Genomic DNA, 72,089 nt, shown 5'->3' with positions numbered 1-72,089 from the left:
TTCTTCAGCGGTATTAACCCGCTTCATAACACCAATTTACCTGGTTCATATTTTACGCTTTTTCAAGTATTAGAGTTACCCTCTATATCACAAGAGGATATTGGTGTCTTTATTTGTTAAATGTTGGAACCTCTCAGTTAAGGTAGTTGTCATTTTAATATAAAGTGCAAATTAAAGTATCATTCTATTAGGCATTATTTCACGATACAGAGGTTTCTAAGTAGAGTGTACTAAGTTAATGATCCCACATATGCCTGCTCGTAATAACATTCTAATGGACAGAATACCAAGATAAAGGGCTCTATAGTATTATCTCATAAAAAAATAAAATAATAAGGTATCAATGTAGATCTCGCTATATATTTACCTAGGGTATGCTAGTCATACGGTAGGATATCCATGTCTTGTATAATGTCTATCATGATTTACTGTTGTTATTAGATATGTTCAGTTTGAAAATAACCTGTTATTGTGTTTATGTATGAACATGATTGTGCTCAATACCTTAATAAAAATCTTTGATTTAAAAAAAAAAAAATAGTCAACAGGGTCGCAAGAAGCGTGTGGAAAAACCAAGGCGCAAAATAACTGCCCATGAACTGAGAAAAGTCAAGCGTGCAGCTGCCAAGATGCCACTTGCCACCAGTTTGGCCATATTTCAGAGCTGCAACATCACTGGAGTGCCCAAAAGCACAAGGTGTGCAATACTCAGAGACATGGCCAAGGTAAGAAAGGCTGAAAGACAACCACCACTGAACAAGACACACAAGCTGAAACGTCAAGACTTGGCCAAGAAATATCTCAAGACTGATTTTTCTAAGGTTTTATGGACTGATGAAATGAGAGTGAGTCTTGATGGGCCAGATGGATGGGCCCGTGGCTGGATTGGTAAAGGGCAGAGAGCTCCAGTCCGACTCAGACGCCAGCAAGGTGGAGGTGGAGTACTGGTTTGGGCTGGTATCATCAAAGATAAGCTTGTGGGGCCTTTTTGGGTTGAGGATGGAGTCAAGCTCAACTCCCAGTCCTACTGCCAGTTTCTGGAAGACACCTTCTTCAAGCAGTGGTACAGGAAGAAGTCTGCATCCTTCAAGAAAAACATGATTTTCATGCAGGACAATGCTCCATCACACGCGTCCAAGTACTCCACAGCGTGGCTGGCAAGAAAGGGTATAAAAGAAGAAAATCTAATGACATGGCCTCCTTGTTCACCTGATCTGAACCCCATTGAGAACCTGTGGTCCATCATCAAATGTGAGATTTACAAGGAGGGAAAACAGTACACCTCTCTGAACAGTGTCTGGGAGGCTGTGGTTGCTGCTGCACACAATGTTGATGGTGAACAGATCAAAACACTGACAGAATCCATGGATGGCAGGCTTTTGAGTGTCCTTGCAAAGAAAGGTGGCTATATTGGTCACTGATTTGTTTTTGTTTTGTTTTTGAATGTCAGAAATGTATATTTGTGAATGTTGAGATGTTATATTGGTTTCACTGTTAAAAATAAATAATTGAAATGGGTATATATTTGTTTTTTGTTAAGTTGCCTAATAATTATGCACAGTAATAGTCACCTGCACACACAGATATCCCCCTAAAATAGCTATAACTAAAAACAAACTAAAAACTACTTCCAAAACTATTCAGCTTTGATATTAATGAGTTTTTTGGGTTCATTGAGAACATGGTTGTTGTTCAATAATAAAATTAATCCTCAAAAATACAACTTGCCTAATAATTCTGAACTCCCTGTACAATAATCAGGCAGCCAGATCTGACGATACTAATCCACCAATAACGTGCTATGATATACTTAAAGCAACACCACATGCCGCAACACCAGGCCAGCCGAACAGACAACCCACAAACTGACGAGCAACATCGTAGATGAAAACCCAAACAAAGACCCCCAACGCTGAACAATGCCAATCACCAAATGAGTCCTATGCAGGCAGGACTCTGTCCAATATGTAGCCAATGAGCCCTAGCAAACCATCAATGAAACACCTCAGAAAAATGCCTCAATAAAAAAACAGGCATTGCATATATCCTCCTGTTAGCTGTCAATACTGAGTAAAATTGAAGGTTGTATCAAGATTATATAATACATAATGTTGACTGAACAACCTACCTACTGGATAAACTACTAAACATAACATATCATCATACCACTACCAACCTGTTAACACTAAAAACATGCAGTCAGACAGTGCCAATTTACAACCATGTCTGACAGATAATATAAGGGACACTAAATCTTACTAGGATCTTACTAGATCCCACATCACATAATTCACCTTCAATGATCCACGAAGTGGATGTTATCTTTACTATAGACTGGACAGATGTATAGTCAAATGAAGAATCTAGGCCTCAAGACAGGAGTTTGATCTCAACAGCACAAACTAGGCCAAGAAATGATTACACTGCATAAAAAATCATTCCCCCACAACCGCCAATATAGCGTTTCACAACCAGAGAAATTCAGCTTTAAGCCACCACGCACTGAGTAACGATCATGTCCCATGAGAGACCTTAATAAACCATCATGGGTGCCAACCCATAAGAGAAAAAATAGATACAAAGAAGACAAAGAGAAACACCCAAATGAAGAGGGTGACAAATTACATATCAAGAATCATGTATTAAATGCTAATGGCTCTGCGTGCAACAGCCCATGCCTTAAAGGCACACATCAGTAGAACAGAGCATAATCTATACTGGCATTCAGGCCAACTGGAAACAAAGTGTCAAGCCTGTGTATCCAAAGTGCTTCACATTTCAATAATTCTCAATTCCTATCACCACCACGTTTAAGGGGGACCACTCTATTAGCATGGCCCTGAGTGAGGAAATGGGGTGGTGTTGTTCGAGAAAGTGCCTTGCCACTGGCTGATCCGAGTTACCCTCTTTGAGGGCAGTTCTAATGGCACTCTTATGATTAGCAAGTTTCTCACGGAAAGTGGTACTGGTCTTGCCCACATAGTAGCGTCCAAATGAACAGGACATAAAATACACTACAAAGTCTAAAGTGCAGATGAGCCGATGTCTGATCCAGTAAGATTTTGTTGATCCCAGATGATGACATTTCTCACCAGTGAGAAGAGTACTACAGGTAACGCAGCTGCCACACTTGTAGCAGCCATTTTTATTGTTTGGAGCCATGTCTTTTCCCTCTTTCTGGGGTCCGTCTTCATCAACAATGATTTCAAGCTGTGGCCACTCTTATGAACCAACCTTGGAGGTGGCTTATCCTTGAAAAGTAGAGATCTATCGCCACTAATTAGGGGCCAATTTTGTTTGATGACTTCTCTTACTTTGGTGGTGGCAGGAGTATAGCTGGTGATGAAATGTATCGGGGGTTCCCCACATCACTCTTTTTCTGTTTCCTATGTATGAGATCATTACGATCATACTTTTTCACTTCTCCTAGGATTTCAGAGAGCATATTCGGGTTGTATCCCCTATTCAAAAACTTCACTCTTATCTCTTCGAGCTGTGCCATCCTCCAGTCAAATTCAGAATTGTTGCGTATAACCCTCATAAACTGGGATTCTACAATCCCCTTCTTGAACTGTATTGAATAATAGGTGTCATACTGTAACAGTGTGTTCTTGTCGGTTGGTTTGGCGTATAATGTCATCTTTAAGTTGCAATCCTCATCATTTTCAGATTTATAAAAGCATAGGTCCAGGAAGTGGATACATTAAGCACTCATCTCACTCTTGAATTTGACAGCAGACTCTGATGTGTTCAGGTTGTGAATCCAAACAGTAAGTTCTTCAGCGGTCCCCCCAGATCACAAAGAGGTCATCAATGTACCGTCGGTACAGAAGAACATTGGGTTCTCTAGAGCTGAATAGGTACTTGTTCTCAAACCATGCCATAAACAAGTTGGCATATAAGGAGGCCAAACTCGACCCCATGGCCGTACCAACCAGCTGGAGGTAGAAAGTGTCCTCAAACCTGAAGTAATTGTGGGTTAAGCACATCATCAGCCACTCCAAGAGTATTTCTATGGGGGGACCCATATATTCTTGAAAGTTACACAATGCTTGTCTCTCAGCCTCTACACCCATATCGTGTGGGATAATGGTGTAGAGGCTATTAACATCAAGGGCGACCAACAGGCAGTGTCTAGGAAACCTGTCCTGCCGGAGATTGATGAGCTCTATGGAATTCAACAGAAATGCTTCCATCTCTCTCACCACCTCTTGTAGATGGAAATCAATGTATTTCACCAGATTCTGGAACAAAGACCCAACAGCGGACACAATGGAGTGGCCTGGAGGTTCGGCCTGATCCTTGTAGATTTTGGGGATCGTATATATAATGGGGTGTCTTGGATGCCCTGGCATGAGAAAATCAAATAGAGATTGTTCAATGTGGCCACAGTTAAGGGCATAGGTGAGACTATTTTCCAGCTTCTTCTTAAATGCTGAAGTGGGATTTTGTGTTAGTTTCTTATACGTACTCCTATCATTGAGTTGCTGTAGTAATTATTTTCTGTTATATTGATAGTCCATTACAATTAAAGCACCCCCCTTATCAGCCAGCCTGATGATAATGGTATCATCCTTCTTCAAACGCTGAAGAGCCTCCCATTCTTGATTATTAAGGTTAGTTCTGCTATTGTTACCCTTAAATTGACTATTCTTAATTTCTCTGGAGCAGACATTAGTGAAGGTTTTAATAGCAGAGTGAACATTCTTAGGTTCAAAGCCAGATTTTTTGGTGAATCTGGTATTCCCGATACTGTACTGTGAGCCTCTAAAATTATATTTTATTTTTAATGTCCTTTGTAAGCGATGAATGTCAACAAGGTGATCAAAAGGTTCTATCCTTGGGGTGGGGACATAACTCAAGCCTTTACTCAGCAACTTAAGTTCTTCCTTATCTAGACCCCTGCCGCTGATGTTGATCACTACATTTTCTGATTCAGTGGGGATTTTTGCTGCTTTTTTCCACCAGCCCCCTCTTCGGACCATTGCCCTGTATCTTTTCTTGACGAATTGTCGTTTTTTTGACGGCAGGGAGGTTTCTTTTGTGACCTCGTCTGGATCTTAGCGTGCTGTTTGTGTCTGGGATGTTACCAGAGGCTGACTCTGCTCCACTTAAATCTCCACCACTTGTGTCGATAGTATTAGCCATTAAAGCATTTCTACGTTCTGTCCTTCTTCGTCTGAACGTGGGATTCTTTCCTGAGAGCCATTGGTAAACATTCCTCTCTCTATAGTCAATTTCAACCGCACTGATCTTTTTATTTTTAAAATTAATGAGGTCCTTACTATATTTCTCCACTTGTGTACTGAGCTTATTAAGCCAATCCTCACTGTTGTCATTTTTCAGAACGTGCTCCTTCTCTCTTTGCACTGTATCCAATTCTTTGATTACCACCTTCTTTAATATGGTGACCTCCTCTATGACTAGAAGTATCCAGTCAAAGGAGCATTTGTTTGCAATCTGACACCATTTGCGGCAGAAATCGTTGTTATTCCTGCCTATAGTTGGGGAATTCCTAACCCCGAAATAATCAGTGAGGTAATTGGCATGGATAGTCAACCTCCTTTCGTTTGAGATTCAGCATTTTATAGTACACAGTCAATGGCACCTCATCCACTGCATCAGATTTACATAGTTGTAATATTCTGATGGCATCATCATCTGTGAATGCAAAAGTGGTCTCCTCCTCCCACTCGCCCACTTCACGAGATAGGGACTGGATCATCAACAGGCGTTCATCCATTGCTCAAAATATCTGTGTGGTGTAATTAATATAAGAGAAAACAATGTCCTATCCCTATTCCGTGGCCAAATGTGTAGATAATACACCCGTGTGGGTTAAAAACAAATGTTCGTGGGAGATGGGTGGATCATACAGACCACCCGTTGTATTCTGCAAAATTCTTAGGGGGGAGCTTGGGAATGTAAATCAAATATACAAAACTTAGCCGATGGCCCAGCACTCCTTCCACTTGAGTGTAATCACCGCCTGGGTGCTATCCTCTTAGGGACCATGTAGAACTATGTTGATGAAGGAGGGCACTCACAGGACTTTTGTTTTAAAACAGAAAACAGTGCAAATTTATTTTCCAAATGCGTTACAACATTAAATTGAATATCAACATTTCAACCCCATTATGGGCATTTTTCAAGAAAAATATGATCTGAAAAAAATACAGAACATACAATTGGAATCTAATTAGACAATACAACATACAAATAAAAGCTATTAAACATTTATTACAACAATACTTGCAACTGTGACTAAGCATGGGAGTCAAGCAAGCAACCATTTAAAGATTATTCCTATTATATGCAGCACACTGCTGCATTAAAAATGATGGATATTACAAATAAAAAAATTGCTCTGGCTGGCCAAAGGTGTAGATTCATTCCTCCCCCTGTTCCCATTCATCAGATAGACAGTAAGACTCACATTTTGTCAATATCCATTGGCATAGGTATGAACTTTTTTTAACACAGATCATTAGTGGTGTTAAGCTCTTTCTCTGTGAAAGAAAAATAGATAGCTTGTAAATCCTGCATCTCTAAGCCACTTTCTTGGACACCAAGGCTCAGACCCCTGGCTTTGTTGAGCCCTGTTAGATGTTGTAAACAGATTTACTGAAATTTGTTAAGGGGCCAGCCAGGCCCAAACTTCCATAAACAATTAAAAATATTTACCTAAACTAAAATACACCACATACTAAGTGTGTTTGCGAAGTCAATATATTTATTTATTATAAAAAATATAGTCTCAGCCTCAAACATCCCCTCTTCCCTGATTGGTTTAACTGTGCTGTCTGCCTATTATTTTTTAATGGTGGCAAATGGAAATCTTGCCACTTTGTGAAAACTGTTAAAGCCCACTATTGTAAATGGTAACAGTTGATTCAACTTTCTTCTGCAAGATTTGTTTAAAGTGAAACTGGTAGGTTGACTTTGAGACAAAACACGTTTTACCTGCCGTTAACAGAAAGGGACCCAAATAGGTGATCTTAGAAAACATGCTCAAATTCACGCAACAGTTATTTGTACCATAAAGCACTTACATTTTTTTTTTTAAAAAGCATCAAGATTGTGATTAATAACAAATTCCGTTACCAGCTGAATTTTAATTTTGAATTTCGTACAAAGCGAATTGGACCAATAATATTTTTTTTGTCTGTGTACATTCCTAAAGAAAACATTTAACAAGGTTATTTATTTCAAGATAAAGTCACTGGAATTTGGTCATTAAATGACCAGAATACATCTGAATAATGACATGCCTTCATGCCATTTCAATTTCTTTCACTCTTTATTTTATTTTATTTACATTATCTAGCGCTTTCCTTAAAGTGAATGTAAAGTCGAGCAGAATGCGCAACAGCAATTGAAAGTTTATAAAAAAATAAGCATAAGTTTAATTCATAATACAAATAAAGGCTTATTTTCAATACTAAATGTTTTAAACAAATAAATATTACCGCCGTTTGTCCACCCGAGTTATTCAATTTTTTCATCACGGATGACGATTCAACAATCTTCTAATCAACGTTGCTCCCCGGGGGGTCCAGACCCTTTTTCTAGCACACCCACGCTATAATATGCGCATGCGGCAAAGAGAAAATCTTATGTTTAGTGGATATGCACGTTCATGAGATGTGCATGCTCTGTTTCAATCCTTTAGATTCATCGCTAAGTAAGTTGATATACAGCTGCTTACATAGCGAAGCATTGTATAAAGCAGAGAAATATTCAACTTATAACATTAATTTGCAGACTTATTTAACAGATATAAGTGATTAATCAATTATGTTAATAACATTGTATTTATTCTTATTCAATACGATTATTTATTGCACTAATTATGAATTGACAATTATATTCCCTATGTAACCAAATCGATAGTATTGATATTCATTTTGTTCCAATAAATATTTATATATAATTAAAATAACTAATGTATTATAGCCCATTGTTTAGTAAGATTATTTTATTTATATCTTTCAAATATACAAAATTGAGATTCAATTTACTCCGTAAATAATATAAGTATATTTATTAAATCAATTATAAATTTTATTGCTGGGTGTTAAAAATATTAATAACCTATTACTTTGTAAGTATCCTGTAAATATAACTGTATTGATATTTCAATGCCTCTACGATCTTAACAATCCAGCTCTCTGATCCAATAGTACACAATGAGTTTAGTCACTCATTGTATACTATGTATCAAGGACCAGAGAGCAGAGATTAGGATGACAAATCAAGTGTTTATCTGGAGCGCACTTGAGGAGATACGTATAGAGCGGGCATGTCCGTTCTAATCGTCACACACTGGAAAAGCAGAAAGTATCGTTGGGGAGGAGTCAGCGAATAAAAAGTATAAAATTTAAAACCGATTTATACAATAAACCATATTTTTTATTAAAAAAAATAAAACTTAGCGACAAAGTTTATGTATATCTAATATATGCCTAGCAGTGTTCCATTCCAGTTAACATTACATTAACTTTAACAGCAATGCTGGTGGCTTTTACACATGCAATATGGCTTAGATCCTTGGTTCCTTCAAACCTAATATTTTTTTGGATGTTATTATGAATACAGGCATGTGTGCAACCATGGATTTCACACACATGCATCTTCTTTGTGCAAGATATTGCATGTTTTGTTGATTTTGATGATGACTCACAGTCAGTGACTTGCCGTCATAGGAGGCAGCGCCTCACCTGTCCTATGTGTGTAATTACACTTTATTAATAATGTTTAAAAAAAATAAAAAAAATCTTTTTGAAATTTTTATATATTATTTTTTTTGTATCCCAAGGTGTCCCCCACCGCTGACACCATGCAAAAAATATACTGAACGTGGCCATCCATCATGATTCCATATCATAGTAGGCGGGAAGAGAGAGCTGACAGAGAGTGGCGGAGTTTAGTGAGACCGTGATGATGGTGAAACTTGACGTGGCTAAGAGGTATCAGAGATGACTTGTCAGGGGCTACAGTAACAGTTTGAATGAATAGTAAGCAGCTCGTCTTGGCTTTATATACATGTATGGCTTTGCATAAACGGTCTGGCTGACTCCCTGCATATTTTACACTGCATATAATCACAGATCTCTGCATCTCCCACCTTTACAGCTGCCTGTAGAAAACTGTCCGGTGACACTAACAGAGCTTCTATGTCAGTGAAGGCTGCTGCAGGAACTGTGGTATGATTGCGATATCAAACTCTAAAGCATTTCTATCTCAGTGCTTCTGATCAAGGCCCTTTTCAGTGTGTTAGAGCAGTGCTGGAAAAGCTGTGATCAGAAGCACTGAGATAGAAATGCTTTAGAGTTTGATATCGCATACCACAGTTTCTGCAGCAGCCTTCACTGACACAGAAGCTCTGTTAGTGTCACCGGACAGTTTTTTACAGGCAGCTGTAAAGGTGGGAGATAGATGCAGAAATCTGTGATAGATGCAGAGCTGTTTCTCTGACCGAACGGTGGTGTGGGGGGAGGGGACTGAACTGCTTCCTTGTCTGCTCTCAACATTCTGCATTCCTCATTACCGGACCTGGCTGTAAACAGCAGTGCTGACCTATGAGCTGTAAAAGATTTTATAAAAGATTACTGACTTCAAATGAGGAATGCAGCACTGGGAGAGCAGCAGACAAGGAAAGAGTTCAGTCAGGGCTGGATGAATTACCCTACCAGTAAGTGTGACCAGTTGCTCTCTGCTGCTAGCAGCACATTAAATAATCACAGCCAGCAGTGTGCAAGTGTACAGACAAGCACACACAGGGACAGGTAGTCTTTAAGGGTTTCTGCCAGTTTTGTCTGTACACTTGCACACTGCTGGCTGTAATTATTTAGTGTGCTGCTGTATGTTAGGGAGGTCAAGAGAGAGAAAGAAAGAAAGAAAGAGAGAGAGAGAGAGGGAGAGAGATAAAAAGAGAGAGATACATAGAGAAAGAGAGAGAGAGATAGGGAGCGAGAGAAAGAGAGAGAGAAAAGAGAGATAGAGAGAGAGAGATAGAAATAGCGAGAGATAGAAATAAAAAGAAAGCGAGAAAGAGAGAGAGAGAGAAATAGAGAGAAAGAGATAGAAAGAGAGAGAAAGAAATAGAGAGAGGAAAAGAGAGAGAATATATATATATATATATATATATATATATACATACATACATACACACACACACACACTATGTGTGTTTCTCTGGAGTATCATAGCCTCACCAGTCTTTGACCTCCCCACACGTCACATCTCATAGTAATGCTGTTAGTGCCAAGGGGCCTTTTAAAAAGAATGTTGAACAGTTAATAAGAAAGATTTAACAACATAAAACGAATAACCAAATCCAAGGTGGCCCATGAGAGGCGTTTAGCTAGGGGCACAGAAGCCCCTGCATATGTCTCCAACCTTTATGAGGAGAAAGTTGTGTAGCGTCTTGGCACAGAGGAAGAGAAACAGATGACTGTGAAGCTAGTGGCTTTTACATATTCAGTATTATTGCAATATATATTGCAGTTGAGCTTTAAATTTCAGTGGACACATATAGCTCTTGACTTTTAGACAAGATTTTATCTTTCATCAGGTAAGTGACTACCTCAGTTTACACCTAACAAGTACAGATCATCTGTTGTAGTTTTTTTTTTTTTTACAGTCAGGTTTGATTCTCATTTCTTTCATTATGAATCTTCTCAGATGTGGTGTAGCTTGGAATCAGCTTAGTCGGATATCAGGACAGCAGTTTCTTTCACCGTCCATAAGAGCGATGTGCACAGCAATCCTGAAATGTTAGAGGCTGTATGTTTATCTCAGATAACTGCTGGGCATTGTGGAAATGGATATAATGGCAATAGTACTTTGTATTGTGCTAAATGGAGATATTTTCATTATTTTTCTATAGATGCATTGCTGATTCACTAGAGGTCTTGTGGTTTCACTTTGCTCTAAGCTCAATTAACCAGAGGTCAGTAGTGATGTCGCAAACAGTTTGCCAGAGAACAGTTCCTGGCGAACATAGCTTGTTTGCGTTCGCAGTGGCGGGCGAACATATGCAATGTTCGATCCGCCCGCTATTCTTCATCATTGCCTAAACTTTGACCCTGTATCTCACAGTCAGCAGGCACATTCCAGCCAATCAGCAGCAGACCCTCCCTCCCAGACCCTTACACCTCATGGACAGCAGCCATTTTAGATTCATTCGGAAGCTGCATTGCTAGTGAGAGGAGGGACAGTGTAGCTGCTGCTAATTTAATAGGGAAATCGATAGCTAGGCTAGTGTATTTAGTGTCCACTACAGTCCTGAAGGACTCATCTGATCTCTGCCATTTTTAGGGCTAGAACATAATTTTTTTTTCTTTGTAATCTAATTGCATTTGCCTGCCTGTCAGCGTTTGTCAGGCTTACAGCATATACTGTGCCTACTTGCTCACTGCCACCAATCATATCTGGTGTAACATTAGTGTAATTTAAAAAAAAACAAACTTTTACATCAGTCTGCTAGTGTAATCTAATTTCAGTTGCCAGGCCAGCCTGCCACTGCCAGCCTGTGTGTCAGGCTCACAGCATATACTGTGCCTACTTGCTCAGTGCCACCACCAGTCATATCTGGTGTAACATTAGTGTAAATTTTAAAAAAAATCTTTTACATCAGTCTGCTAGTGTAATCTAATAGCAGTTGCTTGCCTGCCACTGCCAGCCTGTGTGTCAGGCTCACAGCATATACTGTGCCTACTTGCTCAGTGCCACCACTCATATCTGGTGTAACAAAAGTGTAAATTTAAAAAAAAAACTTTTACATCAGTCTGCTAGTGTAATCTAATAGCAGTTGCCTGCCTGCCACTGCCAGGCTGTGTGTCAGGCTCACAGCATATACTGTGCCTACTCGCTCAGTGCACCACTCATATCTGGTGTAACATTAGTGTAAATTTAAAAAAAAAAAACTTTTACATCAGTCTGCTAGTGTAATCTAATTTCAGTTGCCAGGCCAGCCTGCCATTGCCAGCCTGTGTGTCAGGCTCACAGCATATACTGTGCCTACTTGCTCAGTGCCACCACCAGTCATATCTGGTGTAACAGTAGTGTAAATTTAAAAAAAAAAAAAACTTTTACATCAGTCTGCTAGTGTAATCTAATAGCAGTTGCCTGCCTGCCACTGCCAGCCTGTGTGTCAGGCTCACAGCATATACTGTGCCTACTCGCTCAGTGCCACGACTCATATCTGGTGTAACATTAGTGTACATTTTTTAAAAAAAACGTTTACATCAGTCTGCTAGTGTAATCTAATTTCAGTTGCCAGGCCAGCCTGCCACTGCCAGCCTGTGTGTCAGGCTCACAGCATATACTGTGCCTACTTGCTCAGTGCCACCACCAGTCATATCTGGTGTAACAGTAGTGTAAATTTTAAAAAAAATAACTTTTACATCAGTCTGCTAGTGTAATCTAATAGCAGTTGCCTGCCTGCCACTGCCAGCCTGTGTGTCAGGCTCACAGCATATACTGTGCCTACTCGCTCAGTGCCACCACTCATATCTGGTGTAACATTAGTGTAAATTTAAAAAAACAAAAAACTTTTACATCAGTCTGCTAGTGTAATCTAATTTCAGTTGCCAGGCCAGCCTGCCACTGCCAGCCTGTGTGTCAGGCTTACAGCATATACTGTGCCTACTTGCTCAGTGCCACCACTCATATCTGGTGTAACAAAAGTGTAAATTTAAAAAAAAAAACTTTTACATCAGTCTGCTAGTGTAATCTAATAGCAGTTGCCTGCCTGCCACTGCCAGGCTGTGTGTCAGGCTCACAGCATATACTGTGCCTACTCGCTCAGTGCACCACTCATATCTGGTGTAACATTAGTGTAAATTTAAAAAAAAAAACTTTTACATCAGTCTGCTAGTGTAATCTAATAGCAGTTGCCTGCCTGCCACTGCCAGCCTGTGTGTCAGGCTCACAGCATATACTGTGCCTACTCGCTCAGTGCCACGACTCATATCTGGTGTAACATTAGTGTACATTTTTTAAAAAAAACGTTTACATCAGTCTGCTAGTGTAATCTAATTTCAGTTGCCAGGCCAGCCTGCCACTGCCAGCCTGTGTGTCAGGCTCACAGCATATACTGTGCCTACTTGCTCAGTGCCACCACCAGTCATATCTGGTGTAACAGTAGTGTAAATTTAAAAAAAAATAACTTTTACATCAGTCTGCTAGTGTAATCTAATAGCAGTTGCCTGTCTGCCACTGCCAGCCTGTGTGTCAGGCTCACAGCATATACTGTGCCTACTCGCTCAGTGCCACCACTCATATCTGGTGTAACATTAGTGTAAATTTAAAAAAACAAAAAACTTTTACATCAGTCTGCTAGTGTAATCTAATTTCAGTTGCCAGGCCAGCCTGCCACTGCCAGCCTGTGTGTCAGGCTTACAGCATATACTGTGCCTACTTGCTCAGTGCCACCACTCATATCTGGTGTAACAGTAGTGTAAATTTAAAAAAAAAAAAAACTTTTACATCAGTCTGCTAATGTAATCTAATAGCAGTTGCCTGCCTGCCACTGCCAGCCTGTGTGTCAGGCTCACAGCATATACTGTGCCTACTCGCTCAGTGCCACGACTCATATCTGGTGTAACATTAGTGTACATTTTTTAAAAAAAACGTTTACATCAATCTGCTAGTGTAATCTAATTTCAGTTGCCAGGCCAGCCTGCCACTGCCAACCTGTGTGTCAGGCTCACAGCATATACTGTGCCTACTTGCTCAGTGCCACCACCAGTCATATCTGGTGTAACAGTAGTGTAAATTTAAAAAAAAATAACTTTTACATCAGTCTGCTAGTGTAATCTAATAGCAGTTGCCTGCCTGCCACTGCCAGCCTGTGTGTCAGGCTCACAGCATATACTGTGCCTACTCGCTCAGTGCCACCACTCATATCTGGTGTAACATTAGTGTAAATTTAAAAAAACAAAAAACTTTTACATCAGTCTGCTAGTGTAATCTAATTTCAGTTGCCAGGCCAGCCTGCCACTGCCAGCCTGTGTGTCAGGCTTACAGCATATACTGTGCCTACTTGCTCAGTGCCACCACCAGTCATATCTGGTGTAACAGTAGTGTTTTAAAGCATGTTATTCCAAACAATTTAGGAATTTTAGGTGATTTATGCCCTTTATCGATTAAAAACAGACTCTGCATCAACTATGTAATTTTCCATGGGAGTTTTGCCATGGATCCCCCTCCGGCATGCCACAGTCCAGGTGTTAGTCCCCTTGAAACAACTTTTCCATCACTTTTGTGGCCAGAAAGAGTCCCTGTGGGTTTTAAAATTCGCCTGCCTATTGAAGTCAATGGCGGTTCGCCCGTTCGCGAACTTTTGCGGAAGTTCGCTGTTCGCAAACGCAAAATTTTAGGTTTGCGACATCACTAGAGGTCAGACCTTTGGTTAATGAAAAAAAGTTGCCCATATTGCCCTAAAATAAAGAGGACAGTATGGTAACATAAAATAAATATATGACCATTTTTATAAAAAAAAAAAAAAAAAACTGCACAAAGAATGTGAGGGGATGTGGGGTGTTAGGAAAAAAAAAAAAAAAACGGCACCTAAAGTGCCTTTACATTGGGGACTGGGATTTCTCTATCAATATATATGTGTTTGCTTATACATATATATTTACTTAATGCTGCCAAAATGCCGGGTGGTGTGTCGTGTCTGTCGGCATGAAAACGAGCGCTTGTCTTCCAGGCAATGTGAACACGCGGTTGTGTTCACATCGCGCCACACTTATAATACCACAGACATGACTACTGGCTGACTTTAGGCCCAATACATTGTCTATTTGACATACTTTGGACCCTTCCATGTTTTAATAAAGGTCCCTTTTTAAAGATATTTGGTGGCTGGAACTCAACTTTATTTTACTGTATTACTGAGTGGAGTGGCAATATTGTGCTCCACTCGTAATCTATCCCTAAGTATTTAATTTGTGTAGTCCAAATTGTTAAGCAATTGTAACAATTGCTTCAGCACTTTTCAGTCAGGTTTGCTATAAAAATACAGTTTATCAGTTTAGATGAAATGTATGAACAAGAATAAGGGGCCAAATTATCAAGCTCCGAATGGAGCTTGATGCCCCTGTTTCCACGCAAGCTTTTTTGCTCGCCGGAAACAGTAGTTATGAAGCAGCGGTCTAAAGACCACTGCTCCATAACATGTCCACTGCATGTCAACCCCCTGCTAGCGGCCGATTGGCAGTGAATCTGCAGGGTGCGGCATTGCACAAGCAGTTCACAAGAACTGCTTGTGTAATGATAAATGCAGACAGCGTATGCTGTCGGCATTTATCGATGTGCAGCGGACATGATACAGTACATCGTATCATGTCCGCTCACACATTAATAAATAGGCCCCCATGTCTTTTTTTTGCTACAGTTGTAGAATTGTTTGTGCAGGTTTAAATTAACTGTGAATTACAATTTTTTCCTAACAATTGAAATTGAAATTTTAATTTTAAGGATCATTTTATTTTTATGAAATTGGTAAATTTCGCTTTCTTTACTAACTTGGCAGAAATGTATTTAATGCTTTAAAGGAACAGTCTAGTCAAAATTAAACTTTCATGATTCAGATAGGGAATGCAATTTTAAACAACTTTTTAATTCACTTTTATCATCAAATTTGCTTTGTTCTTTGGTATTTTTTGTTTAAAGCTAAACCTAGGTAGGCTCATATGCTAATTTCTAAAACCTTGAAGGCCGCCCCTTATTTCAATGCATTTAATTTACAGCTAGAGGGCGTATGTTCATGTGTGCCATACAGATAACATTTTGACCACGCCCGTGGATTTACAAGTGAGAGGGCACTGATTGACTATATGCATGTCTGTTAAAAGAATTGAAATATAGGGGCAGTCTGCAAAGGCTTAGATACAAGTTAATCACAGAGATAAAAAGTATATTAATATAACCGTGTTGGTTATACAAAACTGGAGAATGGTTAATAAAGGGATTATCTGCCTTTTTAAACATTACACATTCTGGTGTAGACTGTCCCTTTAAATACACAGATATCCAGTAAATGTTTTAAACAAGCCAGCCCATAATATGTAATTAAAACAACTTTAGTATCATGTTTAAGTCATAAAATAAGTAATGTTGTGTTGCTTACTTAGCCCATGACATTTCATCTTTGTACAAATCTGATTTCTGGTAAAAAAAATGACCAACCAATTGAACAGCATATTGAATCAGTATGATCCATGTTGACACTACTCAGCCAATAGGTGGAGAGGAATAATTAAATGCATTCAATATGTACAGTGTAATGGCTTGTGGATGTTTGATGATGAGGTTCATCTTCATAAAACATGAATTCTTATAATCCCTGGTTATCTTTCAATTGCCTTAATAATCTACTGCTAGCTACTATGGATCACATCTGTTGAGTGCATGTGGTGACTTACATGTTGCGCAAGTATATGATTTTAAATTTCTGCTCTCTTGACTTGCTACTCCATTTATCCAGCGACTAAAAACTACACAAACAAGCATTGTGAATTGTGTTGGGACGAAATGACATTTGAAAGGGAATAATGTACATTTTAGGAGTATACTTGACCCATCTTTTTTCTCACAGCCTCTGTGAACTTGATTACGAATATATAATGACTACTTAGATTGTAATTACATATAGGAAGGGAAGAGCTAAGAGAACAATCCAAGAAATTCAGCAGCACTCACCACTATGTAGAAAATTCCATTTTTATTGGGATATTTCGAAATAGAAAAGACAACGTTTCGGACCTCTAGTCCTTAGTCATGTCAATACATAAATGCAGGTAACACACCTTAATATAGGGATAGGGGTTAATAACCACACCTACTTAATTAACAATTGACCTGTGCATACACACACATTTTTTCTTTGCAGTGTTACTTGTCCTTGAGAAGGATGCGCCATCTAGTGGTAGATATATAGTAATACACATTTAAAAAAACAACTATTACATATTGTTGCAAAAATAACAACAATTACAGAGTATTAGATACAGAGACTAATCCTATTGAAATATTTACAAAAAAACAGATAAATCATATTCTTTATTCATACCAACAGGTGCCATGGTTTCTAATTTATTAATCCAGAATACTTCCTTCTGTTTTAGGAAAAGCTCCCTATTACCACCCCTTCTGGGTAAACTAATCTGGTCAATTATTTGAAACCTTAATTGACATACCCTGTGTTCTGCCTGAATAAAGTGTTCAGCTACTGGATTTTTTATTTTGCCATTTCTGATGTCTGATTTGTGTTCACATATCCTGTCACGGACCATCCTAGTGGTCTCCCCGATGTAACTCCGCCCACATGGGCATTTAATCATGTAAATGGCAAATGTGGTTCTACATGTAAATAAACCCCTGATGTTATATTTCTTGCCTGTACGTGGATGATAGAAAAATTTACCCTTCACCATATTATTGCAACTAGCACAGCCTAAACATGGGTAGCATCCCATATTTTTATCTGTAATATAGCTCTGTATTTTAGTTTTAGCAGTGCCTATATCGGCCCTAATTAGCCTATCTCTAAGATTCTTACTTCTTTTATAAGCCGGCATGAATTCTGACTGAAACTCAGTTACATGAGGGTTACATTGGCTCAATATGTGCCAGTGTCTCCTAAGAATAGAATTAATGTTACTGCTTAATGAGTTAAACTTTGTAACAAAGACAACCCGATTTTGTTTCATCTTAACTTTAGGTTTTGTTGTCTCAAGTAAGCTGTTACGTGACACTGTTGCCACTTCTTCAATTTCTTTGTTAACTAAATCGCTGGGATACCCCCTCACTATAAATTTGTCACCCATTTGATTCAATCTCTGTCTCACAAATTTGTCCTCTGACACAATTCTTCTCACTCTCAAGAGTTGACTGCGAGGTAAAGACCTTTTAAGGGATTCTGGGTGAAAGCTATTAAAGTGAAGCAGGCTGTTTTTATCAGTGGGCTTGGTAAACAGGTTTACCAAGCCTGCTTCACTTTAATAGCTTTCACCCAGAATCCCATGTTTAGGCTGTGCTAGTTGCAATAATATGGTGAAGGGTAAATTTTTCTATCATCCACGTACAGGCAAGAAATATAACATCAGGGGTTTATTTACATGTAGAACCACATTTGCCATTTACATGATTAAATGCCCATGTGGGCGGAGTTACATTGGGGAGACCACTAGGATGGTCCGTGACAGGATATGTGAACACAAATCAGACATCAGAAATGGCAAAATAAAAAATCCAGTAGCTGAACACTTTATTCAGGCAGAACACAGGGTATGTCAATTAAGGTTTCAAATAATTGACCAGATTAGTTTACCCAGAAGGGGTGGTAATAGGGAGCTTTTCCTAAAACAGAAGGAAGTATTCTGGATTAATAAATTAGAAACCATGGCACCTGTTGGTATGAATAAAGAATATGATTTATCTGTTTTTTTGTAAATATTTCAATAGGATTAAGTGCTGTACCACTATTGGACTGTGTTAAGAGCTAAGAGAACCTCATAGAAGCTGGTGTTTAAAGTTAGCACTCATTCCTGTCAAGTGTTAATAAATTGTTAAAAGGCAAACCTTTAATAGTTAAATTTAAAATACCGGCCTAAATACCCAGTGTACCAAGATTTAAAAACCAAGTCTCAATTGTCCCCCTGTTTCCTGGCCGATAGCAGCTCCCTTGGCTTCAGGTGACAGGGACAAATAGACTAGAAAGTTTAAAAAACACAAACCAAAAACATGCAACTAAATGCACAAGAATAAGCAGCAAACTAGTTTCGGCTGTGCTATCAGCTTTTCTCAATGCTATGGACAAACCGAGGCCCGGGTGCCACCCCTTTAAATAGCACTGAACTTAATCTCTAAGCCAATCAGTGATCTATGTAAAAACACTCCTCTTTCTAATCCAATCCCTGTCACTTACGGGATTATGGCATGCACTAGCATAACATCATTCTTATAAACATGTTTTTGAGTAACTACTAAGTCTATTTGTCCCTGTCACCTGAAGCCGAGGGAGCTGCTATCAGCCAGGAAACAGGGGGACAATTGAGACTTAGTTTTTAAATCTTGGTACACTGGGTATTTAGGCCGGTATTTTAAATTTAACTATTAAAGGTTTGCCTTTTAACAATTTATTAACACTTGACAGGAATGAGTGCTAACTTTAAACACCAGCTTCTATGAGGTTCTCTTACCTCTTCCCTTCCTATATGTAATTACATTTGGTGGTTAGCACCGGAACATTTAACAGTTCCTTATATTCCTGCACACACTTAACTAGTGCCAGTACTCTTACTCCTCTCCTATATGTATCGTTAATTACAGGGATAGTACTAAACTATTCCAAATTTCTATAAGAGTTACTAGAAGCACAGTTTATATACACAATGGCCTCCTTTGATTTGAGCGCGGAAATGCAGAAATGGTCTGAGGACATTTTTAAACTTACATCAGATCTTAAAAATAAAAACACCCAAGATGGGGAAAATGTGGGGGAATGGTTACAGCCGTTAAGAGATTTAAAGAAAATTAGGAAGAAACAAATTAGAGGGCAGTGGAATCTAGGAATGTATGACTTTTACCAAAAGAATAATGTCATACCTAGGGGCCTACGCTTAAAAATGTTTCCATCCTTTTACAATCTCAAACCTGAGCTTATGTCTAAATGGGAACAAGCACTCACTGATTGTTCACTGAAGTTAATTGGTTACCTTATTGAGCATGAAACTGACAAACTAAACACAGTAACACAAGAGATTAATAAAATAAGCGAAGAGTTAAAGCTTTATGAAACCTTGGAAGATTTTCAAAAATCTTATAACAAAATTAAAAATGAGGTGGAAAGGTTCGCAAAATATGTATCAGATAGAAAAGAGAAAAAGATCGATAGGGATCTTACGACTATGCTCAAGGACAAGTATATAATTGGAAAAAAAGTGTTAATCAACAGTCTGATTCTGAATGCACTGACATAGAATATGATTCACCAGATGCAGACACATCAGAAACTGACATACAACCTAAATCTATACTTGTTCCTACAAATAATTACAATAAGAAGAAAACCAAACCACACATTAACTTGAGAACTACCCCTTTAGGCGTAGGACCAGACGAGGCAGAAGGCATACAACCTCGAACCAGACAGGTCCGGTTCAATCAACCACACAAAACCCAATCTCACAACAAAAAGAAATAAACATAGATAAAGCTGATGTTAAATATTATTAACCTATCTGACAGGGTATTAACCCCGGCACACTATTCCGCTCTCAAAAAAGGTTTATCCTTTGTACCTTCTAACCACATCGACAAATTCGAGGCTATAAAAGACACCCATTTATTTGTTAGGAAGATTTTATTAAGGAAATATTTCACACCCAATGACGACCCTAATCTTGCTTCTCAAACTGAAATTATAGCATTGAATAACCTTATAGCGTTACTAGATGAAAATGAGGATTTGACCGACCAACCTATTAACACACCTGAAACAGACAATTGGCGTAAGATTCTGAAATTACAGTCACAATTCATTCCTCCAGGGAATATTTCCCCCCAAGCCATCACTTTCCTTAATTTGGTATGTAACGATATTATATCCATTCAAGATACCAAACTCTATGGGGCAAATATGACTAAATCTGAATTTGAAGCCATGAAAGAAATGACAACATGGACAGATGTCCAATTTAAAACCAGTGATAAGGGTGGTAATATAGTTATATGGCCCACCTCAATGTACGTTGAAGAAGCTATGAAACAACTACTAAATACTAAGAATTACAAAAGACTACTGGGTAATCCTACTGATAATTTCCTTGAAAATTACAAAAAATTGATTGATGGAGCTCTATCTGATCAAATCATAGATGCTAAAGAACACAAATTCCTTACTGTCACTAAACCTAAAACTGCTACGATGTACCTATTACCCAAAATCCACAAAAACGTCACTTGTCCGCCAGGGAGACCCATAGTTTCTGGTGTGGGCTCCCTGACGGAACAAGCAAGCAAATATGTGGACTCTAGACTTAGATGTTTTGTGAATACTCTATCCTCACACACCAAGGATACTATGCATATCCTAAACAAACTACAAAACATAGAAATGACAGAACATTCATTGCTGGTAACATGCGATGTTGAATCGCTGTATACCAGTATAAGTCCTTAATGGGGTACAAAAGCGGTTGCCTATTATTTAGACAAAGATCAAGACATAGAATTGAATACTAAAGATTTCATCATCAGGCTGTTAAAATTTGTCCTGAGACATAATTATTTTGTCTTTGACGATAAATTTTTCTTACAAATATGTGGCACTGCCATGGGCACTTCATGTGCACCCACATATGCCAACCTGTACCTGGGCTGGTGGGAAGAGATGATAGTGTTCAATGATAAAATGAATCAATACACTGAACACATCTCCCACTGGTCCAGGTACATAGATGATATCTTTTTTATATGGGAAGGCACAGCTGAGAATTTACAAAAATTTATAGAATGCCTAAATATCAACCCTTTTGGCTTATATCTGACATACAATACCAGTATGGAAAAAGTTGAATTTCTAGATTTGACCATTGTAAAACAGAATAACAAACTAGAAACAGAATCTTACAGAAAACCTACTGCGACTAACAACATACTACATGCCAGTAGCCACCATCATCCATCTACCATCCGTAGCCTCCCGTATGGTGAATATCTAAGACTAAGAAGGAACAGTTCTAGCATTGATGCTTTCAAAGAAGCAGCAGGTGACCTAAGAATAAGACTTCTGGAACGTGGCTATACTAAAAAGTCATTAGCAAGGGCCTATCAAAAAGCACTTTTAAAAGATAGATCAGACCTGCTTAGACCAAAAAATGCCACATCACCTGACACAAACATAACAAGATTCATATCTACTTATAACAGTCAAAGTGATGAAGTAACAGCGATTATAAAAAAACACTGGCACATTCTAAAAAGTGATGACAAATTGAATATGTTATTACCAACTAATCCGTCCTTTACCTTTAGACGTGCTAACAACTTAAATGACCATCTTACTAACAGTCACTTTAATAGAAATAGACACATGAAACCCATTCACCAAGGTTCGGTACCTTGTGGGCATTGCCACATCTGCCAATATATGGTGAAAAAAGATACCATACTAGACAGATTTGGCAAAAACTGGCAAATTAAAAGCCACATCAATTGTCAAAGCGAGAATGTCATTTATTGTCTACCATGCTCATGTGACATAATTTACACAGGTATGACTACCCGCAAGCTGAACACTAGAATGACAGAACACCTTAGCAACATCCGCAACGCACAGAAAGACCTAGAAAATGGCAAACAAATAACTAGCGTGGCTAAACACTTCTTACAATCCCACTCGGGAAAAACCGCCTCTTTTAAATGTTGGGGTTTGGAACAGATCAAACCTGGAATCAGAGGGGGTAACTGTGAGAAAATCTTACTACACAAAGAAACAGGTTGGATTTTCAGACTAAATACAATTATACCCAATGGAATGAATGAGGCTAACAACTTTTGGGTGTTTCTTTAAAAATTGCCTTTTTATAATTAATAATAAATTAAACAATATGACTTTTGTCATACTTCACCACATGACTGACTTTATATAAGTGCAAACATGTATAAGTATATACATGTATGTATATATCTTTCTAACATATTTAGAAATAAGTACTATGAATCATATAATTCCAACATATGAAAAAAATGGTATCCATCAAGCTATTTTATTGTATTCTATGAATTACTTTATTCTTCCGTCACAATTAAAGAATACTTATATAATGCGGTTAATGATATATACCTAAATTTGATCTAACTAGTGACCTCTCCTTCATCATAATTGATATTTATAGGTATAAACTTAATGTTTTCTGAAATATGAACTTAGATTAGAAAGAGAGTAGGACTCATAAATAATAGGTAAGCATTAATCATAAAATAACATATAAGTTCTTTTCAATAACAAATATTAGGTGCATAGTGGCCGCCCATAGCACTACATATAACCTGAAACAATTCCTTTCCCTACCTCACTAATGTCTAGTATAACTAACATATAATTTATCATTGGTTTGAGTAGAAATAAATGTATGGTATTAGAACATACTAGCCTAATACTACAGGATACTAATATGTGTTTTCACACTAAGACAGTATAATGGATGTAGTTTAGGGCAACGTATTGTTAGGAATGCTAAGCATTTTATTTGCTCTATGATATTTCACATTAGAAGTATAGTCTGTACTTACTACCTATACCTAAGATACTTATGAAAAGCATAGATACTGAATCAATAGCAGACAGTTAAACACTGTAGAAATGAGTGGTATTTCTTTCTAATCCCAATAGAGCATCATCCACAGACTGAAATTGTTTACTTAGAATCTGATAATTACGAAATATAAGTTTCAACAATGTGTTATCATAATAAGAGTAATATATGAATCGTATTATTACTAGGATAACTTATTCCCCATGTATGTATCAGTAACATTGTGCCCGGACTATATTAACAGCAGTTCTAACTACTAGTAACATGGAGATATAATCACATTTATATAAATCCTAACATAAGTTCTATGTGTATAGGAGTAATACTCAGTCATAACACTAATGACTATTATGGTATAATATGATTCTAAGTAGACCGATAAGACATTCAAATGTTGCAACATATACAACGGGATATTACGTGATATGTACACATATAGACGGTTGTCTGATTGGATGATACCTACCACATGGGTGGGTGTGTTACAAGGGACCAATAGAATTCGACCATGTCCGTGGTGTTTATGACTGAATCGAAGAAACTATTCAGCTAGAAAATAAATAGTATCAATGCTCCAGATTACATCTTATGTAAGAGATGTGAGTTACATTTCACAGGGTAATATCGGATTTGTAGAGCCAAACTTTAAGGAATTATATGTTAGACAAACATACACAGATATATGTGCTAAAACTATTAACGGATAATAGGGAAAGTGAAGGATCTGATCTAATAACACTCGATATTTAAGACTGCATTAGTAGTTACTCAAAAACATGTTTATAAGAATGATGTTATGCTAGTGCATGCCATAATCCCGTAAGTGACAGGGATTGGATTAGAAAGAGGAGTGTTTTTACATAGATCACTGATTGGCTTAGAGATTAAGTTCAGTGCTATTTAAAGGGGTGGCACCCGGGCCTCGGTTTGTCCATAGCATTGAGAAAGGCTGATAGCACAGCCGAAACTAGTTTGCTGCTTATTCTTGTGCATTTAGTTGCATGTTTGTGGTTTGTGTTTTTTAAACTTTCTAGTCTATTTGTCCCTGTCACCTGAAGCCGAGGGAGCTGCTATCGGCCAGGAAACAGGGGGACAATTGAGACTTAGTTTTTAAATCTTGGTACACTGGGTATTTAGGCCGGTATTTTAAATTTAACTATTAAAGGTTTGCCTTTTAACAATTTATTAACACTTGACAGGAATGAGTGCTCACTTTAAACACCAGCTTCTATGAGGTTCTCTTACCTCTTCCCTTCCTATATGTAATTACATTTGGTGGTTAGCACCGGAACATTTAACAGTTCCTTATATTCCTGCACACACTTAACTAGTGCCAGTACTCTTACTCCTCTCCTATATGTACTTAGATTGTAAACCATATGCCAATATTGAAATACATATTTAAATAACCCTATAATTACTTAGGGGCATATTTATCAAGCTCCGTATGGACCTCTAAAGACCGCTGCTCCATAACCTGTCCGCCTGCTCTGAGGCGGCGGACAGAAATCAACCCGATCGAATACGATTGGGTTGATTGACACCTCATGCTAGAGGCCGATAGGCCGCAAATCTGCAGGGGGCGGCATTGCACCAGCAGTTCACCAGAACTGCTGGGGCAATAATAATTGCAGAGAGCGAATGCTGTCGGCATTTAACGATGTGCAGTGGACATGATCCGCACGTACATTAATAAATAGGCCTCTTAGAGTACACACACATAAGCAAGAGTACAGAGGCATATTCAAAGCCAAAATGTATCGAACCTGTATATTATCTAGATATATAATACCACCACAGTTTCATAATCGTAATATTCAAAGCAAAAATAATACATTCTTAACTTTATTTTTACAATTTCAAGCAATGATTTTAAAGTCTGCTATTGTAATATTCAGGTCAAAATACAAATGTTACAGTTTGTGCAACACGTTGATACCTGTTAGCAAGGGAGGTATATGACTTTATTTGTGCGTAAATGTATTAATCATGTACTCGTCATTTACCAAATACTACTTTCATTACAGGGTGTAATACTTTCCTTGTAATGTCCCCAACCTTACATATAATTAATAACTTTTGGCTTTCTGTTGGGTGACGCCTATGGCAGACTCTTTTTTGGGAACCACTCCCTGTTATCATTACCCTATAAATTCATGAAGATTTTGAGAATAACCTTTGAGAGAGTTGGGATTTTCCTGAGTTTTTTTATTACAGAGGAGAGGTATGTATCTTGAGGTTTACTAACTTTACATCCTTTAACATAGGAATTTTTACAAATACATATGTAATGGTAAATGGACAATAGTCAAATATCATAGAAGCATGTTTTAGGAAAAAGGAGACATACTGCAACACCAGGTTGTGGTACAAAGAATGAAGCCAGAAGGCTCAGTTCTATTTTGTGAATTATAGATAGAAGTAAAAAATGCATGAAAAGTTTCGCAGCAAAAGCTGTGTTCATTTTTTTATTACTATGATTTAATAATAAGGATATTCAACACAGAACATTGTGATTTCTTTTTTATATTTTTACAATACAAATGTTGCTTTTATCAAGTGGTTGGCAGACAGTTATGAGGATAAATAATATTTTAAAGAGTTGTTGTAAAGGTTGTTAGGATAGTAATTGTCATATGAAATACTTTAATATATATATAATGTTTTAACTTTTTGCTTAACTATTATAAAGGGTTACATTTTAGTGACAGGAGCAGACATACATGTGTATGCTACAATTACTAGGTTGGTGGTTTCAGGAGTGCAACTCCGACATGTTTAACCCTTTAATCACGGGTTTTAAGTTAATTCCCTTGTTTTATTGTCACAACAGAGCTTTGTATCTTTACTCTGAAGATTAGGGTCTCATTCCGGGGTAAGAAATGGTACCCTGTTTTTACAAATTGAGATAATGGCTGTGATGTATGTTAAGCACATATTATACAGTTACATAGTTGTTACTAATGTAAATACTTCCATTAAAATAATTTTATATCTTTCTCCTCCTATGTCATTTGAACCAAAAGATAAAAATATTTTTTATATTTCTTTACATAAATCACCCATCTTTGCATTGTGTTTTTTAAAAAAAATGTTATGTGACTTAAATTTTTTCTATCTTGTTTTGTTGTATTTGTGTCCACTGTATTAAAACTTCTAATACATAGAGGCTGTGTATACTGTATATGACTGAAATTATACACAACTATAAACATATGAGAGAGCACAGGGAAGAATACAGCACATATTGTCTAACTATTACAGCCCTGTCTGGTAGCTGAACAGTTAATAGAATTTTTATTATATATATTATCAGATAAGATAATCCAACTGAGGAGCTTTTACACCTATGTGCTCAAACAGGTTTTATTATGTTATACTTGCTGACATTAAATTATTTGTAATTGCAAAATCATTATTGTATACTTGTAGTAAATTTACATACCAGCCTAGTGTGAAACCTTTCTAAATACATTAACCTGATGGATGCTGCCAAGAGGTCGATCAACTGTACTTGTTACTGTAGTGGACTTGTGAAACATTTACATTGTTTTGCAGCGTCTTTTAAAAGCCATTTGTCATATCCTATGTGAGGGCCATCCTGAGAAAGTGTTTAAATAATTTATAGGAAATTAGCAAAACTGACACTTTTTAGAGCTAAATTAAAGGTAAAGTGAACTAAGTAAATAATGAAAATATATTGTAAATAATTTTTAACTACACATTAAAAAAAATATATATTACAACCTCAAAGTGTTTTATTTTTAATTCCAACATTTATTTTCCAAATTTTATGACTAAAAAAAGTGATTTTTGTAATAAAGTAATTTGCTAAATCATAAAGATTTTTCCTGTTTCTCCCTAACTAAGGGCCAGATTACGAGTGGAGCGGTATTTGTCACTCCTGCTTGTGCGCTAACTTCACTTTATTTGTTATTTGAAAATTGTTGTGTGGGGCAGTATTAGAAAAAATAGTAGTAACATAATTTGAGAAAATCATAATTTAAAATTGTTCCAGCAGCATATAAATGTAAGCATGTTTTAATAAACTGTAGCTTATGCTGTATAAAAATAGATATGCATACTATTCCCTTAATATACCAAATATCTTCTGTTGACCACTTAACATCTTATACTGAGAGTTTGCTTTTCCCTTATACCACGCATCCTGACTGCCTTGCTTATCATTCAGCCAGAGTGGAGTAGCTGTACAATAATTTAAAGTTTATTTGAAATATTACAGGGAATTATTTTATTTTTACATAATTAAAAAAAACTTAAATGATATATGTTTTGCTGGAACATCATTTTTGTTGCCAGTATATATTAAAAAAAAAATCAATATGGCTTAGCCTGCAGAAAGTTATAGGGGGAATCTTCTGTTTTTAAGGCACTTTCTACATGATGTGGATTGTTTTAACATGTTAAGCATTTTTTATATTATAAGAAAACAGAACTTTTGATAAAAATGAAAGTTTATATGACAGATACATGTTGAAAACAGCAGACCATTTTTCTAAGTCGTCCCACAAAATTTTAAGGTCCTCCAGGACCACTGGATGACTGGGTTTTTCAATCCCTGCCTATATATATATATATATATATATATATAATATCTATTTAAAAATTCTTAGAACATATTCTGCTATGTGCAGAACATTGGAATGTGAAATATTTACAGTAAATACATACTAACACTTTATTAATAATACATATATGGCATAAATATGATTTTACATGTTGTCAGCTGCTTAGCTGCAAAGGGCTCCAATGCAATTATATATATGTAAATATCTATGTTAAAGCCCTTTACATGCCTTTTTGTTTCTAACACCTTTTTTTAATAATGTTACTAGATATTGTTATTATGAATGTAACTGTACTTTTAAATGTATTTTTGATGTTTTTTGTGACACTATTTTCTTTCAAGAAACAGTTAACCAGAGCTCTGAGTAATCATTACTTTCAACTTGTAATACAAGTGCTCCTTTCAGCGCGTGCAAACAGCTGTGATATACCCGATATCGCTTGCGCGTAACTGTTAGTGTGCCATTCGTAATCTGACCCAGAAAGTGTTTCCATGCTTTTGTATGGGTTTTATGTTTTTAATGGATCAAATAGAGTTTAAAGTTTTTTAAGGATCTTTTATAAAATAAATTTTTTATTTGCCTCTGCAAACAATAAAAGCATGAGTCATTATGTTAAAAATACTCAAATCAAACATTTTATGAGCTCATGTTTATTATTAATTTACCTTCCTAAAGAAAACTAAATTCAGCAGGCCATACATATGTTTTCCAGTAAAAAATAGTAATGGCAACTTAATATAATGCAATATTAAATTAACTAAAATTCTAACTTTATGGAAAGGCGACATCCAGAGGCGTAACTAGAAACCACAGGGCCCAGGTGCAAGAATCTAAGAAGGGCCCCCCACCCCCCCAAAAAAAAGTGAATTTGATATATATATATATATATATTTTTTTATATAATTTAAACACAGAAAAAAAATGTGAATCAGATTACATGTATGCAAAAGAAGGTACCCTGTGCCCACAGTCTGTGAGATGGCCTGACCCCCTATTACTGTATATAGTGACACTGTTTAACCCACCAGTACTGTATATAGTGAGTCAGTGACACAGTCTGTAATCTGCCGGTGAGATGGCTGGCCTGACCCTACCCGCCCCAGTACTTTATAAAGTGACCACAGTAGTCTGTGACATGGTCCAGCCGCCCGTACTGTATATAGTGGTACTGTATAGACTGACACTGTTTAACCCCCACCCCCCATGCTGTAGTAACAAGGTCTGTAATTTGCTGGTTCCACAAACATACACACACACACACACACACACACATACATGCATAAATACACACACAGTCACATACATACATATACACACACACATGCATAAATACACACACAGTCACATACATACATACACACATGCATAAATACACACACAGTCACATACATACACACACACACACACATACATGCATAAATATACACACAGTCACATACATACATACACACACACACATACATGCATAAATACACACACAGTCACATACATACATACTCATACATGCATAAATACACACACAGTCACATACATACATACACACACACACATACATGCATAAATATACACACAGTCACATACATACATACATACACACACGCATAAATACACACACAGTCACATACATACATACATACATACACACACACACATAAACACCAATGTGTAAAACAGAAACACTAACCCCTGTAGTCAGAGACACTAGTGAAGCATCATGTCACACTCACATGCTATCAGTGCAGGCAGTGTCAGGTCAACGTTTTTTATTGTAAAAAAAAATATATATATATATATATTTTTTAAGCTGGGCCCCCACCGTGGGTGGCCCAGTTGCAATTGCGACCTCTGCACCCCCTGTAGTTTCGTCCCTGGCGACATTTTATTTTGTCAGTATATGTATGGTTTACCTTTGCTCAGCTTTTGCCCTAGCGAAATATAAAAATAGTAACAGAAACCAAACATAAAATGATTGTTCCATATTTCATCCTATCTTTCTGAAGGTACTATGTAAATAAAAGAATTTAAAATGACACAAAACTAACAAGATTGCATGTATAAGCTGTATTATGACATGTAAATATAGCCTAAATGACATGATATTGTGTTTTACACTTGGTTCCATCCCCTTTCCAAACTGTGAAACGAACCTGAAATCCAAACCTTTTCCTGTCCTAAAAATCTTGGATAAGGGTTTTGTACCTGTATTATGAGATTAAAAAACATTTGCTAAAAAATGTTCAATGCTTTTTTTTACTGAACAATAAATATACCCAGAAATAGTTATGGAATAAAGGTGCGGATGAAGTTTGCAAATGCATAACACCTGATACTCTAATGGTTCGAAGAGGATAAACAACTTGAATTTAGCAAAGATTCTAGTTGCACCACAACCAGAATTTAAATTCACATTATGTTTTGATTTACAGTCTGAGGTGTAGAAATCATGAGGAGAAGGAAAAGTGTCCCTGTGAATTAATGGCCTACACAATGTAGTCTTGCTGCATTTAATTGATATTTATTATATTTTACTGATTTATAAATGTTTACAATATATTCACAAAACATCTTTTAATCTCGTCCTAGGGTACCTGAGATTGGCTTAAAAATGAATCTGAGATTCTCGTATTTGGTTCTAATCCTGGGTAAGTGTATCTGTTTTAAATTTTAGTGATAGCTTTTATTTTTTTCAAAGAAGATGTATTATTTTTTCAATCTGAACATAATTTACTAATGAAAAATTTGAAAATCAGTACATAATAAGCTAATGAAAAATTAAAGTTTGTGAAATTTTAGCTATTGGGTAATGTGGAGGCTTATGCAGGCCTGAGGGTTGGTTAATATGAGAGACATTGACAATACCTTTAGCTCTGTTGACTAAGGTCAAGGTGGCCATTGTGTGCTTCACACTAAAGGATTTTACCAACTAAATGTGAAATACCAGAATCTGGGGTCTGCTGATGTAATTGTAAAGCCAAAAAATTATTCAATGACTTAGGGATGAGAACTTTATACATTAAAAACATTACAGGGACACTAAACCCACATTTTTTCTTTCATGATTCAGGTAGAGAATACAATTTACTTCTATTATCTAATTTGCTTCATTCTTTAAATATCCTTTGTTGAAGAAATTGCACATGGGTGAGCCAATCACATAAGGCATCTATGTGCAGCCACCAATCAGCAGCTACTGAGCCTATCTAGATATGCTTTTCAGCAAAGGATATCAATATAATGAAGCAAATTAGATAATAGAAATAAATTAGAAAGTTGTTTAAAATTGCATGATCTTTCTAAATCATGAAATAAAAAATTGGGATTTCATGTCCCTTTAACTCATTTGTTTTAACACATTTGACTTTATAACTAGTAACAATATTTTTACATTAAATTGTTTTATTTTTAAACTAAACCTTAATATATTTAACAGCATTGATTTTTTTATAAACACAAATGTGTAATTGATATGCTATTTGGTTTATTATACATGTTAATATGTTAGTGTTAATACATACAGTGCACATACATAAATATTTATATGACTAAAGGGAATACCATAACAATTGCTTTACCCAAGTCACATTGCTTAGCATAAGCCTTTACTTTACTAATAACCGTGTTAAGCTGATTTTCTTTTCCTTAGCTAGTGCCATTATATGACCTTTTTCTGTTTTTCTCTGTGCTTTGGGGTTATGCTTCCTTGTAAAAAAAAAAAAATCACAGTAACTAAAAATAGTGTACCTTATACAGGTGGCCCTCGGTTTACAACGGTTCAATTTGCACCGTTTCAGATTAACAACCTTTTTTTTCAGTCATGTGACTGCTATTGAAAAGCATTGAGAAGCAGTGCTTTGATTAAAATAGCCAGTAGGTGGAACTGTCCGCTTGTGTTGCAGCAAAATTATGCAAGCCAAGCAAGCTGAAATTAATCAGTTTAACCAGACCTGCGCTATCGAGCAGCTTGCAAAGGAACAAGATCTTCCTGTCTATAAATCAGTCCAGATTGGAATGCATAGAAAGAACTGTTTGCAGAAAAATGCAAGTAAAGTCAGTGTTGTGTGATTATTTTATTAGGTGTATAATGCTGTTTAGCAAATGTTTTTGTTCATTTAATTTAGTTTAATTATATATTCTGTGTTGTGTGATTAATAAGGTTTATAATGCTGTTTAGCATTTAAAGTCTTCATTTCAAAGCTTTAAAAATAATGTATTAGGTGTTACTTATGCCAATTTTGAGAGGGGCCTGGAACCTAACTCCCTCACTTCCCATTGACTTACATTATAAACTGGGTTTCAATTTACAACTGTTTCAATTTACAACCATTCCTTCTGGAACCTAACCCCGGCATAAACTGAGGGCTACCTGTACTACATTTTTAAAATTTACAGTAAAGCATTAGGGGCCAATTTATCAATGCCTGTCCGACATGATACGCTGTAGCGTATCATGTCCGACATGATACGCTGTAGCGTATCATGTCCGACATACATCGCTGAATGCTAACAGCATATGCTGTCGTCATTTAACATTGCACAAGCAGTTCACCATAACTGCTTGTGCAATGCCGCCTCCTGCATATTCGCCGCCGCTAGCAGTGGGTGTCAATTAGCCAGATCATATAGGATCGGCCGGATTGATGTCCGCAGCCTTAGAGGCAGCAGACCAGTTATGGAGAAGCGGCCTTTAGCTTGATAATTCGGCCCTTTAGTGTGTACAAGTGAATCCATTTCTTTGTTCATAAATAACAACTTCTTAGTTATGGGCTGCACATAATTACTTACACTCAAGGCTATTATTTGCATAAAAAAAAAAAATATTAAATACTAAATGTAAACAAGATGGCAGTAGGTGTGAAGTACTAAATAGAAACTAGTAAAACATATAAATTGTTAAACCAATACTGCACATCTGTATAAAGATACTGGTCTTCTGTTATAGGATGCACATAACTAAAAAAAATCCACCATTTTATTAACTCAAGAAAACCCACCCTTTTCACTGTACAGGTAGAAATCTCCAAATCCAAACATTCTGAAATCCAACTTTATTTTTTTTTTAATGATCAAAAATGACTATTTTCCCCTGGGAGTAACAATCTTCTCTGCTTGTGTCTTTGGTTTGGTTTTTGTTTTCTAAAATGCAAATAACAGTCTATATTTATTTAAAGCAACAGATATTACCTTTCTGATTACAGCAGTCAGTGTACTATCTTTCTGAGGGTACTATGTACACAAAAGTATTAAAAATAATATAAAACTTGTAAATATTGCCTAAATGACATAGACATTTGTTGTTTACACTTGGTTCCACCCCCTCTCCAAACTGTTCCATTTTACAGATGTAAATATTTCAAAACCAATCCTTTTATGGTCCTAAGCAGTTTGGATAAAGGGTTTTCTACCTGTAATACCTCACGCCTATCCCAAGTGTCAGAATATATGAACTTCACACCCATCCCCAGTGTCAGAATATATGAACTTCACGCTTATCCCCATGTCAGAATATATGTACTGCAACAAACATAGACAATAACAACTAGAAGAAACCATTATGAGATATTTATTACAGACCACTAATGTGTAATTCTGCATGGTATATCTTCTGAATGATATATTGTATAACAACAAACAAACAAACAAGTCCTGATTAAACTGCCAAGAATTTTAGGGGAGAGAATCGAGTTATCAGAATTTTAATGTTTTAATCTTTTAACTGAAAAACACCTGTGGCTGATATAAAGGTTCAGTTTGCATCAATTACAAATTAAACTGAAATGTTTAATTTATAAAATATTTTTGCTTTTGTTACAGTACACTGTCCCTTTTAATGATCAATGCTTAGTTATCTTGACACCAAACATAGAATAGAGATTGAAGTTCCTGGCTGCCAGAGACAACTGCATTTCTACACATTGCATTGCTGTCCTCTCTGACAGGTGTTAAACAACATTGACAGATGTCAATATTAAAACATGTTCAAATAGATAAATTCAACATAAAATAGTTTTTGCCTCTTAGTTTAAAGGGACATAAAGTGTAAAGAAAAAATAAGAATATCAATATTATATTGCGTTGTTCTATCATTGTGTGTATAGATTCTGCTAAATAAATACATTTTGTCACTATTTTTGCGCATAATCTAAATTCAATTAATCTAAATTTACAACAATAGCAAGTTAATTATAACATTGCTATTACCTATTACTGTTTTCCCCAGTGTTTTTTTACGTCCCTTCAAATATGATGTTCTAATCTTGTCTTTCTCTGTAAGATTTCACTAATGATAAATGTTTTCCTGTTTTTTAGGCTTTTCAGTCGTATCATTAAATGGGCAAACAAGTAAGTAAAGATATTTAATATGATAGTAAAGTTTAACAGATGAAAAAATACATGTGACTCAATTGTAGAATAGACATATACAATGTTTCTTTACATTTAAAAAAATCATATTTATATTGCCTGTTATGGCCTCTGCTGCATGCCCCTTGTAAAACATATTTTTGTCATCTCTACACATAGCATTCCGCACAGCCAATGTACAGTCTTGTTGCACAGGTTATTGAAATATATTAAGCACATTCACAATTGAGAACTAATGTAGCTGAACAAATTGTTCTCTTTCACCAAAGATGAACTGTGCACGTGCAGCTTGTCTCCCTATTTAACCCAAAGATGCTCGTGCATTCAGTCCTATGTATAGAGCGGGTGGGAATGCTGTTTACATCTCTACATTACAGCAAGGAAGGGGGTGGAGCTCAGAATACGAACTGGAAAGAGATAATATATTGAATATATGTTACATTTCTTTATTAAAAAATAGAGTTTTCAGCCCTCAAATAATTTTAATTCATTGTATTGCCTTATTAGAAACCAGCATTGAGTAGGGATGGGCGAAAAAATTAAAACAAATTAAATTTGGAATGTTTGTACAACATTCTAACATTTGTTTAATGTAATAGTATTTCTAATGCTTTCTTTAAATGTAATATTCGATTTATGCAATATTCTAAATAGAAACATTCAAATTGATATATTTGCATCTATTATGTATCAATTTACTAAATTCCCTACCACATGAACAATTGAACTTCTGAATAGTATTTGTTAAATCAAATGTTACATACGAAATTTCGAATGTGGACATTCAATCTAATTATGAACATTTGAAATCGAAAGTAATATTCGAAAACTGTAAATAGCATTTGAAGAATATACATTCTTATCAACATTAGATATGTAAATAGAATGTATACAATAACATTCGTTCTAACATTCGAATTTGAATATAAACACATTCGCCCATCCCTACGCTTGAGTCATATGAATAGTGCTTCTATTTTTGTGCTCATCAAGTCCAAAGTTATCATTTGAGCGATATAACAGACTTCTATGAGACTGCACAGTAAAATTAATATCAGATATTGCTTGACGTCTAAGCTGACTGCAAGCAGTGGAGATTTTTATGTATCTGACAGCCTTATCCAGCATGGGAGCGTGCTACAATAAAGGGAACGGAGAGATTAAGAGGGTTGTGATTTGTCAAAAACCCTGTGATTCTGGTTTGAAAAAAACATCAGTAACCGATAGGCACTCTAACAAGAGGCAACCAAGGGCTGATTTGGGGTATAAAATGTTTTAAAGAGGGACTTTAGAACAGGTGAGTCGCTGACTGTTTTAGTAATTGTGCACATACTGCACACTAATAACATTCTATGTTCTACCTGAATCATTAAAGTTTATTGTTTTTTTTACTGTCCATTTAATGCAGAACCAAGCGCTTATGTATTATTGTGTTTGTGTTAAAGCATCACAAATACATCATGCCGGCTTCTGTTAGTGAATATCCAAAGGATTATTACCATAAAATAGACATTTCTCTCATAAATTGCTGACTGTTTCAGCTCCTCACCCATGTGATGTCAGAATCAGTGATGTATATGGACCAATGACAAGACAGGTCTAGATCTAGCATAACAAGCTCACGCAAAGAAAATATGCTAGTTTTTCTCTTGTTAATACAAAATGATTTGTCTGCTGAGAGCAGCTTTAATATGATGCAATTCCCCCTGCTAGAATAGGAAAGGGAGTACACACACTGCAGTGTCTCTCTTTGACACTTCTCCCTACTTAGTAAAAAATCGTGTTTAAAGCTTAGCTGCTGCTGTACTGATGCCCCTTGCGCACAAGTCCATCAGTGCAGGCTGGTGTCACGTAACCTGCTGCTATACTACATATGGGTCAGACCTCTGCCCATCTGCATGCTTCTTGTAGATATTAGCCTAGGTACTGGTTTAGTTCTTGGGGTGGGAGATTGTACCAGTCACTAATTGGGTGTGGTCACTGCCTGATGGTAGAGTAAATGCAGCCATGGACTGCCCCTTATTAACAAATAAACAGTCACTCTCTTTAAGGGGTTTGCCTCCCCCAATCCCCTGTGGCTTTTATGTTCATGTTTGCACTAGTCGACTGTCTTGCTGTGGAGAATAATCAAATACAGGCAACTTAAAGTCACATGGAAGTCATACTGGGGTATGCTCAGGTGTGCACACTGGTCTTGAGCACTGTGCGTATAAAATTGTTCCAAACATGCAAAAACAACTGCCATATAGTGCTCAGGACACATGCACACATTTCAGCCTATCTAGGTAGAATCCTATCATAGAAAGTAGCTTCATCAAAAGATACAGAGATAACACAGTGAACTTGCTTATAGAAAGTAAATTGGATTTTTTTTTTATTATTTACATACCCTAAAGTATGTAAATACTTTAGAGTAGTAAACATTAATACATTAAAGTAGAGTAGTAAACTTTAATACATTAAAGTTTGATTTTGGCCTTAGTATCCCTTTAAGACACATCTGTATTGCACAAGTATCATCAAGGAGGCAGCATGAGATACCTAATATATTATTATTTTTATATATATATATATATATATATATATATATATATATATATATATATATATATATATATATATATATATATATATATTAAGAGATAAATTATATATAGTGTCTGGGCAATGACAGGTACACTGTGGCAATAAAAATGTAATTTTCTATAAAACATATATGTATCCTTGACATGGAATTCTCTCTTAGACTCCTAGAAAATACAACTGACACCTGTCACATCTTGTGATATTTTAACCAACTTCTTAGTTGGACAGGACATAGCAGGACAATATTCTGTTATGAAGTGCAGACATAACCCACACATGCAAACCTTATAGCCCTGCCCTGATGAGTGCATAGCTGTTAGCTCTGTTTGTTTGGAATATGTAAACCCTATCTCTGGGGATAAAATAATTCTAGTTCAATTCTGTTCACATAGGAAGTTTTAGTAGTAGGTGTGCATCATAAACAAGTGCACACTACTACAATATATATATATATATATATATATATATATATATATATACAGTATATATATATAGTAAATATAGTATGCTACTCATGTTGGTGTCTGCTGAAATGTCATAGCACAGTTCTGTAGGGTAAGTTACATAACCACTTAGAGCACAAATATTAAACTAGTATCTGTTTTGCAGCTTCATCAACCACTCACAAAACTCAAACTTCTGCTGGGACAAGTAAGTAACAAAACACAGAGACTAAAAAAAAGTGTATATTCAAAGGGGCATAATAGTATAAAAATACAATGCTATATTTTCTTTGAGCATTTTATCTTAAAACACATTCTATTCTTTTACTATATAAGGGGTTAAGTACATAGTAAAAGTTGTGCTCCTCTGCTGCTGCAAATGAGGAGGCGACATACATGTGTATGCTTCTATCACTGATTGTATCCTCAGCTGAGCGTCACAGATGATGTTTGGTAGAAACATTTGTAGTTACTGTAAAATGCAACACCAGGTAAATTATTCTTTGTATAATGATATAAAATATTAGCAGTTCCTAAAGGGACATTACAGCCAAAATTGGAATCCACATGGCTGCATTTCAGTTTTGAATAGAAGCCTTTTTTGTAATATACATGTTTTGGTAAAAAAGCTTCTAATAAAAACGATAGCTCTTTCAAATGTGTATTTGTATGCACCGTGCACCAGCATATTAAACACAGCACTTGCTCAGAGAGCCTAAGCTGCAATCTTGCAATGACTCAATTTGTAAATTGATTGATGACATGATATAAACCCCCCTGGCACTCTGAGCATCTGCAGTATTTAAAATGCTGGCGCACTGAGAATATCTAGCTATGCTTCACATGCACGTGCAGAGACAAATGCTAACAGTAAAACAGGGATAACTTTTTACTTTGCCAATAGATGTATATTACAAAAAAGGCTTCTATTCATAGGTGTAATTCATCTATGAGCATTTAAATTTTGACTGGAATGTCCCTTTAACCTGCTCTCAGTGTGCATTTATACCATACAACAGCTGACAGTGACGTTTTCCAAATCTTCTATGTTTACATAAGTGAATCAAAAGCCTGAAACTTAACCGCATGTTTTACAAGAGAGGACTGTTTTGTTACAATGAATAGGCACGTTGGATTTATGCAGACTAAGGGCCCATTTAGATGCAATATGTAGGTCTAATAATGTTTGTGCTAAATCCTTATTACATAGGGCTAGTTTCCATTGAGGTGGTAAACTTGGGACAGATGGTGCTTAATAGCTGGCCCTTGGGATGGTAACCACCCAGGATGCAGCCTCTATTTGCCCAATCTGTGCCTTTCTGTAGGGTAAAGTGTCCAACCACCTACAGCACAAATATTAAACTTGTATCTTTCTTTCAGGTTCAACGTCAAGAACAACTCAAACAACTCAAACCCAAGTTTCTACTGGGTCAGGTAAGTAACAAAACACATAGACTACAGAGAGTATATATTTGAAATTGTATTGCAATAATAAAATACTCTATTTTGATAGAGCATTTTATTTGAAAACAAATCCAGATGAGGATAAAGGTGTTAAGCAAATGAAAAAAGGCATAAATAGATATTTGGAGTATTATATCCAAAAAAACTTCTTCTCTGAGCACAGATTTACTCACAGCTCGAATAACTACAAAATATCAGCCAGAGGTTGCTCCATAAAAGGCTAAGAAACAATATTAGAGGACAGAAATATCCTTTTAAGAAATCACCATTAATGTTGAATACCTTTCAACATTAACAATATTAAATGAATTATTTAATGTCTGAAATATCGACAAACACGTATAAAAAGTGGTATATTCCTTATATTGAAAAATAATTATAAAACAAATATCACTTTAAATAAAAATCATTTTCCCAATAGTAAGGCTTACAGTGTTTGCAAAGATCGTCTTCCTAAAAGTGGGTGTATATGCTCTGAATCTAAAGAGTATCTTGTAAGTCTAAAGGCGTGGTAAAATAGAGTAGTTTGTTTCCACCATTTTGAAACTGATTTAATGTCCACACTCGTATTGTGAGATTTTTAGTTCCACTCTTTAAATCGTGAACAACAGTTTTAATCTATAATGCAGACCTTTGCTTGCTTTTTATATAAGCTGTAGTCACCTTTCATCTCCACAATGTGAGGTTCATCAGCAACAGAAGCCTCCATCCCAGAAGCGTCCTAAGTCTCACATAAGCCTCTCCATAAGTAATGGCCCAACCTTGTTGTTGATAGTACATTGTGATGCTAAAATGTGATGATTTATGTTATATATTAAAGGTGGTTATTTATTGGCTTAGTCATCTTCAGACAACAATAGTCAGAAATCCTGGCATGTTAATGCACATTTGGGAAAAGGATTGTGGGACAATTATTTAAAGACCATAGGGACATGTATTATAATAGCTAATGTTATAATAGTTATCTGATAAAAAGTTAACTGTGATATTGTAACCTTTGTCTATTGTTTAAATCACGCATGGCCAACTGATAGCCTGAGAGCTACATGTGGCCCTTGGTACTAGTTTTTGTGGCCCTTCAGGAATAAGCAGAACTAACAATGGATGTGCCATAGTTTTTTGTGGCCCTTAAGGCTTCTAAAATGATGATTTGTGGTCCCCGTGTCCTAGCATGTTTGCCATCTTGGGTTCAAATTTTTGCAGCCTTTCTTCTTTTTAATAATATGAAATTATGATGGAATGTTTGCTGTTCTTGGGATATTTTACACTAATTTGATAACAGGGTTTCACAACAGTAATGCAATATGTGACAGAAATGTTTTCTTTCTGCCTGTCTTAAAGGCACTTCCAGTCTTGTGCTGTTGTGTAAATACGCAAATCTCACAATGATACAAAGTAGAGCGGAAAACTAATATATTGTATTCTGAGATTTGGTTGACAAATAGTCAATAAATTGGCAAATGTTGAAATACTTGTATGTATATTCATTTTAATGGAGTATTTTAGTCTAGGTCAAATAGGCCTTTGCCTAGGGCAGCACGATTTAAGGGAGAAGATTTTCAGGGGTAGTTGTAAGCCATGATACTTACCTACTTATATTCTCTATATATGTATTAATATTATTTAAAAAAAACATTATTCTTGATTGGCTTGTGGGGGTATATGACCCTTCCTTGTGTTCCTGGTCAGTTTGTGAGAAATATGTGAGGTAAATATGGGCAAGAACTGATCACAAGTTTTAATTAACTTTATTGTGCAAAAACTGGATGCTCTAATTTGTTGCAACATGTAATTTTAGCATTTGACCCTGCAAGTCTATTTCCACAAAGGAGTTAAACACAAAGTTAACGTACTACTCGGGAGCTGCAGATAACAGCTTCCTTTTGCTTTACACTATATGAAAGGAACAAAAACAGTGACCTTAGAAGCGTTATATTTTTAGCGCATTGCTATTGCTAATAAAAAGGGTGTTCATAACAGCCTGTCTTAGATCTTTGAGCATCACACTGGTATATAGGAACATAATCATATAAAATGGTCTATTTACTGACATTGATCAATGTGATCCCTCCAAAAGCAGATATGGCAACAATATGCATTTCTTATTGATTTCATTTGGGCTGTTGATTAGTATTTTTATCAGCTTTGTAATGGGGGCACGCCTTTCAAGGTTGTATACATACCCTTTAGCCTTTACTTTGCACTAATAATATTCACTTCAGTGACGTTCACTGCATAACTGTGGCAATATAACATACAAATGTTTCACTATTTCAACAGCAATTTTATGGCTCCCTCGGAGTAAAATGATACCTTATTTACAGCCCAACCCTGGCCTTTTGGGGAAAAGAATCTCAATACATCCATAGCTGTCACAATAAAAAATTGTATCTAATTATTTTATCAAAACTGTTATCATGTAATGTAACTAGCTGCTTATATACTAAACCCAGAATGAGCTAATCAGGCATTGTTCAGATGAATTACAAACACTCAGTGCGTATACTTGATCACAGGTTCCAGCAGTCTAGTATGGGGAGGAGGATTACTCAATTAATGTAAGGCCATTGGTCAAGCTCACAAGTCAACATTAAATATTTAAAGCCCATCTGGTGCTTCTGCACTTTCAACATCAACTGCAGAATATTGCATATTATAGGTCCTATTTATGAAACTGAAAGCAATGTTCCCACCCAGGGAACCTGTTCATTTGCATGCAGGGCTATTGGGCAACTAATTGCATTAGAGCATGGCTTCTCCATTATCCTATATAAAACAGGCATAGTTTAAAGTGAAGGTCCATTTTGATGAATTAGTACCCTTTTTTTATTAAACCTATTAAAAACAAGGGCACTTTAATTCATCAAAATTGACATTTCACTGTTTTCTTCAAAAACATACCTTTTAATCCTAGCAACCGCTCCAGCACTTCCTCCGCCTGTCACAAGCCGTCTTCACGGGTCCAAAATGACGAATCCGGCTTCCTCCAATCACAGCGTTGCATCAGGCCAAAATTCCCCTGGGGGGGGGGGGGGGAAGCTGTGATTGGAGGAAGCCTGATTCGTAATTTCTGACGTTTGCAGAGGCTTCCGACGGCCGGGGGAATCGCTAGATTGGACCAAAATGGACCTTCACTTTAAGTCCACCATCTCTTAGGTGGCAGAGGGCATTATGAAGCAGCGGTCTTAAGATTTCTGCTTCTTAATTTGCAGGTGCAGGTGTACATGAGCGAGTGTGCACCCGATGAGCTCAAAATTGCTTTTGCATAATTGTGGCCCTATGATTCTAGATTGCAGAATTTATAGGTCTGATGGCTGATATGTTTGTTAGTTGTTTCCCTCTCCCAGAGGTATATGGAGTAGACACCTTCACCACAGAATTAGTTTTTCCGCTGGCTTGCTTGTTCCTTTGCTTTAAACATGAATGTTTGTACTTTTTCACCTGCTTCAGTATGTTTCAGTGTGTATTTTTACCATACAACATGTGTTTGTAGAGTGTTTCTAATTTAGGAGAGGTACAAATTGAGTTCAGCAGTACAATAGTTGGATTTCTGCAACTCCCTGATGTGGCTAATATGACAAACAAATGAGCCAGAGAGACATGTCACACATGAATTACATGCAGCATGATACCAGTGACACTGCAGAGGCAAGCATGAAAGTAACCAGAGGCATCTTGCACTAGAGGACAGTTTTGTTGTGGAGAATGATATTATGAATAGGCACATTGGATTTAAATTTTAATTTGTCAGAGCCTTGTTGCATTGAATTCTTTTTTTCAGTATCTTTTGTTGAAACAGCTATTCCACAAGAGCACCCCAAGGTATCAGCAGTGTTTCCAGCAGTGTTTCTAGCAATGTTATACATATAGTTCTCAAAACACGTGCACGCTCCTGAGCCTTCCTTGGTTTGATGTTATTTTAAAAAAAGGAAACTGAGAGAAAAGACAACTCTTGGAAGCAGCACACAGAAAATCCTTAAGTACAGAACCGGTCTATTTGCAATCACCATTTGGGTTGCAGCGTCGCTTAGAGAAGTGTAGAATCCCGCCCCTTGCTTTCATACAACCAATCATACTGGAGCAGGGCCTGTCAATTACCCTAAACTTGCTCATTCAGGGTGATTTATTTCTGCCTCCTCTGAGACGGCGGAGAAAATAAGAAGCAGGAACTTCTCCTCCTTAAATTTGTAGCTGCAGGCTCGTTCATGTGAGTCTGTACCACAAAGTCTCAAAAACTGCAAATGCAACTTAATACATTTTCATTTGTGTATGAGTAATGCAACTTTCATTTTAAATTCTACGTCCCTTTAAGACACTTGGTTATTGCACGTGTACCTTAAATTCAGCCTGCAAAACCTAATGTGTATTATATTATATGTGATTGTTTATGAGATTTCTGGCAAAATACAACTAGCAGTTGTTACATCTTGTTATATATTTACCAAATTCTTAGGTAGAAAAGACACATTAGGACTTGGAGGACAAAATCACTCAAACACGCACATCTTATAGCCTTGCTGAGTGAATATGTGTTAGTTATGTCTGTGTGGGGTATGTAAACTTTCATTTCAAACAATTACAGTTAAAGGGACACTCAAGTCAAAATTAAACTTTCATGATACAGATAGAGCACACAATTTTAAACAACCTTTAAATTTACTTCCATTATCTAAATGTGCACAATCATTTTATATGCACCCTTTCTGAGGCACCAGCTTCTACTAAGCATGTGCAAGGATATATGTATATGCATTTTGTGATTGACTGATGGCTGTCACATGATCCAGTGGGAGGGAAAATATGTTAGAAAGAAATCTACATATTTGAAATTTAAACTAAATGCTTTTGCATTGTCTTTTTATGATGTATTTACTGATTGTTCTATTCTACCGTGTTTAGTGGTTCTTTAAATTCTGTTCACAATGAAACTTTTAGTAATGGATGTGTAGCAGTATCATAAGTAGGTGCCCACTACAATCTATATAGTAGATTGAACACAAATTAGACAACTAGTTAACAAAGTTCTTTTATTTGTCTGAGTACTTGCTCATGTGGTAATGTACTAGTGCAGGTCTGCAGGGTAAGGTGCGTAACCCTCTAGAGCATAAATGTTAAACTCGTATCTGTTTTGCAGGTTCAACATCAGGTAGGACAACTCAAACTCAAGTGTCAGCTGGGTCAAGTAAGTACCAAACCACAGACGCTACAAAGAGTGTACATTTAAAGGGGTATTGTAGTTTAACAAAAAACATTTTTTCATGTATAGTCAAAATTGTACATCTGTGCCATTTCAGCAGGCGTTCATATGCTCCAATCACTGGCCATATCCTCATCTGGAGCAGAAATGGGGCTGTTCTAGAAGTTCAGTTTTGGGTACTTTTTAAGGAATTAAACACACAGCAAAGAAAGGGAATTTATTTAAAAATTAACTGAACTAATCAAATTTTATTTTTTCACTAGATTGTCTATATAAATAGACTGCAGCTTTAATTATGCTAAACATTAAATACTTGCATTTTGTTTACAGAGGGCTTTTTTTCTGCAATTTGCGAATTATGAGTATCATTATTCTTTATGTCTGACTAGACAAAGTTTTCCTCACAACGCGTTTCAGGGGTCTGCATAACATAATATGTAGGGACCTGGCTGTTTTTTTATGTAGTAGCATAGATTTCAACACTTATATCTCTCATATAGCCCATGTAATATTTTTGGAAACTTGACACATAAAGTGTCCAAGTAGAATTATTGTTTTTGTTTTTAAACATTTTTGTCTGACACCCGGTGAGTTTTTTTTTTTTAAATAAAAAATAAAAGCAGAGAGCAGGTGATGGTCATATATGGGCTTACAGGGTGAGCCAATGACAATAGACATATTTGTTCAACCACTAATCAGCAGCTAACTCCCAGTAGGGCATTGCTGCTCCTAATGCTACCTAGTTATTATTATTATCATTTATATGTATAGCGCTGTAAATTTCCGTAGCGCTGGGTACAGAGATAGTATACAATGACAAGGATTTGTGATAAGATACAAAAAGGGCCCTGCTCTGGAGAGTGTGTACAGGTTGAGGGTGCAGAGGCGTGAGGTTTGGGGTAGCTGGTCACATGGAATGTAGTTGCAGCAGCGAATCAGGCAATTCAAGCTATATTTTGGTTAGGATGAAAAACAGAGGAGAGATGATAAGCCTCTCTGAATAGGTCGGTTTTCAAAGAGTGATTGAAGCTTTACAAGGTTGGAGACAGTCTTATGGAGCGGGGTAAAGAGTTCCAGAAGACAGGAGCAGTGCGTGAAAAGAGATAATAGGAGTGGAGAGATGAGGAGGATGGGTCAGGGAGTATTTAAAGATGAGAGAGGAAGTATAGTGAGGCTGTTAAAGGGATTGGAAAGTGAAAATTAAACTTGCAGGATTCACATAGAACATGCAAATTTAAGACACTTTTAAATTTACTTCTATTTTCAAATGTGCTTCGTTCTCTTTGTATCCCTTATTAAAAAATGAATACACACATATCATACACTAGTGGGAGCTGCTGCTAATTGGTGCCTGCACACATTTCTCTCTTGTGATTGGATAACTAGATGTGTTAAGATAGTTGCCAGTAGTACAATGTTGTCCCTTCAGCAATGGATAACAAGAGAATGAAGCAAATTTGATAATAGAACTAAATTGCAAATTTGTTTAAAATTGTATGTTATATCTGAATCATAAAAGAAAATGTTGTGGTTTACTATCCCTTTAAGTGCTTTATAGGTTAGGGTTAATACTTTAAATTGTATTCTAGAGTGTATGGGTAGCCAGTGTAGGGAGCAGCTGGATTAGCAATTACGGTGATTGAGTCTAGTTGAAGCATTCATAATAGATTGGAGGGGGCTGTGTTTGGGAAGGCCATTAAGAAGAAGATTGCAGAAGTCAATGTGTGACAGAATGAGGGAATTAATTCATATTTTTGTAGTTTCTAGTGTAAGAAAGGGTCGAACTCTAGGAAATGTTACATGGGTGTGCATGGCAGGATTTGGTGAGCACTTGTATATGTGGAGTGAATGTGAGTTCAGAGTCAAGTGTGACCCCAAGACAGCTGACCTGGGGGGAGGTGTTGAGAATGGAGTCTCCAACTGTCAGAGAAATGTCAGATGTTGGATGTCTCAAAGAGGGGGGAAAGGTATGCTTTTCAAAAAAGGCTACCAAAAGAACAAAGCAAATTAGATTATAGAAGTCAATTAGAAAGTTGTTTGAAATTGTATTCTCTGTCTGAATCATGAAATAAAATTGTTGGGTTACATGTTCATTTAAAATAATTTTTCTTTTTTTTCTTTGTTGCATGTGAAATGAGGTATTTTAAAGTGTATTATAGTATTTTTAAGTGGATGTTCCTGTGCTGAATAAAGCAGTTTTATTTTCATGGTTGTGGATGATTCTATTTGCCTACCTCTAAATATGTAGGAGGTGTCCCTATGAGCCAATAAGCAGTTTATCCAAAGGGCTCAGTGCTTAAACATGCATTTTTGTACGTTTGGATATAATGTTAACATTAACTTTGTAAAACATTTATTTGATGTCCTTTCACGTGATTAACAGGTTTTTTTCAGTTTGCTGTACCTTTCTTGTATTTAAAACTATGTACATGTATATTTATATATATTTTTTTATTGCAGCAAATCAAATAACATGTGGAAACAATAAAGTATTTAAAGAGTGCGGCACTGCCTGCCCCCCAAAATGCAACCAACCTGTCCTCGTAGCCTGTTCAAAGGAATGTGTGAGGGGTTGCTTCTGCAAAGAAGGTTATGTTCAAGATGAAGCAGGGAACTGTATCTTACCGAATATGTGTGTTGCCCGAATGGCCTGTCCTGGGAATACCACCTATGTTACGTGTGGTAGTTCATGTCCTCAAAGCTGCGAGGGATCTCCGAAGAATCAACCGTGTGTTATGAACTGTTATGTTGGCTGTTTCTGTAAACCAAATTTTGTTCGTCTGTCTGGGATTAACAGGAATGAAGGTCCATGTGTGCTTTCTACAGACTGTCCAAGAAAAAATATAAAGCATTAAATGTACAAGGTACCCATTAAAATCTGGATGATTAGTAAATCAGGATACAATGATGACCAACCTATCCAGAAGCTAAAGAATTATTCTTTGTTATATTTCCCTTATGAGTCTATATAAATGCTCATGGGTTATGACCAGGTTATTAAAATAAAGGAGGGGATTTGTAAAAAACATTTGACATGTAACATTTTCATAGGTAAAAATGTGCCTTTATACGGTATCTGAAAATCATGTGTAGTCAGAAATGATCCATTATATTTCATGTACTATAAATTGTACCTCTATTCCACCCATATATAACAGTTATAAAACAAGATATTAATAATCAGGTTATGCTAGGAATGTCTGTTTTAAGCATCTCTAACGCACTAAAGTGTCCAGGCTACAGAAGCATGGTAATATGTGATATAACATACGGTAGAGAAAAAAAAAACGCATTATGAACCGGAATCAATATTAATTGTTGAACTGTTAGTAATAATTATATACTATGCTTACTATGGGCTAGATTACGAGCGGAGGGTAAATTAGCGCTCCCGCATGCACAACTGGAATCGCTTGTATTACAAGTTGAAAGTAAAAAGTTTGCGTACAAGCGATAACTCGGCCCGCACAAAAAGATGAACTTCAAATAACGCATTAACAAATTCCCCCATAGTGCTCCAATGCACTATATATATATATATATATATATATATATATATATATGCCTATATATGTATACATATGTATTTATGTCTGTAAATACATATATACACATATAAATATATATGTGCACATATATATATACAGTATATATATATATATATATATGCATATATATATATATATATGCATATATATATATATATATATATATATATATATATATATGCATACATATACATATTTAGGCATGTGTATAAATGTATGTATCTCTATGTTAAAGCCCCTTGCATGCCTTTTTTTGTTCTAACACCCGAGACCTCATATCTTTGAGCCCATATAACTTTTTTATGCAATATTTTCTCTTAATCATTTTTAAGAGACAGTGTTATTATGCGTGTAACTTTACGGTGCAATGAACTTTTTGATGTGTTTTTGTACAACTTTTTTGTTTTGTGTAACGGTTAACCAGACCTCTGAAGTCACACTAAACCAACACATGTTAAATTTAATTACGCTCAAGTGAACTTGTTTTCTTTCAACTCGTAATACACACGCTACTTCTGACGCCTGCAAAGGGTCGCAGCATACCCTTATCGCTCACACGCAACAGTGCGCCACTTGTAAGCTAGCCCTATATGTTTTAATATCTTAGTTACATCAGAGTTAACTATGTGTTCTTTATAAGTTGGGATAGTTAGGGTTTTATTTTAGGGATTATTGGTATATATTACTAAATTATTTTCGGATTTTAATACATTTTATCTTTATTATTATGTGCATTGTCTTTATTATTTATTCCACTTATTCCATTTAAGAATTGTCATTCAAGACTGGCGTCCGATATACTTTTTATACCCTTGAGTGGTATAGAATATACTGCAATGCATTTATTCACTCTGCTATGGGTTTAAACTATAGTACTTACTCAGAAAGATTTACAGTACGTAATACTAAACTCATTTTTATTAAATTGGGGTAGGGAAACAGGACTCCATGGCTGCCTGACAGAGCTGTATCTTATTTCTGCATAAGAGGTTTCAATCCTTCCTGCCAATCAAAGTTAAAGGTTAGAGGTTTAGATGTTTTGACATATAAGACACAATGACATTTAAATAGATATTTTACCTTTACAATATATTTGATGTGCTGAAAACCTTTAAATATATATAAAATGGTGAAACTTTGTGATTGCTTAAATACACTTACACACCTCTTAACATTTTTAATATTTAACTTTGGACATGGAGGCAGAGGGAAGAGTCCTGGCAGTCCACGATTGGGGCTAGGTCATGTGATCTAGATGCAAGCTGAGTTTTTGTACTTTTAGGATTCACTGTGGGAATATAATTGAAATAACAGCTCCATATTTACTGAAATACACACTAGCATAAATATATGCTTTAAAATAAACAAAAAATAAACTCACCCTTTGAGTTTCTCTAGTATTTGTGAGATCACTCAGAGCATTATAAGGTTGTTAATACAACTGTAAAGCTTTGGCTTAGAGTGAGAAGTATTTGCATTTTCAAACAAAAACCTATTCTATTCATAAGCGATTGTGCAATCAAGCAATACAATACGTCAGTGAATAATGCAGCAACATACTGAAATGGTAAAATAACATATTCACTAAGAAAACAGTGAAAAGCTAACCTATACAATCCAGAGGACTTCTTTAACAGAAAAAGCAATGACATAGGATTACACTAAATAAATTATATATAATTAATATTGCAGTCATAACCTGTACAAACTGGGTTTTTTTTCATCTTGTTGTATCTGTGCTCTGTAGACAAACATACATGGCATAATCCTAAAATCTTCATTGTATATTTTTGTACAAGGTTTACCATAGGATATCAATTTAATAAATATTGATCAAATCTTTTTTTTTTTTTTACAGTAAAAGTAATTAATTTTAATTTTGATGTTTTATTTTTATTTATTTTTTTAATTTTTTATTGAGGTTCTTTTCCAAACAGACAAATAGTGATTGTCAATACATGTTATACAAGAAAATAAATTGTTACAAGGTAGGCTGCTAAAAGCAAAGAGAAATCACACAAGCACATAATACAGTTAAATGACAAATTACACGTTAAATACAAACATTAAGCGCTGTTCAAACAGTACACCCACCTTAAGATTGAAGCGGCCACTCTTGGACCACAAAGATGCTATAAACTTAATATAAAGCAGGTAAACAATGGTGTGACAGGACCACTCATGGACCCCAATTGAAGAACCTCTTTTTTACTTTTTAGAACTAAAATTAGTACAATATACAATAACAATAGTGTTGCGTGAGATTCAAGACTGTAGTTGAACTAGTGTAGAAAAAACAAATTATATGGGTATATTAGTTAGGTTGCGGTATAGACAAGAGACCGCAAAGTTAGCCCTCCTGAACTAAGAGGTTCATTATGTAAGATGGGGGGGGGGGAGAGGGTAATGGGTTAGATGCAATGAACAAAATGTATCAGAGAGTTGTGCTTTTCCAAATGGTGCAAAATAGGCTACTACATTCTAACTCAGGAGAAACGAACTGCAATAAAACAAAATGTAGGCTAAAAGAATTGTGTCTATTATTATGAGACTAGAGACTTTAAGACTATGTATATAACACGGGTTATGCACCTCGGGTATGATGGTAAAAATAGAGGGGCTGTATGTTAAGACACTCGTGCAGGACCAGCCTGCCGTCGGTCTATAAAAGTGCTAAGTCACATGAGGGCATAGAGGTGTGCTCTAAGCAAAGACAACAGGGGAAAAAGCAAAAGCTAGTATTAATTAATTGCTCAATATATACAGCTAGAACTCTTGTGTGAAGAACTATGGAAATATACCCTCCCTTCATATATACAGAAGAAGTTTAGGGAATTGATGTAAAGCGACATAAATCGAAAGTATAGGTCACATGCTCCCTTATAAAACTAATAGCCTCAGCAAGAATAATTTTCCAGGAATACAATTGTCTGTGGTTTTCAGGTGAGCAATACTTAGGGGGAGGAGGGGGGCAGCATAATACTTCAGGAGCCAAAAGGAACGTTCCAAATAATTAGTAGAAGTGCCGATTACCAAAGGGAGTAGTGTAGGATGTAGAGCATCTGAAAGCTCTCAGTAGGGTGCAGAGGTCTGTATGGGACTGTCCTGCATCTATCCATGGCCATGGAGCAGCCCCTGGATGAGGCAGACTGCATCAATACTAGCGGTGTTAAATATGGGGGCACTAGGCGAAGGACTACAATTAATAAAGCCGCAAAATATAATTAGAATTGTAACACAGTCAGATCAGAACTAATCTGAGTCTAGCCTCAGACATGTAATCTGCAAAACAAAGTGTTGTCATGTAGGCATTGAGGCTAGTGTAAGGATGCCACATGAGCATGGGCCCTATGCCCTGCAGCAAACAATTTAAGGTGAGATAGTTAGCTTAATATCTGACATAGCTATCATTTTTTGCAGCTCAATTCTCAAATAGGCTCAAAGCAATTTAATAGGTCCTTAGGATATCAGACATATCTGCAGTTAAAAAAAGAGAAAAAGGTTGCCACCCCTTGTTATGTATGCTGGTTGATCAATTATTATTGAACTATTAGCTCAGTTTCATCTAATGCCCATAAGTGAGGTATCTATAATGATATACAAAATAGACTCTAATAGGGCCCCCCACCATGTCTCTGTTGAGCTTGTAGATATATTCTTACTAAGCAGCTCAGCTCCGATCCTATACCAAATACAGTACACTCCAATATGCTCTCAGGAAACCTATACAAATATTCCAACTGAATAGCTCAGTATAGTACCTTTATAAAATACAGCAATAATATTAGCATACACAATCTCAACTTCCAACTCTGTATAACATCATATGAGTAAGCTATATACTAACCATTGAATATAGGGAGGAAACAGTCCATCCAATTCAAAAAATATTTAACACATTTAAGGTTATAGTTCTCCTGTTACGAGTTCCCTTATATAGTAAAGTGCGATAACAAGTAGTCAGTTTAACCCACTCCTGTCTTGCCTACTGTCCAGTTTGTTAGGAGATGGTGAGTTGCTCCCAGAGCTTCCCACTTACCCGGGGAGCCTCTAAGCGGTAGAACAGGGTCAGAAAATAGTGAAGACTTCCAGGAATACGAGTTCATATCTCGGTAGTGGGATACAGCTAGTCCACTGAAGTGCTGCGGTTGTAGAGATGTAGGTAAGTTCGAGTGGATAGACACCTTGGTCTTGTTCAAGATGTTCAAGCTGTTTAACTCGCGGGAGACTCCTGTACTCCTTGGCGGTGTGGCTCCTTTTTGCTCTTTCTTGTTGGTGGTCGGCTCGGAGCGCTCCCAAATGGTGTCGTCGCAAGGAGCATTTAGCTCCCCCAAAGGCCCTGAACAGTCATCACACAAAAGGCTTCTATCAAGGGTGTCCAGAAGAACCTTCCTCAGTTGCAAAAACTGTGCATGTAACCGCTGTAGAATCTCCTCACTCCACGAGGCGGTCGCCATCTTGGATCCCTGCACGGAGGTCTGGAAATCAGCCGCGACCATGGAGTCAGCAATATCTCACAAATGGATCCTCAAAACCAATAGAGGTTGTTCCAGCCGTTACTTGGGTGGTATTTTTTTTTTTTTTTTAGCATTTAATAGCTTGTCTTCGCCTATATTTCTGGCTGTTAGTTTACTTGTTTGAACACATGTGTTGTTCAACTGGTGCAGTTATACTCTCCATATCTCCAATCTGCTGAAATATCCATCCGATTATGTAGAATTTACGATAGCATTTTTATTCTGCAGGTATAAGAAGCTGATGAGAAGGTGAAAATAGTAAAAAGCAATATAAGGCCTTATTATTAAGACGGAGCTCTTGAAAAGCACGTCTGATCTCTCTGGATGCCAGGTCCACCCCCCAAAATCTTTTTTTTTTTTAACTGTATGCTTTATCTGATTCATTAATGTTTACGTCCACATCCATTGGAAGCAAACTCTGTGGAAATAAGTGAAGAGCTCTTAAATTGCTTCTCCAATCTTCATATCTTCTCTTATAAAGCTCCTGTCCTGAGTGCTCCTAGATTTGACTGTAAAGAAGCAGTCTGAGAACTGCTATGTAACAGAATATATCATGAAAAGTATCCACCTAGAGACAAAGTAGACGCAGCACAAGTTTACTTAAAGGGACGTAATACTCATATGCTAAATCAATTGAAACTGATGCAGTATAACTGTAAAAAGCTGACAGGAAAATATCACCTGAGCATCTCTATGTAAAAAAGGAAGATATTTTACCTCACAATTTCCTCAGCTCAGCAGAGTAAGTTCTGTGTAAACAGTTATACTCAGCTGATGCCAAGCTGCAGGTAAAAAAAAAAAAAATGAAGAAATGAACAGCAGCCAATCAGCATCAGCAGTGCTGAGGTCATGCACTCTTTTACTGTGATCTCATGAGATTTCACTTAAAGGGACAGTATACACTCATTTTCATATAACTGCATGTAATAGACACTATTATAAAGAATAAGATGCACAGATACTGATATAAAAATCCAGTATAAAACTGTTTAAAAACTTACTTAGAAGCTCTAATTTTAGGTCTGTTGAAAAGGTAGCTGGAAAGCCCACTGCAAGTGGGACATAAGACACTCCCCCCTCCCCCTTCTTTTGCATATGAAAAGACTCTTTACACAAACAGGAGCAAGCTGGAGTAGGTATATGTCAGTATTCTCATAAAACTTTGGGGCTTGGTTAGGAGTCTGAAAATCAGAGCAATGTTATTTAAAAATAAGCAAAACTATACATTTAAAAAAAACAAAAACTTTATGGGCTATATAAATAGATCATCTACAAAACATTTATGCAAAGAAAAAATGAGTGTATAATGTCCCTTTAACTCTCATGAGATTTCATTGTAAACTTCCTTTAAACTGAATAGGGAAATAACATGAGAGTGCACAAGGCTCATCCCCTAAGCTGTCCCAGGACAGACATACTAATATGCTGCTTAGAAATCCTTTACAATGGGAGGTGGCTACTGAGAAACTTTTGAGGTAAAATATCTATCTTTTTTACATAGTGATGCTCAGGTGATATTTTCTAGTCAGCTTTTTACAGCTATACTGCATTACTTTCAAGTGTTTAAACATTTGGGCATTATGGCCCTTTAACCTTTATTGAAACACTGTTTGTCTGGACAGTAATAATAGTACTGATATGTTTCACACAGAAAAAAAAAAAGTTTTTCCTCAACTCGTTCTCTTGATGTCTTCTATTAATGATGCTTCCCAGGACGTTCTTTATATTATGTAGACAAAAGTGTATTTAACACAATATAATCATACTGAAAATGAGATATATGTAATGTATTATTAAAGGAAACTTAAGCTTTCATGATTCAGATAGAGAATTCAATTTACCAATTTACATTTAGTATCAAATTTACATTGTTCTCTTGGTATCCTTTGTTGAAAAGCATTCACAAGTAGGCTCAGGAGGATTGCATGTATGTTGAGAAATAAATGGCCATCAGTCAAAAAATTCTCACTGCTCTTATGACATGTGCATGCTCTTGATCATACCTATGTATGTTTTCCATTAAAGGTGGTACCAAGATGTAAATGGGAAAATTGTTTAAAGGCAAAGTTAATGACCAATATTTTTTACATTACTGAGCCATAAACACCAATTCCTTGTCTTTTTTGTATGTAAAATGACAGCCAATGGAACAAAGATGGGAGAAGAAAAATATAGCCACACAAGAGGAACAACATCCAAGATGTAAAACCCAACAGAAATGTGATTAGATCTTGAGATGATATGAGGCTCCTCAATCCAACCTAGATAGAGAGGAACCAAAGCTTTCTTAAACAGTACAACATTATTAATTGAAGGACACATTTTTAGAAGTGATTACATCTTTTTGTCATTAAGAAACCTGAAGCTGAAAAGACCAAAGGATTTTTATATTTTAATCCAAATTTGAACTTAATTAAACTTACTTAAAGGGATATGAAACCCAAACTTTTTCTTTTGCGGTTCAGACAGAGCATACAATTAAAAAAGTTTCCAATTTACTTCTATTATCAAATGTGCTTTGTTCCCTTGTTATTTGTTGTTGAAGAGATACCTAGGTAGGCGTCTGTAGCACTACATGGCAGAAAGTAGTGCTGCCATCTACTGCTCTTGCAAATGGATAACATTCTTGCAAAACTGCTGCCATATAGTGCTCAAGAAATGGTCTGGCTTCTAAACTTACGTCCTTGCTTTTCAACAAAAGATACCAAGAGAACAAATAAAAATTTATAATAGAAGTAAATTAGAAAAATCACATGCTCTGTATGAATTATGAAAGAAAAATGTTGGATTTCATATGAATTTAACTTGTCCATATATACAAGAGAATAAATTGAAGGGAATGTCAAATTCACAATTTAGTAAAAACATAGGGCCAGATTACAAATAGAGTGCTAAATATCACTTTAATGAAAGCAATATTAGCACTCCATTGTGTAATAAAAGTGCACGCTATTCTGCTCTGGTATTACAAGGTTTCAGCAATGCGAACGCGACCTCGCTCACGAGAGAGCACTTCCATAGGCTCCTATGGGAGCCTCGTTCTGATGTCGTCATAATTGTTGCAAAACTGATGCCATATAGTGTTTCAGACAGGTACACACTCTTGAGCTTACGTCCCAGCTTTTCAACAAAGGATAGCAAGAAAATGAAGAAAATGTAATAGTAAATTGAAAAGTTGTTTAAAATTTTATACTCTATCTGAATCATGAAAGAAAAATGTGGGGTTTTGTGACCCTTTAAGAGAAAGTCTATGGGGTCAATTTAATATTGCCTGGCGGACATGATACACTGCAGCGTATCATGTCTGCCAGACATAGCTGAATGTGATACCCTGCAGATTCGCGGCCAATCGGCCACTAGCAGGGGGTGTCAATCAGCCCGATCATATAGCATGGGGCGGATTGCTGTCCGTCACTCAGAGGTGGCGGATACAGTTAAGGAGCAGTGGTCTTAAGACCGCTGCTTCTTAACTCCTGTTTCCGGCCCTAAAGGCTCACGCAGAAACAGGGTGAGATGGCAAGATTCGGGGCTTGTTAAATCGGCTCCTATGAGTGTGAAGTCAAATCTTAAAAAATAAAAAAATAAAAGAGGAGAACTAAATTAAAATACAATGAATGTGTAATGAACCATTGGATGAATAGTTTTCATTAATGTACAAACATGGCAGTGCAGATCCACAAGAATAAGATTAATGTACCTGTAGGCCAGATGTGAACTGAAAAGTCAAGAAAAATATTAATAATATGATTTAAATGGACTCAAAAAGGATTCAAATATCTGTCAACACACCAGCCGTGCCACTTGGCCTATGTGAATGGGTACATTTATGGGTATCTTAAAGGGACACTGAACCCAAATTTTTTCTTTTGTAATTCAGAAAGAGCATGCAATTTTAAGCAACTTTCTAATTTGCTCCTATTATCAATTTTTCTTCATTCACGTGCTATCTTTATTTGAAAAAGAAGGCATCTAAGCTTTTTTTGGTTTCAGTACTCTGGACAGCACTTTTTTATTGGTGGATGAATTTATCCACCAATCAGCAAGGACAACCCAGGTTGTTCACCAAAAATGGGCCGGCATCTAAACTTACATTTGTACATTTCAAATAAAGATACCAAGAGAATGAAGAAAATTTGATAATATGAGTAAATTAGAAAGTTGCTTAAAATTTCATGCTCTATCTGAATCACGAAAGAAAAAAATTGGGTTCAGTGTCCCTTTAAGCCCCAGATTCCAGAATAAGCAGTCTAGCCCAGGATCCCCTTAAATTATCCATGCAGCTAAATAAAATAATTTCTGGGATACTAATCCAGACAGGTTACCTTCTTGATCTAAAATAATATCTGACAATGACAGGAAGAGAAGCTGAAGCTGACTGGGACACCTTTAAGTGACAAAGATACTACAGTTGAGATGGCCGAAGAGGAGATATTAGGACCAAGGACATTTTTGTTCCTGTATATAACCAAGATTGTCCTGGGAATCGTTGCAAAAGAGAAGCAAAGTCAGGGAACCGCTGAGAACGGAGAACCAAAGAAAAACTTTTCTGTTTAATTTCCAATTAATTGAGCCTCTTAGGAAGCGAGAGCTTTAATTTGCAGTTTTGTTAAATCCCTGTAAATATTCTGCTCTAAAATGTTTTTGTCTAAACATTGATACACAGAGGGCTAGATTACAAGTGAGGTGAAAATGTTTTTGTGCTAGCGCAATCGCCTTTTCGCGAGCCATTTCAATGCGCTGATATTACAAGTCGAGCGAAATCACGATTGCGCTAGTGCAATTTCCTTATATGCTTCAATTCTTACCATGATCTCAAAGCTGTGGTTAACTGGTTTCCAAAACTAAAAAGTTGCACAAAACACATCAAAAATACATTACAAAGTACACTTACACTCCTAAATAAACTATTAACCCCTAAACCGCCATCCACCGCGCAAAGTACCTAAATATGCTATTAACCACTAAACTAACATCCCTCACAATACAAAGTACCTAAATAAACTATTAACCCCTAAACCACCATCCCCTACAAAGCAAAGTATCTATATATACAAACTATTAACTACTAAATTGCAATCCCCCCACAATGCAAAGTAATAAACTAACATCTACGCCCCCTAACTTAACCCAAATTGAAATACCCCTAAATTTAGAAACAAAATCCTAACTACCTAAAAAAACCTAAACTTACATTTAAAAATAAAAAACTACCATTACTAAAAAATAAAACATTACCAGAAACCCCCTAAGATTACAGAAAAAAAAAACCTAACATTACAGAAAATAAAACAAGTAATCCTATTCTTATAACTCCCCCTAAAAAAAACACCCCAAACTAAAAAAGCCATATTCTAAAACTAAATTTTGTAGGGCATTCAGCTCTTTTGCTACCCAACTAAAAAAAACTAATCTATAAGCCCCCCCCCAAAGAAATCCAACTAACACTAACCCCATAAAAGGCACTTAATGATGATGGTGATGGCGGCACTCCATCTTCGTAATCCAAAAGGCTGTCCATCTTCATCCAGGCTGTAGTCAATCTTCATTCAGACGGCGATCCATCTTTATCCAGGCGGCGGTCCATCTTTATCCAGGCGGCGGTCCATCTTCATTCAGACGGCGATCCATCTTTATCCAGGCAGCAGTCCATCTTCTTCATCCAGGCGATGGCAGTGGTTCTCATCTTGTGATCTTCAACACCGAGGTCCTCTTCATACGGTCTCCAGCCACACACTGAATAGTGAATGTGAGGTACCCCTTTTATATGGGGGTAGCCTTGCATTCCTATTGGCTGATTTGAATCTTCAAATTCAAATCAGCCAATAGAATGAAAGTAAAAAGTTTTCCTAAGTGAGCCTGCTGCCACATATTTAAGAAGCAGAACCCGTTTCTTTTTCCTCTCCAGCACTTCAGAGGTGGCAAGATCAATCATCCAGACACTTGCTCATTCGGGGCGATTGACATACCCTGCCAGAGCAGGAGGCGGCGTTGCCAAAGAAACCTCTTGAACAATGTTAAATTTTGCCGTGCGATGGAACATCACAAGTGGAGATTGCATGCCAACAAGTCTGGCTGCAGGCACGGTCAATTTTGCCTTAGTGTGCTTTTAATATCTAGTACAGGAAATCTATAATCATGCTCACTGCACTTGTGTGACAAATGGTGAGTTAAGTGTTGCACCTGAGTTCAATCCAAAATACCTGAAGTAAACCATTAATATTAATATTATAGTACAGAACTACATGAGGAAATCTACTTTTTTGGCACCATTAGCAATATCCAACATGAATTTTACTGCACGCCCATATAGAAGTCTGTTATGTGACACTGTGAGAGATTTAGGGCACATGCTGTCAGCACACATGTTTAGGGATTTGTATTCAGCCACAACTGCAATAAGTTGACTTATGTATAGCTACTATATAACAGGTAAGTATGTACTGAAATACCTGCAGCAATTCTTTTTATTTGTAGCTGCTTATCCTATGAGCATGAGCACAAGCTCCCTCTGGTGGTCAGCAGCTATATTAGTTACTTTAGGAAGCATTCAAGATTCACAGTAAACAGATCACTGTGAATAAACAGAATTACCCTTACACAGGCTTGGGAATAAGAGGGGGAATATATTTGGATAGCTTTGGAATGCAGTATAGAAATGTAGGAGGTTTGCTGAAACACTTACTAAAAAACAGGATTCACTCACACTTGATAATGAGGATTCACAGAGGAGCTGCAGCACAGATAGAGGTAAATTTATCATATGTCGTGTGGACATGATTCGCTGTAACCAATCATGTCCAGCCAGACATCGCTAAGTGCCGACAGCATACACTGTCACCATTTAACATTGCACAAGCATTTTTTGTGAAATGCTTGTGCAATGCCGCCCCCTGTACATTCTACCACATAGACTCGCTGTGTGAAGCAAGCAGGGAAATGTTTGGTAGAAATGGGCTCTCACAGGAACTGTGTGCATCTTAGATTTTACACAGTGGAGCAGCTGCTCAGTATAAACCACTTTGGGCCAGATTACAAGTGCAGCGCTAAATATTGCTTTCGCTAAAGCGATATTTGCGCTCTACTTTGTAATACCAGCGCACAATATTGTGTTGGTATTACAAGTTTATAGCTCGCTTTCGCATTGCTGGGAAGCATTGCGTGCACGAGAGCACACTTTCATAGGCTCCCATGGGAGCCTCGTTCTGATGCCGTCACATATGGCATGAGAACCTCGCGCAGAGCAGGGGTAAGTAGCTCAGCGATGGGCAGCACTAAGTAAATATGTATATGCTGATATATGTATATTTATGTGTTAACGTGTATATACACATACCAACACATAGATATACGGTATATGTATATAATCACAGTTCCCATAGACCGCAATGTAAAGGCACGTTTTTTTTCTAACACCCCACTCTCACCAACTTTAAAGCCCCAAAACTACCTAATCCAGTTTTTTTTTATTAAAAAAAAAATGCAATTTTTTTTTAAATAAAAAACTTTAATGCCCTCTCTTTTGAGGGCATTTGGGGCACTTTGAGAAAACTAACCAGAGATCGGATCTCTGGTTAATTTTTAGAGTGCTAATTGCAACCGCAAGGTCGTGATAGCAATAACCAGCCACTTGTAATGGCTGGTTAATTATTGCGCTCCCGCAAACAGGCTAATTTGCCCGTTTGCGGGAGTGCAATAATTAACCCGCCATTACAATAATTTAGCGCTCACCTATGGCAGCGTTCAGGAAAATTCCCACTGCAGTGTCTTTGTGCAGGGAAATTCCCACTGCAGTGTCTGTGTGCAGGGAAATTCCCACTGCAGTGTCTGTGTGCAGGGAAATTCCCACTGCAGTGTCTGTGTGCAGGGAAATTCCCACTGCAGTGTCTGTGTGCAGGGAAATTCCCACTGCAGTGTCTGTGTGCAGGGAAATTCACACAGCAAACTTGCAGACAGTCTATCTCACGCTTAAGGCAGTGTGCAGGAAAATTTACATAGCAGAGCTGTTTGGAATTTACTTACTTGCTGGTCATAGATCTTGCAAGAAGCTGGAAATCCTCCTATGGTAATAGATACAATCTGTATAAGTACAATAGAATTGAAATCCTTTAGCAATAATGTAATCCTCTGGAAAAAGGAATGCTTGACTTAAATACTTAACTCAAGCAGTGCTGAACTGTTCAGGTGTTTGTTAAATAGCATAGCTAAAGGTAAGTACACGCCCGCTGATCGCTTAAAGGTTCTGGTACATCATGACACATGCACTGACATGTAGATGTTTTTATAAAAATAATTTTTGACGAATATGAGCGCAACAATAAAAGTGCTATTTATTGTGGTTGAGTGATGTTAACGCACAATAAAGCTTATATTTTCTGTTATTGATATAGTAATTATTTTAAAGAGGTTTAAATAGATTTTTTAAATTAAATTACTATTGTTTTATCTCTTAATTTTAAGATATTATAATCTTCCCTATTTTTTATAACATCTCAGCAGACTTGTTGTCAGTGTTTGATCACTTAAGCTTTGTAATATTTTTTTGTTTGGTAATTTCATGTAGGGGGTGTAACTTTTTTATCAGTGCATTTGGGATTAGACGATTTCAGTTTCCTAATAATGAGTATATTGCTAAGGTATTTAACTACTCACAATGATGCAGAGAAAGGACAGTACTGTGTTAGCCAGTGTATTCAAAGAAAGTAAAAATCCTTTTGTAAAAAATATACAGGTGATATCTTTAATATCATCTGTACATTACTTTTGGTATATTCCTTCAAAAGGATTTTTACTTTCTTTAAAGGGACAGTCAACACCAAAATTGTTATTGTTTAAAAAGATAGATAATTCCTTTACCACCCATTCCCTAGCTTTGCACAACCAACATTGTTATATTAATATACTTTATAAAATTTAAATCTCTAAAATTCTGTCTGTTTCTAACCCACTACAGACAGCCTCTTATCACATGCTTTTTATTAGCATTTCACAACAAGAAACTGCTAATTCATGTAAGCCATATAGATAACATTGTGTTCTCTCCGTGGAGTTGTGCGTGACACTGCACTAATTGGCTAAAATGCAAGTCAATAGATAATAAATAAATAGCCATGTGATCAGGGGGTTGTCAGACGATGCTTAGATACAAGGTAATCATAGAGGTAAAAAGTATATTACTATACCAACTTAATTACTAATGGCTAACACATCACAACCCACAAAACCTTTAGATTCCATCCGGATTCAAACGATTAATGCCAAAGGCCTTAATATTCCTTCCAAAAGATCCCAAGCAATTAGAGACTTTGATAGAAATAAAGCAGACATAAGCTTTATCCAAGAAACCCACTTTATTAAAGGTAGAGAACCCCTCACCTTTTCTATCAAATTTGGCACTTGCTATTACTCCTCACACCCTAAAGCTAAGAAACAGGGAGTTGGGATCCTAATTAGGAAAAATGTACCATTCACAGCAATTAAGACACTCAGAGATAGAGAGGGCAGATACATTATAGTAACAGGACTGCTATATGGACGCCCTGTCACTTTGGTTTCTATATATGCCCCGAATGCAAAACAATCTCACTTCATTAAAATTGTAACTGACCTTATCTTGGAGCACCAGAAAGGTGTATTAATAATCGGAGGTGACCTAAACCTACCACTAAATCCCAGAGTAGACTGCTCGAATGCAAGTTCATTGATCCCGGATTCACAAATTACCCGCACTAATAATTGCCTTAAAAAACTCTGTGTACACAACCTGTGGAGGGTATCCAACCCTGAGAAAAGTGATTACACGTTCTACTCGTACCCCCACAAAATCTACACTAGGATAGATTACATACTTACGGATGTAACAGGTCTATCATTGTTTCATTCCTCACAGATTGCCCCGACGACTTGGTCAGACCATGCAGCAGTAATAGGAACACTAACGTGGCCAACCAAACCTATACAGGATTTTTATCTGGAGAATGGAAGACTATCTTCTACTAGACCCTTTAATAAAGCAGCAAATTTCACAATTGATCACAGAGTATTTTACCAATAACATATCCCCAGATATCTCCCCCTTTAATGTCTGGGAGGCACATAAATGTGTGGTAAGAGGAGAACTTATGGGTATTAAGGCAGCTATCGTTAAAAAGAAGCGTATCTACTTAGCATCATTACTATCCAACATAGCTGTTTTGGAAAAAAAACATAAAATTTCCCCGTCTGATCACACATTGCTTTTAGCATTACAAGCTGAACGAGAAAAACTATCCTCACACTATAATAAAGAACACAAAAGACAGTCACTTAAACTGCAACAAATACACTACGAAGGGAGGAATAAAGCTGGCCGGTCCCTTGCACGATACCTCAAACAAAAAGCACACAAATCCTATATTTTGCGCATAAAAGACGATAGGAACACAGTACACTTCTCCTCTAAGGCAATTTCGAACACTTTCAGGAACTTTTATCAGAAACTATACAACCTAAATGACATCTCTAAATTAAATCCTGTAGATCAGTCGATAAAAACCAATGCCATTGATACTTATTTGTCCTCACTCCACCTCCCACATATATCTCCCCTCCAAAAAGATCAATTGGAGGAACCCATATCAGCAACGGAAATTAAATTTGTACTAAAAGATCTCCCAAGTGGCAAGGCTCCTGGTCCTGATGGATTTAGCAATAAGTATTACAAACTGTTCCAGGAGGAATTGGTGCCACAGCTTACTCAATTTTTCCGTCACATTGATGAAGCTAAAATTTTATCTCCCAGAGCTTTAGAAGCTCATATTATCTTACTTCCAAAGCCAAACAAAACACTAGACCACCCTTCGCATTACAGACCAATTTCACTCTAAAATTCTGATATAAAACTTTACGCAAAAGTCTTAGCAAACCGGGTGAACTGCCTCTTATCAGATATAATCCATCAGGACCAGGTGGGGTTTATTCCGAAACGCGAATCCAAAGACAACACGGTCAGGGCCTTAAATCTCATTTACTTTGCACAAGATAAGAACATCCCGGCAGTTTTACTGTCTATAGATGCAGAAAAGGCCTTTGACCGTGTTGATTGGGATTTTCTGCGCCTCACTCTGTCTCACATGGGTTTTGGCCCTAAAATATTAGATAGAATATTTTCCCTATACTCAAACCCTAACGCTAAATTGTTAATTAATGGGACCCTTTCTAAACCCTTTGCTATTTCAAACGGTACCCGACAGGGTTGTCCGCTGTCCCCTCTTTTATTCACCCGCTTTATCGAAACCATAGCGACCAAAATTAGGCAAAATCCCAATATTACCGGAGTGAAGATTGACAACCAAGACTTTGTCTTATCCCTTTTTGCGGACGACATACTGTTCTCATTAACTAACCCAGAAACTTCTATCCCCCCCCCTTTTACAGGAATTCGAACTATTTAACTCACTTTCCAATTTTAAAATAAACTCCGCCAAATCCGAGGTGCTTAATATTAATTTGGATGATAACATACTACAGTCAGTTAAAAAGATAACCCCCTTTACGTGGTGCAGAAGTTCTCTACATTACCTAGGAATAGAATTAGCAGCCTCGGCAGATGTAACTTTTGAGAAAAATTTCGGCCTGATCAAAAAACATATCATTAGGGACCTCTCATCATGGCTATCAAAAAAATGAACATGGTCTGGCAGAATAAATGTCATTAAAATGAACATTTTTCCCAGGTTACTATATGTTCTCCAAGCACTTCCAATTCCCTTACCCAAAAATTATATCCCCAGCTTACAGAAAGCATTCAGCGACTTTGTCTGGCACAGAAAAAGACCGAGGATTAATGCTAAAATTATGCAATCTCCTAAATCCCAAGGCGGCCTAGGAATACCTAACATCTCTCTCTATAGACAAGCCATCTTTCTACAAAGAATAGTGGACTGGCATATACACTTTTACCATAAGCGATGGGTACACCTGGAACACTTAATATCAAACGCTTCTCACTTGGGGAGACAGTGCTGGAGTATGGAGACGCCAAAAACCACTCATTCCCACATACCCCCCATGGTAACAGAAACCTATGCTATATGGGAACATGCCCTGTCCCACAATATTTATATATCATCCAAACCATCCCCATTAACATCTCTTATTGATAACAAGCAATTCTCACTAGGACCCAACATCACCCACATCATACCTGACAGTAATATTCGCGACCTCACTATACATACGATTTCAGCCAATGAGAAAGTCCTCTCTCAATCTGAACTAGTGGAAAAGGGATTCACATACTTTCATAACTGGTATAACTATCATCGTTTGCATCAATACATTACCCGACATGAACAATATAGAAACATGCTAAGACCCTTAACAAATTTTGAAACTCTTTGTACTCGATCTCCCCCTCTATCCCACACTCTCTCAAAGATATATAAAATGTTATCCACTAACCCCCCAGGGTATATACCTCCATTTATGGAGAGATGGGAAGATGACCTAGGCGTTATAGTTCTCCCACAAAAATGCTTATCCATCTTCCAGAACATAACTAAATCGTCAATCTCACTTTCAGCAGTGGAAATTAACCTTAAATTATTGCACAGGTGGTATCTCACCCCTAGAAAGCTCCACCGCTTATTTAATCACCGATCAGACCACTGCTGGCGTTGCGGCCATAGGGGCAGCGACGCGGCACATATGTGGTGGTGGTGTAACACGACCCAGATTTTCTGGAGAACCACCATAGCGGAAATGGAGAAAATTTTAGAAACCACATTCCTTTTAGACCCACTAATATGGTTGCTAGGCTACCCACCTAAAATCAAATACAAACCCTATTACAAATTATTCTATATTAGGACAAACAGTGTCAAATATTTAATAGCCAAAAATTGGAAAAGCAGAACTGCTCCCACATTAGAAATGTGGTCCCGCCGGGTTTCGGAATTTCTAGATCTAGAAGAATATTTTTACATGGTAAACGATAAAATGGATACGTACGCAGAGATTAGAACCACATGGGATTATTATCTAGAGACGAATGTTAGCAATGGGTTAAATCCTTAATAGACTATAGCAACACCAATGTCGTACATTGGTAACAGGAGAGTAAAAAAAAAAAAACAAAACAAAAACAAAAAACTGATCTTAATGAGCTTGTGTGGACGAGGTCATGCAGCTTCTTTCTCTTTCCCGGGTACCCTTCTTCGGGTATACTTACTTCCCCCCCTCTCTCCTTAACCTCTTTATAACAGTACTATCTTACGCAAACTTAGATAAATAGAGTTTTATTTCTTCCTATAAGTTAATGTTGATTATTATGTAAAACTCAACTCACAAGATTGTTGTACTATAGGGAGCTGCGTCTCCCACTCTGTACCATATATGCTTTTTTTCCAATAAAGTCAGTTTAAAAAAAAAAAAAAAAAAAAAAAAAAAAAAAAAGTATATTACTATAACCATGTTGGCTGTGCAAAACTGGGGAATGGGTAATAAAGGGATTATCTATCTTTTTAAACAATACAAATTTTGGAGTTGGGTGCCCCGTTAACCTACTCATAATGAAACATTTTGATCTAGATTACAAGTTGATCACGACTGATAGCAAATGCATTATTCTGTACTTGGTTTTGTACAAACAATAACAATTTAATTGCTTTCAAATTCTGATATTTGATGCCATTTCACAAGCCTAACCCTGTTACATACCCATCCTTAACTGGCATCTGTAGGGGTCATCAGGTAAGGAACTGCTTTGCTAAATAAGCCAAGTTGCGGGGGAAGTTTGTTTTATCCTCGGTTGCTATGTTCCTTGTTCAGAGAGGGATTGCCTGTTATTTCGGGCTGGACTGAACTTGTTACGCAGGATCACACTGATATACTTTGGGAAAGTTTTTCTTTGTGAAAAGCACAATTGGTATAAAAGAGGTTGCTCCCAGGTGGTAACTTGCCATAAAACAAGCTCCTGAGCTGTTTTGTCTTTCCTGAAAGAGCGCTTCTCTTTCTGTATGTATTTGTGATATGACCCTAGGGAAGTCTCCCTAAGGGTGATGGGGGAAGCCAGACGAGGGCTCCTTGCCTAATGTGGTTAGAGGAATATGGCTGCACCTCACTGACAAGGCCCAAAGATAGCCGAAGTGATTGCCTGGGGTTGTCATGTTCCTTGTTCAGAGAGGGAATTTCGGTGCGACATTTACCTTGTTAGGCGGGATCAGACTGAAATACTTTGGGAAAGTGGTTCTCTGTGAAAAGCACAATTGGGCTAAAAGAGGCTGTACCAGGTGGTAAATCGCCATAGAACAAGCTACGGAGGTGCTGTTTGTTCCGGAGACATCACTTATCTTTCTGTATGTACTTAATGATTTAAACATGTTAAAAAACCACTCAATGATGTAGAATTGCATAATTAACAAGTGCATAATAAAAAGACAATGATTTAACACCTACTCTGAATTTCAAATAAGCAGTAGATTTTTTTTCTGAAAAATTTATTTTTTTCTCCATTTTCCAACCCTCTGTATCATATGACAGATACCAGCTAATCGTAGACTAGTATACATTTACCCTGTGAGCTTGTGCACACGCTCAGTAGTAGTAGGCTCTTGTTACCCAGAAAGTGTGTATATGAATAGATTGTGCAACATTTGATAATGGAAGTAAATTGGAAAGCGTCTTAAAACTGCACATTCTTTCTAAAACATAAAAGTTTGTCCCTTTAATTACTTTTAAGCATATGTGTCATATGTTCACTTTATTTATTTGTAAAACTTCTAGTTTTATTTTTTTTATGATTGCAAGTCAAATTCTAATCAAATTTGCAATAGATTAAAATCAGTACCAGCAGGTTTATTTTCTAACAAATGTTACATGCTAATTTAGGCTAATTATTTTATCTGATATTTTATTTCCAGGAAAGGTGGCAACACTACACAGTGATGGGAGTGAGATTTATATTCACTTGCCCAATCATAGATCCGTATTCACACACAGAACAAGATAAACAATAATCTGATGATGATCTAGCCTCCTTAAAGGGGCGTAAGTTTAACCGTGACCAGGAGGACTATACAAATAACAAAGTGTATGACTGGTCAAGGTTCATGGGAAGATAGAGAAGATTTTCCTCTGGTGGTCATAGGAGATTCAATAAAAATAATGATAAAGGGGATAACAAGGCAGGCAAAGATGTTGATCATGACAAAGATAAGGAAAAAGATTAAGAACAAAAAGAAAGGTCATTGGATGAAAACATCTACACCTAAGTCTGAGCCCAAGTCTATCCTGAAGAAAAATAATACTGATCGCAGAGTGATCTTCTCATCCACAGAACCAGACACGTCCAAACCATACTCAGCTACCGCAGAGCATAGTAATGCAGACACATCCTCTTCCTCCTCTTCTCTTTCCCCCCAACCCTCCTTGTTGTTACAGGTTTTAAAGGCTAAGAATACAGAAGAACCAGTGGTATGCCCTAAAACCAAGAGCAAGGACATCCCTTTAGGGAAAGGAAAAGGATGAGACGAGCGGGAAGAAGGAGAAGGAAGAAGAGCCTCCAAAAGGAGACAGAAGGACTAGATCTTGCAGTCCTAAATCTATCGGACTTTCCTTTAAACTCTGAGCATGTAAAAGTGTTATCCAAGGGTTTGGGGTTTGCTCCAAAACATGTTTTTTTCTGCTTTTTGCACTTTACTGGATGTAAATAAGTTTGTCTGCAAGTTGGCATTGAAGAGATTTTTTCATGAGTCTGATAGTGAACCCTCTATGGCTAGTAGTGATCAGACGGTTACCCATGACACAGATCCTGTAAATATTTATTGTAATCTTCATCTTAAATTTGATGTTCTGACTGTGGAACAATTGAGAAATTTTGATCTGGGTGATGGGGGACCTGATGATTCTTATATTGAAAGACCTAAGAAGGCAGCATCTGGATTCTATCCCATCCAATCGAGGGGTATGCATTTAAATTTGTTCCAGAAAAAAGTAGAACAGGATATTTTACAGCTCAGAGTGTAAAATTAAGGGATGACCATGATAAATACAACAACCTAAGCACAAAAGAGAGGTTGGCAATTAGACAGCTGAGGGATAACCACCACATTGTAATCAGGTCTTCGGACAAGGGCGGCAATGTCATGGTCCTCAATAAAGTTGATTATATGCATGAGGCTCTCAGGCAACTGAGTGATGGTGTCACATACAGACAACTTACATATAACCCTGTTAATGTGTTTAAGAAAAAGTTGGAAAAACTCTTGGATGAAGCAGTCAGCCTGGGGAGTTTCATTGAAAATTAGAAACTTTCTGTTATACCTCAGAATCCAGTGACGCCCATCTTTCAACACCTGCCCAAGACTCACAAGAGTACAGTCAGCCCACCTGGCCGTCCCATTATTTCTGGGATAGGCTCCTTGTTTGAGCCTTTGTCAGAGTTGGTTGACTCTATTCTGGAACCATTTAAAGGTTTAAGTAGCTATCTGAGAGACTCTGGTTATTTAATCTCTTTGTTTAAAAAAACAATTGGTGTAAAGATTTTGGGTGGGTAGTGATTGATGTCACTGTGGTGTCACTGTATTCTAATATTGCTCATAACCTTGGTATTCAAGCCATTGCATACTTTTTACAACACAGAACAACTTTTCTGATGAATATCACATTTTTATTTGTGAGTGCATCGAGTGCCTACTATCCCATAATTTCTTTATGTTTGATGGCAAATATTATTTGCAAACTTGTGGTACGGCAAAATTTGCCCCCTCATTTGCAAATTTATTTATGGGATGGTGGGAGTTTGACGTTCTCTACAATGAAAGTAACCCTTCCAAGGACAACATACAATTATACATGAGGTAATTGATGATCTCATATTTATCATCAATGGTAATTTTGTCCTTGATAATTTTATGAGATCTATAAATGATAATGAGCTGGGCCTGAGATTTACAGGGATGACACATAAGACTGAGGTCCAGTATCTGGATTTGAAACTCTGTGGCTCTACACAATTAAAATCAGTCATTACCTATCGCAAGCCCACCGCAGGCAATACAATACTTCACGCTAAGTCTTGTCAACCAAAGCATCTTATTTAGGCCATACGAAGAGCCAGTTTCTTAGATTCAGGAGGAATGCTTCCTCTGAAGCTTTATTTGACGTACAAGCAAACAAACTTATACAAAGGCTTTTAATCAGGGGTTATGACCCAATTTTACTTACTAGGGCCTTGAAAAAAGTTAAGGACCCTTGATGAGTGTTAAAAGCAAGAGTCCCCGAGGAGACTACAATACAGAGAGATTTGTGACACAATCAAACAAAAATTTACATTTCTGAAAGGAGATGATATACTTTCTGCTTCTGTTGACCAAATTAAATTTGTATCAAGAAAAGCACCGACTTTGGGTAATAAGCTTTCTCCTAGTTTGGTTGTTAGTAACCAGAACAGTAGGAAAGGAGCTTGGCTTAATAAAAAAAGGCATATTCAAATGTTTGTCACGTAATTGTGGCACATGTGAGGTTATATCGAAAGTTGAGACTTTCACAAGTATAGTATCTGGAGCAGTCCATAAGATTTAACATTATGCCAATTGTGGCACTACTTTTGTGGTGTACCTTTTGGAGTGCAATTTATGCAGGGCACACCTCACATTGCCTTAGGTCTAGAATTGGTGAACATAGAAGAGATGTCAAAAATTATGTGAAAGAGTCCAGTATAGCCAGACATTTCAATGTTATGCATATATCCAATTTTAATGTTAGGGTGATTGATCTTGCTAAGCTACCACTTAGAGGTGGAAACAAATATAAAATTCTCATGAAAAAGGATTTTTATTGGATTTTTATGCTTGACACCAGGGAGCCAAATGGCCTGAATAAGGAATGGGATATTTGCCTTTTTTGACGATTAAATGAGCATAATTATAAATATTGATCTGTATTGCATATACATAAATAGAGGGGTCAAAGTTTTACCTTGAATTTACTTAATCTGATAGTACAGCTTCCATTCTAATATATTTGTGTCTTTAGTGAGTTTGTATTGTATTATGTCTTACATTTTTATTTTTGGATATGTGTTTATTTTAGCTTGTATTACTGCTCGTAAACCAGTACAATTATTCTTGAACACGTTTTGGTTTGGTAATTTTTTGTCACGTCGTACATAATACATTCAATGAACAATTTACTGTCTGTCAGAGTGTATCTTTTTCTGTTCTTCTATATGTAACACTATTTTGTTTCATTGAAATGATTATGAACTGGGTTATACGTCGAATGTAACCGCCCCCTTTTTTTCAATGAATAATATGGGATTTTTTTCTATATGCATTTGTCCTGCAAGTATTGCAATTATTAACTTTTGCTCCTCCCTTTGGTGTATACTCTGATAAGACATCCTAATCTAAAGAACTTATGTGCTATCTATTCTCTAATCATTTACCCCATGTATTATGAACATGTATGTAGCGTAACATAAATTGGCCTTTCAGATCTGACATGCAATTATATGATTCTGCTCTGTTATCTTCTTACCATTTTTTTGGTTATTGTTCTGCTTATCTTTTCTAAAGTCTTATTGTTGTTTTTAATTCACTTGTTCTTGCTTGCTCTGTCACTCCCATATTTACTTGTTTGAGTAATGATTGGAGGTGTTCAGGTATATCGCTATCACGTCTTCATTTACCTGCTATCCTATGACTAAGTGCCGTGAAACGCGCAAGGACAAGCCCCCTTTTTTCCTTGTGTTTGAGTGTTTGTATTTTTCTCTGCATATGCTGGAATAAAGTTTCCGTTTTATTTGATATCCTTGTGTGCCGCCTCCTTCGACTATTAACAAGGTAAACCCACACACACATGCATTACAGACTTCCATTCTCACAAGCACACAGACGTGTGAGAATACACAAGCACACACACATACATATCAGTGCACAAAGCTTAAATTTTACTTTACTTTTCTCTTTTTCTCTTCTCTTTTTCTCTCGCTCTCTTACACACACTGACACAACAACACACACCACCATAATATTTTAACTATATTTATTTAAATGCATCATAACAATTAAGAGACAAATAGGAAATCTACTAAAACATTGTGCTATAGAATTTCATAAATTTCATAATAATCCTGTTTTAGACCAACACCAACCCATTAATTAGATTTTGCAATATAAAAATGATTAAACACTTAAGAAAGACGGGACACACCTTCTATATTAACACACATTTTTGCCACACCTAGCTTATTAGCATACATTATTTCCGAGAAAATAAAAAAGTAATCCCTGTTTATTTTTAACCACTCCTATCCATGTATAGTCTATATATCATCAAAAAAAAAGTATTTCAGATCAGGGCAGCTGCAATGATGCAGTCACTGTTACAGGTATGTAACATTCTGTGTTGTGTGTTGTTACATAGACATAGGTTGGCAGAAAATAAATAAAGGTTACTATGTATTATGCGGTTCTGAGGACTCATTTCTTGAGCAATTTATATATAACCTACATTGTGTTTTTATTACCTACATTATGTGTTTTATTTCATCTTTAATAAACATATAGAGAACATATATTGAAAGTACATATTAAAATGATGGAATTGTTATAATAAAAATTAGACAGCTGCCTATGAGCGTCTTCACTCTCACTACTGAATGCCTGTTCATGTGATGCAAATATGTAAGATAATCATTTTCTTGCACTTCACACCTGGCTGCTAAGTAGCGCCAATGAAAAGTTCAACTTAAACGGAGAAAACAAATACTTTGTTTTAATAAATGTTTAGTTATGCATAGTACAACTTTGTTATATACTTTCATTATTTATTTTCTCCCTTTTTAATGTGATTTAGTTATCATAATTGTGAATTTTCTAATTCTCAGAGCTTACACTACAAATTTCTCAAAAATAACCCTGCTACAAATCTTTCCCTAGTGAGCTTTAGCAGATACCAACGGCAAAAAATGCAATTTATAATAACATTATGACCATAACTAGCCCTTCTATCTGCAGACTCAAGCCATGATTTAGCTCCTCCAATTAAGGCAATCAGTGGCTGCAGTTTGGC

At 36.7% G+C, this 72,089-nt stretch overlaps 1 protein-coding gene across 1 annotated transcript; it reads left to right on the top strand.

Annotated features, from left to right (window-relative positions):
* Nucleotides 1-25,529: 25,529 nt before the first annotated feature.
* LOC128638180 (serine protease inhibitor swm-1-like) lies at nt 25,530-47,000 on the top strand. The gene is made up of 7 exons (XM_053690046.1): nt 25,530-25,557; nt 30,506-30,564; nt 34,229-34,261; nt 37,478-37,519; nt 38,692-38,745; nt 43,910-43,957; nt 46,433-47,000. Exons 2-7 carry the CDS (start codon nt 30,528-30,530, stop codon nt 46,825-46,827), a joined length of 609 nt encoding a protein of 202 aa, XP_053546021.1. The 5' UTR covers nt 25,530-25,557; nt 30,506-30,527; the 3' UTR covers nt 46,828-47,000.
* Nucleotides 47,001-72,089: the final 25,089 nt, after the last annotated feature.

This window comes from Bombina bombina, chromosome 8 (assembly GCF_027579735.1).
Source record: "Bombina bombina isolate aBomBom1 chromosome 8, aBomBom1.pri, whole genome shotgun sequence".
Lineage (NCBI taxonomy): Eukaryota > Metazoa > Chordata > Amphibia > Anura > Bombinatoridae > Bombina > Bombina bombina.
This window is presented reverse-complemented; position numbering and strand designations above follow the sequence as displayed.

Coding starts and splice junctions, on each gene's coding strand:
- LOC128638180 (XM_053690046.1), top strand. CDS start 30,528: ATGAATCTGAGATTCTCGTATTTGGTTCTAATCCTGG. Junction 30,565..34,228: donor GTATTTGGTTCTAATCCTGG/GTAAGTGTATCT, acceptor CCTGTTTTTTAG/GCTTTTCAGTCGTATCATTA. Junction 38,746..43,909: donor CCAAGTTTCTACTGGGTCAG/GTAAGTAACAAA, acceptor TCTGTTTTGCAG/GTTCAACATCAGGTAGGACA.